Source organism: Phoxinus phoxinus (genome assembly GCF_949152265.1).
Source record: "Phoxinus phoxinus genome assembly, chromosome: 7".
In the NCBI taxonomy this organism is placed as follows: domain Eukaryota; kingdom Metazoa; phylum Chordata; class Actinopteri; order Cypriniformes; family Leuciscidae; genus Phoxinus; species Phoxinus phoxinus.
Window position 1 is genome coordinate 364,573 of NC_136882.1, and position 72,089 is coordinate 436,661.

The 72,089-nt window shown below is 41.1% G+C and overlaps 2 protein-coding genes across 4 annotated transcripts; both read right to left on the minus strand.

Annotated features, from left to right (window-relative positions):
* Window positions 1–16,313: 16,313 nt before the first annotated feature.
* Window positions 16,314–36,900, minus strand: LOC307001468 (protein NLRC3-like; the record flags this gene model as incomplete). Of its 3 annotated transcripts, none has more annotated exons than XM_079617976.1 (7): window positions 36,805–36,900; window positions 33,796–33,983; window positions 28,006–29,943; window positions 19,525–19,698; window positions 19,270–19,443; window positions 19,115–19,161; window positions 16,314–18,220 (listed from the first exon to the last, which is right to left on the minus strand). In XM_079617976.1, exons 2-7 carry the CDS (start codon window positions 33,942–33,944, stop codon window positions 17,670–17,672), a joined length of 3,033 nt encoding a protein of 1,010 aa, XP_079474102.1. In that variant the 5' UTR covers window positions 33,945–33,983; window positions 36,805–36,900. The 3 variants fall into 3 exon arrangements, with proteins under 3 accessions (XP_079474102.1, XP_079474101.1, XP_079474103.1); XM_079617975.1 differs by having other exon boundaries at window positions 28,006–29,946; XM_079617977.1 differs by lacking the exons at window positions 16,314–18,220; window positions 19,115–19,161; window positions 19,270–19,443; window positions 19,525–19,698 and having other exon boundaries at window positions 28,002–29,946.
* Window positions 36,901–40,888: 3,988 nt separating this feature from the next.
* Window positions 40,889–55,035, minus strand: LOC307001470 (protein NLRC3-like). The gene is made up of 7 exons (XM_079617979.1): window positions 54,710–55,035; window positions 52,878–53,037; window positions 44,871–46,733; window positions 44,542–44,715; window positions 44,300–44,473; window positions 43,208–43,248; window positions 40,889–41,837 (listed from the first exon to the last, which is right to left on the minus strand). The coding sequence occupies exons 2-7, from the start codon at window positions 52,988–52,990 to the stop codon at window positions 41,308–41,310; spliced, it is 2,895 nt and encodes a 964-aa protein (XP_079474105.1). The 5' UTR covers window positions 52,991–53,037; window positions 54,710–55,035; the 3' UTR covers window positions 40,889–41,307.
* Window positions 55,036–72,089: the final 17,054 nt, after the last annotated feature.

Consider the following 72,089-nt stretch of genomic DNA (forward strand, 5'->3'; position numbering starts at 1 on the left):
ACCCCAGGTGAGTGAGCTTGTTGTCCCTCCGAGGCTAGTGAGCGCCCTTTTTATGAGCTTAACTGCAGCTTCCGCAGCCCCGTTGCGATGAGGTGCATCAGCCGGATGAAAGTTCCATGCCCACACTGTCCCATTCTTGGCGGCTTTGTCCTCTATGGATGCTTCCCGTAAGGTAGCCAAGTACCTATGCAAGTCTTGTAGGGCAGGTTTAGCTCCAATGAAATTGGTTCCCCTATCGGACCACAATTTTCTGGGATGACCTCTCAATGCTATAAAGCGAGAGTAAGTTTGGAGAAAGCTTTCAGATGATTGGTCGTCAACGAGGTCCACATGAACTGCCCTTGATGCCATGCAACAGAATACTATGCCCCAGACTTTTTTCCTGTTCTTTTCTTGACAGCACCCTTGATTTCAAAGGGGCCAAAGAGGTCAAGTGTGGTATACTCAAATGGGTTAGCACGCTGTGAGCGTTCTGGCGGCAGATCACTCATCATCTGCTGGCACATCTTCCCTTTCAGTTTGCGACATGTAATACAGTCGTTCGCAACTTTCTTTACTATTCTCCTTCCTTGCACAATCCATCCTTTTCTTCTGGTGCGCAGAAGCGTGGCAGCAACACCTTCATGGTTCTCGTCATGAGCTTCTCTCGACAGTAGCGTTGCGAGCCATGAACGAAATGGAATTAAAGGAACAGCTGTTCCATCTTCTTTCCAGGACTGGATTCGTCCTCCACAGAGAAGGATTCCTGTGCTCTCGTCCTTGTGGACCACCAAGCGGTTCAGTGTTGAGTCCAGGAACTGACTGCCGTCTTGGGCTGCGAGGACCAGGTCTCTGAAGGCTTGCGCTCTTTCCTCAGTAGACAGGATAGAGCGGTTTGCCTCCCACTTTGAGGAGTCTGGTGCCTGCCGTTTTCTCAGCCAGGTTTCTGCAGCCCGTCGAGTCCAGGCTATGGAACCACACAGTTTGGTCAGAGAACTGAAGCGTTGAGGTTCCACAAGGCGCACTAGTCCATTTGCCCAAGGCCTTCTCTGTCTGACTTCCGCTGGTGTTGCACCCGGGACAGCTGGTGATGTCGGTCTACCCTTGACTCCTTCATGCCTGAGGTCCGCCTTGACGTCTGGCCCGTTAAGGCCAGTTCTTTCTTTTGACTGGGCCCTGGTGACCACTGCTGAGAAGGCTTTCCGCTGAAGTTTTCCCACCTCTTCAGCAGCAGAGGGTGTAATCTCACTAGCCATCTTCATAGGCCAGTCGGTCTTGGGCAATTTCAGGAATTCAGGACCTTGCTGCCATTCTGACCCTTCATTAAGCTCCTCAGGAGTTGCACCTCTGGTAAGTATGTCAGCAATGTTTCGTCTGCCTTCAATCCACCTCCAATCTTCCCCATGTCCGGCTTTCTGAATCTCACCGATTCGATTTGCGAAAAAGGTCTGGAAGCCGTAGCTGTCCTTCTGGATGGCTGCCAGGATTGTTTGGCTGTCCACAAAGTGAATCCATTGCTTTACTTTAATGTGGCAGTGTTTCTCAAAATACCTTTTAAGGCGGGTAGCGAAGACAGCACCACAGAGTTCTGCCTTGATCACATCTCCCTTTTGGTCGAGAGGGGTGAGTTTGGCCTTGGATTCCACCAACTTTATTACAACTTTGTCTCGGATTTCCCACCGTAGGTAGAGTACGGCTCCATAGGAGGATTCGCTTCCATCTGAGAACGTGATCCCTGTTGGTGGGCCTATGGCTCCAGGCGGCGTGAGGCTTCTCTCAAACCTTACCTGGCCAAGTCTCACGAATTCTTCAAAGAGCGTTATTGCGGCTTCTCGAAGTTTTAGTGAGAGAGGGGCATCCCATGTGTCTTTCGATGGGCTGTCCTTGCCAGCTTCCTGGAATGATTCTCGTACCAACATAACTCCCTTCTGTTTGGCTGGTGAGGCAAGACCTACTGGGTCGTACAATGCGGCAATCTGGCTAAGAAGTATGCGTCGGGTAAGGGGATTTGGTGTTCCTTCCCTGACATCCTCCATGCTCAGATTAAATCCTGTCCTCATTTTCCCTCTTTTCTTAGAGAAGTTGATAGAAGTCAGCAACCGAAGCTTGTCAGTCTCAGGTTCGTAGCCGACCCCAAGTGCTTTGTTCTCCCCATCATGCATTTGGTTGGGCAGTACCAAAGTCCTGGGTACAGTTACTTCGGCAGGGGCTCCCCTCCTCCCACTTTGGCGTGACAGAACCCACGGTTTGAGGAAGAAGCCTCCTGCTTTCAGAATCTCCTCCACCCCTTCGGTGATCCTTTCTAGTGTCTTGAGGTCATTGTGTGAGGTCAGGATGTCATCCACATAGCTGTCCTCAGTCAGAGCTCGCCGTTCTTCAATCATATCAGCAAACTGAGGAAGGTTGGCTGTCTCCTTCATTGCAACTTGGGCAATACATCCTGCAGGTTTATCACCGATATTGACTCTGACAACTACAAACACCTCAATGTCGTCCTCAGGGTTGTCTCTCCAGAGAAACCGGTGGAGGTGAACTTCATTATCTTTCAGCCACACCGAATTATACATCTTTTTTACGTCACCCAGTGCAGCATGGAGTCCACTCCTGAACCTCAGAAGGACACCTCTGATGGGATTGAGTACATCGGGACCCTTATGAAGGAGATCATTCAGACTTATGCCTCGGAACTCTTGGCTACTATTCCACACAATTCTCACAGGGGTTGAGGAGGAGTGAGGGTTCGGTGCAACCAGATGGCTGATGTACCATTTAGGTCCTCTCCAGTTGTTAATTTCCTCCCTTGTGAGTTTTGCAGCAGCCCCTCTTGAAACCATTTCATGTATTTGTTCTTTGTATGCAGCCTTCCACACAGGTTCCTTCTCCAAACGTTTCTCAGTGTTTCTGAAGGTTGCCTCCACTGCCTGCCGATTGTCTGGCAGCGTTGTGAGGTCTATCTTCCAGGGATAAGCTGTGTCCCAGTGGGGAGAGTTGCTGTGTTTGTCCGCCAGCACGTATGTTAGGCATTCTTTTATCTTTTCCAGGTCCCGCTCTTCCTTGAGGGTCATTTCTTTTCCTCCAGGGGGGCACCTACCACACTTGCAGCCGCCACATTGAGGACTGCACGCAGCTCCGATGCTGTCCCACCTGAACCACTCGAAAACCTCTTTGTTGGCGGTTGTGGTGCTCCGGACAAGCGCATTACCTTCCTCTTCTTGAGGTATGATGGTCTCTTTATACGCCATCGAGGCTGATCTCATGGTCCTTGCAAGGTGAGTTTCAGAGTGGTAAACGGCCAGGTCGACTGTCTCAATGAGATCGGGATGGGTTCCCCCAACAGTCTTTCCCAGCGGACCGTCCCAGAGGACGAGGTCTCCCACAATCCTGATTGGCTGGGGAACAAGACGACCTTCCCGGTGACTGATAAGAAGGTCAATCTTTGTGGGACGAACCAGTTCGTCTCTGGGTACATTGGGGAAGAACTTCCGTAGTTGCTCGGGAGTGACTGATTGAGTCACCTCCGCGATGTTTTCCAGGCCATAGCAGAGAATTCTATGCTCTGCCACTTTTCCCTTGGATGTCTTCACCTTCAGTCGCAGGGAATATCTTTTAGTCAGAACAGTCTTCTTCATCCCCCCGATTCCATGGACTATAAGCCTGATGTTCTCACCGCACAGTCCAAGGCGATCGGCTGTTTCATTGGTGATATAATTGGTGTCAGATGCGAGGTCGATTAGGGAGCCAACAAGGCAACCCGAGTTTGTCGTCACTTCCATCAGCATCATCACCACTGGATGTTCTTGCAGTCTATCTCCAGCCTTGGCGCATACAGTTGATGATATCTTGTTAGAGAACGCATTCTTATATTTCTCTCTTTGTTCTGGAGTAAGCTCTGCCAGAAATTCCTCTTGTTTGTTGGTTAGACCAAGTTTCTTTCCACCAAATTTTATGGTACTCTGCTCCTCACTGCCGCTGTCCCTTTTTGGAGTCAGTGGCTTAGGACACAGAAGGTAATTGTGGTCCGACACACCTCCTTTCCGACAGTCTACTTTTGGGCAGAGGTATCTGGGTGTGCATCCCTTCCCATCCTTGGGGTGGGGCCGCAAACACTTGGAGCACAACCCTAGCTTCTTCACATGGGCCCTTTTTCTGAAGAGATCTTGCTCCCTGAAGACCTTGCATGCAAATAGCTTGCCGGCATGGGAGTCATCTTCACAGACAGTACAGCTGGGATAGTCGTCCTTCTGACCTGCTGTGGATTTAGTAAAAGCCTGCCTCCCTCTCTTATCTGGGTAGTCTGCAGCACCCTTTTCCACAGGGCCTTTGTCTGCAAGGCTTGGCTCCAACTGATCCAACTCTTCCAGAATCTCCTCTTGCTTCTTCAAGAATCCTAGGAGGCAATCAAAATGATACAGTGGAGAGAACCTGTTTGCCGGGTCAGTTTTGTGCATAATCCACTCCTTCTTGAGTGAACTGGGAAGCTTGCTTTCAAGAGATTGAGCAACAACACGGTTCTTCACGGCGTCCTCTTCACCAAGAATCTGGAGGTTACACAGTGCCCTTTCCACAGCCTGGATCAATTCAATGGTTCTTCTTGGATTGTTTCCTTTGACGGAGGGAAGAGACTGGACCTCGTTGGTGATCATTAGGACTATTTTCGCTCTGTTTCCGTATTTGCTATCCAGCAGCCTGAACATATCGTCGGCGGATCCACAGCTAGCTAGGACGAGATCCTTCTTGACTTTATCGTGGAGACTATTTAATAAGTGGAACTTTTTTATACATTCCACACCTTGTGGGTTACCCAATTCTTCTAGGTCCTCCCACTCAGTCTTCCAGCGGTAATAGTCCCTCATGTCACCAGAGAAAGTGGGTAGCCGCGCTCTTTCAAGGCTGATTTGAGGCTTGAGATTTGAGTTTCCTCCTTTGGACCTTTCCGGGCTGCTTTGCTGTAAGAGGGGCCGGGTGCTCATGTTTAATGCCCCCGTGTACGTTTTGGGCTTCAGCTTGATTTTGGCAGACATGTCAGGGAGAGAAAGGAAAGAAGCATCTTGTATCGGATCACCAACCGCACTGCTATCATCTCCCAGGTTTCTTTCTCTACCCTTTCCCTGGTCTGCTTCGTCCTCCTCCAGTTTGTCAGACAATGACAGGACCCTCTTCTTTAGTGTCTTGTGGCGTGTCCTGAGATCTAATGCCTTCGGACCAGGAACCAACTCCTTCCACTCTATCAGCATTTCTCCGAGTTCAATTACCTCTCTGTCAAGACCTCTATTTCTTAGCCTGCGGTCCTTGATTGACTTCCGAGGGTTAACTTCCTCTTCCTCTGCCTGAGTGATGGCCGACTCCGCTGTCTTAGCCTGCTTAAAAAACGCCTCCTCTGCGTAGCTGGTCCAAAAAGTTTCCTGGGTGGCTAGCTTTACCTCAAGGAACCTGTTCTCACACTCCGCTGTCTTTACATCAATCTGATCTGCAGATGCTATGACCTCTTCATCCGTTGACTCCCTCAGGGCTTCAGCATACTCATGTCCCGCATCTGTGACTTTAGAAAAGTCGGTCCTGAAAATCTTCCATTCCCTGAGAACTTCAGTCGGTTCCAAGAGACCCGGTTTGGTGAGAGTATGAGCCCTTTTGGTGAATGACGCCTGTGCTCTTGATCGCACACTTTTAAGCTTTTCCAAGTCTGCCATTGTTACTCCCTTTGTGTTGACTGGAGAGCGGTGACTGCCAATGTGCATACACGCTCCTTTATCCCTGATCAACGGGCAGTTTGATTAGCGATAAACTTGGGGTCAGTCACAGAAGTGAGAGGCCAGCTGATCTTAGCTTGATTGAGCTTCCTTAATGAAGCAGTCCGTGGCTGTTTTTTCGCTGCATTCAATCCAGTGCAGTGGGCCGCGGTTTATAACTGTTCGGTTCTTTAAGAATCTCCCCACCGAACGGGGCGTCAGGAGAGGACACGTTGTTTTAACTCGTTGTAGTTTTTTATTCGAACTGTTTAATTTTCCACAGACAGTTGTTTTGTCCACAAATAGCAGGTTATAAACCTGTAGAAATAGAAATAGATAGTCACATATGATAAATATATACCAAATATTCTGAAAAATATAAAAATATAAATACAAATATATTATAAATACCAATAGTTTCATATTTCATATAATAAATATTATAATACACTTAGTGTTTAAACTAAATGACTAAAATTACATGCATCTAAACACAGAAATGCAACAATCTCACACACCTCAAATGTACATAAATGTCAATGTTACACATTAAACCAATAGCCCAAAACCACACAAAGCGTTCTCAGTGCATTGGCCCAAAGTGAAAACCAGTGAGTGTAGTTTTAAATAGCCACGCTGAGCATAGTAATCTGTTGCCAATGTAAATCGATTAACTACATTACCCATCCAGCACCGCAAACAGGAAGTAACTCGTGTGAAAGTGAAACGCTCGAATTTCAAACACTTGCTGGAATATAGCCACGGACACTATCGCAACAGACCGTAAACAAGGTTTTATCAGCGTGACCAGAGTAACGGTTATTAAGCATGCATACAAACCGCACACATACACAGCGGCAGCGCAAACAGACAAACAAATTAAACCGAAGCTCAATGGATAGTAACAGCAAGCTTACCGGTGGCGCATCTCTCCTGACGAGACAACATGCCAAGCCTAGTACTCGCTTCCGCTTATAGCCCGTGCTTATTCATTACTAGATTTAATACACCTGTTGGGGCTTCAATCAGGTAAGTGAACCTCCCACCTATTATCCGCGTTAAGTTTATGCTGAACACCTGTGACGTAGTGAACGCGACAATGGCGGTGTTGCAGGTACACCAGGCCAATCTGCTGGGGGATCTCGTCCAGGGGGTGGGACCCCTGAGGCGGTTACTGAGCTGCGCCACGGAGTGAACCTGGCCGACATCGGGGAGAAGAGAGAAAGTCTTTCTCCTCGATTCGCTGCTTTCGCCCTCTGAGCTTTTTGGCACCTCCGTGTAGGCGGTGGCTGGAAAGTTCAGAGAGGCGAGGGCGCGCTCAGCTGTATTAGGACAAATACATACCGCTGAGATCCGTATCCACACCCAGACAGACGGGAGGGCCTGGCCCATCATGGTCCGGGGACCTTAGACAGGGCCAGAGAGCCAGTGTCGCCTCTCGTGCGCCTCCTCCGTGGAGGAGTAGATCGCAGTAGAGGTGCAACTCCCGCAATAAGAGGGATCTGAGGGAGGTGATCCAGCACGATTGCACACAGCATCGGCATGGATCACCTCCCCCTGAGGGCGTGAGTATATCTTAGCCCTCTCCTCTCTTCCCCGACTCCCCAGACGCTTTCTACATCAGGCCTGAGGCTGGGCTCATGGTTAGAACAATGTTCTGTTGGCCTGCCTCTGCTTGGTTAGGAGAGTGCCTCTTTCAGGCATGTAACGGTGGTAGACCCCATGTTCATAAAGAACTGTCTGGTAAGTCTTCACTTCGCACGCCGCAGGTGAGCTGAGTGGTCTTCTTTAAGAGTAATTTTGTGTGCAACTAACACATAAATTTATCTCTCTACAGACCTCGTTCCCTGTATAGAGCTATGGGGTCATGTAAGGTACATTTTTGGATTATTAGGGCCCTGAAGTCCCCCTTTAGGTGGCTAGAACGACTATCTTAGCCCTCGGGCTATTAGCCACCTCAGGGTAGGGTAGTTGGTCTCCCTCCCATAGGATTTTCATCTTGGAGTATAGACTGACGCTAGTGCTTCAGATAGATCTTATGTCCGGTCCATGGGACCGTCTGACTTCCTCCCTGAGTACATCGCCCCCTTGAGCTCTGTTTGGGTTTTCAGTGGGCTGAGCGATTCTGCAGCCAGTTGTATGAAATAATAACTATTTTTCTAGTGAGGCTGTGGCTCCTCCGAGCCCTCAGGTAGATCTATGCTTGCAGGCTGGCCCTCACCAGGGCCGCCTCTGTAGCTGGCCTAGGTGTGCCAGGGATAGTGGAGGCGCTCTGCTTAAGCATTTCTGCCTCTGAACTTTCACTGTGTGAATATAGGTTCCTAGCATCCCTGTATGACAGCCTCCTCCAATGGGAGTCGTTAGGCCAAGGCCCGCCCCCTTCTCTGCATTCTGGGGCGACAAGAGTAATGCAGCGTGGTGCAGAGGCATGGTTTACAAAGATCCTGGGTTAGGCCTCAAATAGGCCTCCCCAGTACAATGTGTCTTTATTGAGCAGGGTTAGGCCGCCTTTCGCCTCACGAAGAGGCTGGGTCTGTCTGCCCGACCCTGCCGTGCAGAACTAGCATACGGATATGGGCTGCCAGTATAGGCTTTACTCACCTCGCTGAGCTACTGCTCGAGCGTCGGGTTGTAGGTGGTTGGCTCACAAGCCCCACTCCCCTAGGTTGGGCACAGATACTTTTTCTGTCACCCCTAGAGCCACTGGCGGGCCCGCACCCTGGTAAACCTCAGGGTGAGGTGGAGAGTATTCCCCCGTGATACAGGGCAGGTCTGAGTCCTTCACTTTCAGTTCTGTATTATCCTACCTCGCACCACTATGGCTCGGGTTGAGCGGAAAGTTCTAGCCTTCACTTCTTTTTTGGTCGAAGTACGCTCCCCTGAAGCCAGAGCATTGCCATGAGCTGACGCCCATGCTTACAGATGGTAGGCCCCTGGCTCTGGGGCCTCCATTGAGGCAGAGTGGCGTATGTTGTACTCCCCTTGCTCAAAGGGTGCTAGCGCTTTTGCTGAGTACACTGCCATGGGCAATGTGATTAGGTACCAGAATGCTGTAGGCGCTGTGTAAACAGCTTATCTGCCAACGAAGGCTGCGCCATTAGGTAGTAGGCCTCAGCAGGCCTCCTGTATGGGCAGCCCCCAAGTGGGCGCTGTAGGCCAGCTCACTTCAAAAAAGTGTTGCTGGCCTTGGTGGTTCGGGCAGTTGACTCACTGATGGGTAGTAGGCCCTAAACAGGCCTCCTCGGAAGTGAGTCCCAACATTGTGGGACTTACTTGTTGGTGTGGTATGATTCCCAACAGTGTACCTTTGGAGCAGATTGACTTGCTGTCAGCTAGTAGGCCCAACCAGGCCTCCCTGATAAGCGAGTCCCCAGTGGGCTGGCCTTAGCAGGCCGCCTTCGAACCGTCACCCAGATTCAGGGCTCATAGCTACCAGTTGTTTAAGATTACTTTCAGGTAGTAGGCCTCCTCAGGCCTCCCTGAAGGTGAATTCCCACTTACGGTGGCTATCAGGTAGTAGGCCTTACCAGGCCTCCCTATAGGCAAGCCCAAAGGACAGGCAACTGGACAGCTAGCCTGACCTACTATCAGGTAGTAGGCCTCACCGGGCCTCCCTGAAGGCATGTTCTCACATAATGTGATTATCAGGTGGTAGGCCGCTAACCGGGCCTCCCTGAATGTGAGCTCCCAAGTATTGTGGCTGTCAGGTAGTAGGCCTCACCAGGCCTCCCTGAAGGTAGTTCCCACATACTGTGGTTATCAGGTTACAGGCCTCACCAGGCCTTCCTGGTCATGAGCTCCCACATGCTGGGGTTATCAGGTAGTAGGCCTCCCCAGGCCTCCCTGAAGGTGAGTTCCCTCATACTGTGGTTATCAGGTTACAGGCCTCACCAGGCCTTCCTGGTTATGAGTCTCCACATGTCAGGTTACGGGCCTCACCCGGCCTTCCTGAATGTGGGCTCCCACATATTGTGGTTATTAGGTTACAGGCCTCATCCGGCCTTCCTGGTTTTGAGCTCCCACACACTGTGGTCGCTAGGTTACAGGCCTCACCAGGCCTTCCTGGTCATGAGAGCTCCCACATACTGTGGTTATCAGGTTACAGGCCTCACCAGGCCTTCCTGGTCATGAGAGCTCCCACATACTGGGGTTATCAGGTGACAGGCCTCACCAGGCCTTCCTGGTTATGAGCTCCCACATACTGTGGTTATCAGGTTACAGGCCTCACCAGGCCTTCCTGGTCATGAGCTCCCACATACTGTGGTTATCAGGTTACAGGCCTCACCAGGCCTTCCTGAATATGAGCTCCCACATACTGTGGTTATCAGGTAGTAGGCCTCGCCAGGCCTCCCTGTGAGTGGTTCCCCAACGATGCTGGGTTCTGGAAGCTAGTGGCCGCCTGCTATCAGTTCAGCTGGCCTTATTAGGCTGTTGCTAAAAGCGAGCTCGTGCCCTGGCTCAACTAAAGTGTTCATCCTCTGCTTCTGGTTCCCTCCCGGAACTTCTTACTCTGCCTACAGCCTGGTTTCCTACCAGTCGGTCCATTGCTCCCCTCACTGAGGGTCACTATGAGTGTTGGACTTTTGAGTCTGGTCAGACGGTTGTAGGCCTCTCGTGAGGCCTCCCAGTTAGATCAGCCCCTAGGCCTTCACAGGCCTCCTCAGTGTTTCAAACACAAACACTGGGTAGATCCGTGGATCGAGTAGAGAAACTCCCCTCTCTAGCAAGGGTTTAAAGCACTATGCTGAGTCATACTCTCCGGGATATCCCGTCTCTGAGATCCGGCCTGAGGTTCACTGCCAGCTTCGCAGTCCCTCGGGTTGGATGCTTTACCTAAGGCAAATGTCCAGAGGCTCTGTCTCCGGACAGACAGGAATTTGGCCAGACTGAAGTGTCCGACTTAGTGACACCAGGTCAGGCCGTCCTGGTGGCTTTTCGGGTGGTATATTCCCCCGTATAGTGACTGGCTGGGGTTCCCTCGGGTTCCCTAGCCACATTCCCTAGAAGGGACCCCTTCTAATTTGAAGTTGTGGTCCTAGGCCTTTGAGCAGGCCAAGGTAGGCCTTCGGATTACATATTTGGAGTTCCTCCTGCTAGGCTTATAGCTTGGGCTATGACCGTAGGGAATGCTGTCACTGACAGCCCAGTGTGACCTGAGGGTGAGTGGTTCTTGCATTTCATTTGAACTTGCTGGTTCTGACAGTTGTCACTGCCTCCTGGCATGCACTCCCCTCAGCATGGCGGAGTGGGTATATCGTTCCCCATAGCGTCGATGACGTATTGTTGAGTTCCCTTCGAAAGGGAACGTCTCAGGTTACAACTGTAACCTATGTTCCCTGAGAACAGGGAACGAGACAATACGTCTCCCTGCCATGCCTCGGGGCCTGCCTACCAAACAGTCCCTTCAGACGAAGGATGATTTGTCATGTTTGCAAGGCGCCCTTATATACTTCCAGGTCGCACGTTAATCATTCACGTTAATGATTCACGGGCTGTCGCCGGTCAATGTGATTGCCGTGATTTGATTGTGATTTCAGACACCTGTCACGCCTGAGGCGTTCCCCATAGCGTCGATGACGTATTGTCTCGTTCCCTGTTCTCAGGGAACATAGGTTACAGTTGTAACCTGAGACGTTTTGGAGCTAGATGTGAAAATGCTCTCCCTCCTTTGGTGGACTTAGATATCCTAGGTATAACCAAAAGGCAGTTTTTATAACATATGAAATATGATTTTTAAAAGACAGGTTGCAGTCTAGTATGACACCCAGGTCTTTTACTGTAGAGGATAAAGTAGCAGGACATCCTACTATGTTAAAGTTGTATTGTGAGAGGTTTTGTGGGCGGTTTTTTGAACCGATAAGTAGTACCTCTGTCTTGTCTGGATTTAATAAAAGAAAATTATGCGTCATCCAATATTTTATATCTTTAACACACTCTGTCAATTTTGATAATTTAGCGTTTTCATCCGGCCGTGATGAAATATATATTTGAGTGTCATCAGCATAACAATGGAAACTAATTCCATGTTTCCTTATAATATTTCCAAGTGGCAGCATATATATTGAGAATAGCAGAGGGCCTAGCACAGATCCCTGCGGCACTCCATAGTTTACTGAAGTTATGATCGATTTTTCTCCATTTAAATAGACAAAATGGTAACGGTCAGATAAGTACGATCTAAACCAGCTTAATGCTTGTCCTTGAACGCCAGTATAATTTTGTAGTCGATCTAAGAGTATTGTGTGATCTATAGTGTCAAACGCAGCACTAAGATCGAGTAAAACTAGTATTGAGATACAGCCTTGGTCCGAAGCTAAAAGTAAATCATTTGTAATTTTAACCAGCGCAGTTTCTGTGCTATGATGTGGCCTGAATCCTGACTGGAACTTTTCATAGATATCGTTTTCTTGCAAAAAAGAGCCCAGTTGAGCGGACACAACTTTTTCTAATATTTTAGACATAAATGGAAGATTTGAAATGGGTCTGTAATTTGCTAGGTTATGTGGATCTAATTGTGGTTTCTTAATAAGAGGTTTTATAACTGCCAGTTTAAATGTTTTTGGAACATGACCTAAAGATAGAGACGAGTTAATGATATTGAGAAGAGGCTCTTCCACTACAGGTAACACTTCTTTCAGTAGTTTAGTGGGTATTGGATCTAATAAGCATGTTGTTGGTTTAGATGCAGTGATACGTTTATTTAGCTCTTCCTGTCCTATAGTTGTAAAGCGCTGTAGTTGTTCTTGCGGTGGCGATAATTGAGGCTGAATTATAAGGCGCGATTGAAGATTGAACGTTTACAATTGTGGTTTTGATGCTTTCTATTTTCTCAGTGAAGAAATTCATGAAATCATTACTGCTAAACTGTAACGGGATATTTTGTTCAGGTGATGTCTGTTTATTTGTTAGTCTAGCCACGGTGCTAAATAAAAACCTTGGATTATTTTGGTTGTTTTCTATTAGTTTGCGGAGATGCTCAGCCCTGGCTACTTTTAGGGCCTTTTTATAACGTGACATACTGTCTTTCCACACAGTTCTAAAGACCTCTAAATTAGTTTGTTTCCATTTACGCTCTAATTTACGGGTTTCTCTCTTTAGAACATGCGTAGTATTGTTGTACCATGGTGCTTTAGTTTTCTCTCTGACCTTTTTTAATCTAATGGGTGCAACAATATCCAATGTTCTAGAGAGAATGGTGCTCATAGTGCTAGTTACTTCCTCTAATTCGTCTGTTAGTTTGGGTTCAGGCAGTAACTGAGACAAATCAGATAAGCAATTTGAGAAATTATCTATGGTGGATGGAAGGATTGTTCTGCCTGGTCCGTAACGCGGCGCAGCGTGACATACTGTAGTCCGTAATATACAAGTTACCAGGAAGTGGTCACTGACACCATCACTTTGTGGAATGATATCTATATCGGTTGGATCGGTTCCATATGATATAATTAAATCGAGTGTATGATTAAGACGATGAGTTGGTCCGGTGACGTTTTGCTTGACCCCAAAGGAGTTTAATAAATCTGTAAACGCAGCCCCTAACGCATCATTTGAATTATCTATGTGTATGTTGAAATCTCCAACAATTATTGCTTTATCGACATTGACCAATAGATCTGAGAGAAAATCTGCAAACTCTTTTAGGAAATCAGCGTAAGGCCCTGGCGGTCTATATACAGTAGCCAAGGCTAGAGATAATCGGGATTTCTTTCTTACATCTGGGAGCGTAACATTTAGCACAAGTACTTCAAACGAATTAAACCTGTGACCTGTTTTCTGAGTAACATTAAGAATATCTCTATAGATTGTTGCAACACCGCCGCCACGACCAATCAGACGGGGCTCATGCTTATAACCGTATCCTGGTGGAGTGGACTCATTAAGACCGAAATAATCATTCGATTTAAGCCAGGTTTCAGTAAGGCAAAGTACATCGAAGTTATTATCAGTGACCATTTCATTTACAATAACCGCCTTAGGTGTAAGCGATCTAATGTTTAGAAGACCTAGCTTTAGAAATTGTTTTTGTTCACTAATATTGAGATTTTCTGTTTTAGTCACAATTAGATTTTTCCTAGATCCTGAAGTAGATTTATTATTTTATCTCACTAAGTGGGGAATAGACACAGTTTCTATTAAATGTTCTACACCAGTATTTATATAAATTAATTTGGTGCAGCAGAGACTGTGATTTGGATTTTTGGTAACTAGTCAAACGGTCTTTAGCATCTTGGAGATGTTATCCGACAGAAGATCCGCTCCATTTCTACTTGGGTGTAGGCCATCAGCGCGGAAGAGCCTAGGACGCTCCCAAAACAGATTCCAATTATTTATAAAGGGCAGTTTCTGCTCATTGCACCCCCAGGTGAAAAAAAAGTGCACTGAAATACATTTTATTTAAGTGCACTTAGTACACTTCCATAATACACTTCCATAATGTACTTAAAGTGCTCTATTTTCGACCCACTTATTTTGCACTTAATATACTAAAAGCTTATCTTAAGTACTGCTTAATATAAACTTAAGATCATCTTAGTGTACTAAATTGTGCTGTTTTGGGACACATTGAAGTTGAACTAAAGTGTATTTTTAATATACTATTTCATATTTTTTAAAAATGTATTTCGTTAACACTTTAAGTACAATTGAAACCATCTTTAAATACAATAATAAACTATTTAAATAATAATAATAATATATAATTATATAAAAATTATACTTATAATGTATTCCTACATTTAAAAAAAATGGACTAAAGTACATTTTAAGTGCACTTAGTACACTTCTATAATACACTTCCGTAATGTACTTAAAGTGCTCTATTTTCGACCCACTTATTTTGCACTTAATATACTAAAAGCTTATCTTAAGTACTGCTTAATATAAACTTAAGATCATCTTAGTGTACTAAATTGTGCTTTTTTGGGACACATTGAAGATGACCTAAAGTGTATTTTTAATATCCTATTTCATATTTTGAAATTTTTTATTTCGTTACCACTTTAAGTATAATTGAAACCATCTTTAAATACAATAATACACTATTTAAATTATAATAATAATAATATGTAATTATATAAAAATTATACTTATAATGTATTCCTAGATTTTTAAAAAATGGATTAAAATACATTTTAAGTTCACTTAGTAAACTTCTATAATACACTTCCGTAATGTACTTAAAGTGCTCTATTTTCGACCCACTTATTTTGCACTTAATATACTAAAAGCTTATCTTAAGTACTGCTTAATATAAACTTAAGATCATCTTAGTGTACTAAATTGTGCTTTTTTGGGACACATTGAAGATGAACTTAAATATGCTTTTAACATACTATTTCAGCTTTAATTTTATCTTTAGATTAAATCTTTAATACATTTTTAAATACACTTATAAATTATTTAAAATATATGAATATATCAACTTTGCTATTTTTATACAGACTTGAGATGAACTTAAACATGATTTTAAAATATTATTCAGCTATAATCCCCCCCTACTTAGAGCAATAGAACCTATCTTTAAAACATTTTTAAATACACCTTTAAACTATTTAAAATATAAGAATATACAATCATATTATATTTTCATATAGAAAATAATTTATTGTAAAAATGTATTTTAACTATGTCAAAAGTACACTATTACTGTGTTATCAGTAGCATTTTCTGCCTCTTATTATACTGTTAATATGTAAATGTTAAAATTGTCCACCATTGATGAAGGTGTTGCTTTTAATAAAATAATCATTTTAAAGTTAGATGTAATACATTTGATAAAAATAACCGGTAAATGTAATTCATGTAAATGAAAACACCTATAGTTTAAAAGGACAGGAGGAATGGATATATGTAAAAACAAAAAGCATCTCTTTCTTAAAAAACACTTTCTTTTTTTTAAACATTATTCAAGTCCAAACAGACTGTTGGGAAACAAAATAACACAAGTGGCAAGTTTAAACTAAAAGCATTAAAGGGTTAGTTTACCCGAAAATCAAAATGATCTCAGTTTTTACTCACCCGCGTGTTGTTCTAACCCTGTATGACTTCCATTTATAATTGCGTAACAAAATATTATATTTATGATGTAATCTGAGCGCTGGATAAGTCTTCCATTGACTTCCAAGGGGCTTAAACTTGCTCGATCAGAAAACATATAGACATTGTTTAAAATAGCACAAGTGCACTAAAAAAACACTTAATTACAAGAAAGTAATTTGTATATAATATATATATATTTTTTTGTGCTAAAAACAACTGTAAAAATAATAAATACACTAATTAAAAGTATATTTTTACTTAAATAGTACTTAAGTGTAATTAATAAAATATACTAAAAATCTTATTTTTAAAATGTATTTTTAGTGCATAAAAATAAAATATACTTTTGAAAAAATAGACAGAAGAGTTTTTTTTAGTGTATTTCTTACAAGTACATTTTAACACATTTAAAATAGTTTATTGTTAGTTTACTTTGATAGCTATCTAAAAGTACACTAACAATGAACTATTTTCAATGTGTTAAAAATGTACTTGTAAAAAATACACTGAAAAAACTCTTCTGTCTATTTATTCAAAAGTATATTTTATTTTTATGCACTAAAAATACATTTAAAATATCAATGGTATTTAGTATACTTTATTAATTACACTTAAGTACTACTTAAGTAAAAATATACTTTTAATTAGTGTATTTATAATATATTATTTTTACAGTTGATTTTAGCACAAAAAATATGAACGTACTACAATTGTACTTTCTTTTACTTAAATATATTTTTAGTGCACTAAAGTAAACTTTTTTTTCACCTGGGCCATGACATTAACCATTCATTTAGCGCGAAGAATCTACTGAACTTTTCATGCCCTTGTCGATACGTGGGAAGCGGCCCAGACACTATGATCGTTATTTCAGGCGATGCGGTGTTGTGTTAGAGTCTGAGACTGGGGGCATGTTGTGCAAAATTGTAAATTGATAAAAAAAAAATTAAAATATTGTTAAACCCCACCTCAGTGTACCTGGAGATTTTGACCAATTTCTATTTTTTGTAATGACAACAAAGTCTTTTCACCAGGATGAAGACCTGCTTTTAGCTTCCCTTTTAAAGATAATCATGCAAATATTCAATATCCACTTAAAACTGTACTTGTTATGGGTGAACTTAGCTGCCATTCCAGAGCACCAATGGATGAGCTGCTTCTGAACGCGTAATAAACTACTTTCATGAGGAAACAGCGTATTAATTAATGAATCAACAATCTTTAACATGTTTGCCATTACAAATATTTTTGGGATGAGCGATATTTGGAGTTTACAATGTAAAAATTATGCTGTTTTATAAGAGAAGTCACATACAATTTTAGTGTACAGCCGTAATTGACTTAAACCTCCATTTAAAAAAAGCCATTTATGACAAAGACATAGATTCTGAAGTTCTGAAACTGTTGTCTGCTGTTATATTTCACTTTCAACAAACACACAGCCAGCATAATTAATTCCATAGAAATTGCAGTTATCACAAAGAAACCAAGAAATGAGGTGATGAACTGGAAGAGACTAGTACAGACATGCATTTGACACACATTTAATAAGATCACTTTTCAATGCCAGAATGCTCCTTATAAATGTTAATTGGGTTCACTACAGTGGTCCAGACTATTGTACTGCTGAATGACTTAAATGCTTTTTGAACAAACAGTAGTCTGTACCCATTGACTTCCATAGTATTTTTTTTTCCTACTATGGAAGTCAATGGGTACAGACTACTGTTTGGTTACTGACATTCTTCAAAATATCTTTCTTTGTGTTCAGCAGAAGAAATAAATTAATACAGGTTTGAAACAACTTGAGGGTGAGTAAATTATGACATAATTTTAATTTTAAAGTGAACTATCCCTTTAAGTAGGAAAACCAACATGAGATTGACCCCTCACACAGTCGCACACTAACAGAAAATTAATGTTCTTTCAGTCAGTTGTGTGTGCCTGTTGTTCAATCTGACACAGAGACACTGAAGAACCATTATAAACCCCAAATCCAGCATAGAGGGGTTCGGTGAATGTGGTGTTGAATGTGTATATGTGTGTGAGTGTGTGTGTGTCAGAGACGCTGTAGAAGGACAGAGTGCCGGCCGACACGTCCACATACACTCCTACTCTATTAGAGGATGAAGGTGCAGATATATCAGTGCTCTTATTGTTGTGACAGACAGTATATCTATTATTAATGCAGTACAGTGTCCAGGATTTATCATTGTATCCAAACAAACAGTTGCTACCACCTTTTCTGCGGATTCCTTTATGAGTCACTGCTATATCAACCCAGCCGCTCCATTCAGCCTCCCAGTAACAGCGTCCAGTCAGACTCTCTCCACACAGAACTTGTTCAAAGCCATCAAATCTCTCTGGATGATCAGGATATGGCTGTTTTTCTTTCATACATGTAACTTTTTTGTTCTTCTCAGACAGAATGAGATGAGTATCTATGGTGTTTGGATCCAGTGTGAGATCACAGGCATCTGAGAGAAAGAGAGACCATTTATAACAAAGCTGCAAGCAGCAATACTGGGATTTTAAGGGGCACAAATGTATGTAAAATCTTTGAAGGAACAACTTTCAGGACATTTAGACAAATATTCAAAAGTAGATATTTTATTTTATTTTTCGTTTGTTAAAAAGTAGATATTTTAGCATGGTTTTTTTTACATTTGGTATGGACTTATAATTGATTGCTCAAGTATACTCAGGCCAACGCTGTGATGACAGACTACGTTTTTTTTATTACATCAGAGTAGGGCTGTAAACGATTAATCGCGATTAATCAAATCCAAAATAAAAGTTTGTGTTTACATAATATATGCGTGTGTATTGTGTATAATTATTTTGTATATATAAATACACACACATGCATGTATATATTTAAGAAAAAATTGTTATTTATATATAAAATAAATCATATAAAAATATATATGCAGTATATAAATGCAAATATTTCTCAAATATATACATGCATGTGTGTGTATTTATATATACAAAATAATTATACACAATACACACGCATATATTATGTAAACACAAACTTTTATTTTGGATTCGATTAATCGCGATTAATCGTTTACAGCCATACATCAGAGTATTGAGTATTGAAAATGTAGCATCACAATCTACTCATAATATTGTGTGCATTTGTGTGAGTTTGCAGATTAGTTTTTTGAGAACGGCGTGGTTAGTCAAAAAGCTTTGAACAAATTTGTCATGAGCTTCCCAGGTTATACATGACCAAATTTTAATAATCAAACTGTCTAGGGGGAAAAAGGGGGAAAAGGAGCATAATCTAAGAAATCAGAGGTAACAATTTGTTTCAGTGATGAATCTTTGACAAAATGGATATGTGAGTGTGTGTGTAGACCTACATTTGTGTAGACCTGCTTTAACTCTAGACTTTCCCCCATGATCCATGCTACAAACACATGAACACACACAATAAATGTATACATCATGCACCATACACATCTCCATATCTTTCAAATAAACACAGAACTGTATAACAGATTTAGGACCCACATACTTGAGTATCTGCAGTGAGCAGCTTAGATCCTTCAGTTTGTCGTTGAGAAGCTGGACTCCTGAATCTCCTGTGTGATTATAGCTCAGATCCAGCTCTCTCAGGTGTGAGGGGTTTGAACTCAGAGCTGAAGACACATAACCACAGCCTTCCTCTGTCACCATACAGCCCGACAACCTACAGATGGATAAAAAAATAAGGACAGCTAAAAATACATTTTCATTATGTTAGACTCTTAAATATCTCTTAAAGTCTTACCTCAGTATCTCTAGCTGACAGTTTGGACTCTTCAGTCCATCCGAGAGCAGCTTCACTCCTGAATCATGCAGGTCATTGTTACTCAGATCCACTTCTCTCAGGACAGAGTTTGAGGATTGAAGAGCTGATGATATAATTTCACAATGCTGAGCAGTGAGATGACATACAGCAAGACTGAAAGAGAGAAAGAACAAATATTTAGAATCTGTTAATTGAAAAGATATACCAAACCAACAATAGTCGGTTACTTCATTCTCATACAGTTTTCCTAAAGTTACGGTTAAGGGCATTCTAAGTGCTAGATCACTGACAGGGGGAGCTGCAATTATAATTGTAAATTATATATATATATACTATTAATAAATTAGCAAAACTTACTTGGCGACTCAATATTTAATATTCAATTATTTTAATTATCACAATTAAAGTTAAAATTGTATTAAAGGTGCTATGTGGAGTTTTTCTACTAAAATGAATCCATTTTTATTGCCTGTGTGTGATGGGGTTGTAATCTCACAATAAAATGATCCACTTGGTGGGTTTTGCTATTACCTCTGAAAGCAAGTATTCCTATTTATATGTGAAGTCTCCGGGTCGGATTTTCCGTGAAATCCAGTGACGTGACTGAGACCTGCATGCGCTCGCGAGCGTCTCGCATCGTCTACTGACTTTGCACTCAACCATAGACAGTATATCACTCAACAGCGACGACACTGCAACTTTATGACATGGAGTCTGCTAATACTAAGAAACGACCAGCACAACACAGACTCCAACACAAACTCCACATAATAATAAAAAACAAAAAAAAGCATGCGCACTCTCTTGTAAATGTATTGTTTGCAATCTCAAACATCACCGCTAGATGCCGCTGAAAACTCCACATAGCCCCTTTAAATTGAACAAGCACAACATTCAACATTCAATCAAATATTCTTAAATATTTATTATTATTAATAATGTTATTTCAATATAATATCTCATTATTTCGACATAATATGTGTGCGTATTATACAAGATGTGCATTTGTAAATCCAGTGACGCGTGTTATTAATAATTGATTTTTATTAATAAATTAGTGTTTTCTGTGTCAGTGTCGTTGCAAAGATGATAGAGAGAAACGCACATCATGGATTACATAATCAGAGAGTAGCCTATTTCTTTTCGTTTTGAATTATTTAGTTTAAAGACATTTCAAGCTTTCTCTAGATATATTTCTCATGTCTGTGAGGCATACGCTGAGTTTCGGTTAATTTATGATGAGATGAGCTCCAGTTCACCTGCAATGCAAGTGACCGTGCCGGCGCCTCCATGTCATGATTATATTGTCTGCTATATTTACTTCTTATTTATTAAATCCAGGCAATTAGTTGATGAAAAATTTATGAAAATAAAGATTCAATTTATACAAAACGGAACTCACTTTAAAGAAAGGCTTTCTACAAAACAAAACGGTAACACTTTATAATAACTGCACGCTATTAATCATTAGTCAAGCATTAGTAAACAGTTAATTTATCATTAATAAAGCATTAATAGACATTAATAAGCAGTTTATAAATACAGCTACAAATGCTTTATTCTTCATTTAAAAGCATATCTATAATGTGTTCAATAATTGTATTTTCATACTTTATTAACCCTCTGGGGCCTGAGAGGTTTTCTGGGTCCTGGAGGTGACTGACATGCTCTAACATTTGTGCTTATTTCTGTTGCTTGTGACATTTTCATGGCTAAAGTCTTATTACACTATATTCAGCACAAACTCTGCTACAATAATGTCAGTAGCATGTATGTCATTTTTTTTAGTTTTGAGATAATGACATTTATGCGTGGTTTGTGAAAATAAAAATAAAAAAGTCACTGAAATAATGTCAAGAAACCCAAACTGATTATTTCTTCACAAGACTTTTGAAAATTGTATCATGTAGCCTAGAATATTTGCTCCAAAACTATTTGAAAATTATGAATACTCATTCAGATAAGACAATATATTGATTTAAAATGTGTAAGACATGTCTTGTGTAAGAAAGCTTTATGCGAGTAGGCGTAAACCACCATGAATATTGAGTGTTTCACAGCTGAGAGAGACAAAGACCCTCCCATAATGGCCCTATCAGGAGCTCTCAGGCACTATCATTATGAGGAACCTTGCACAAAGAATGAGGAGATTTAAAAAAGAATGGCTTTTTGATTGTTTGGATTTATTTACAACGCAACAATCCAAAGATACACAACAAATGGCAAAAAAAGCACATTATTTAACACACTGAACTAAAGACAGAGACTTAACCCTTGTGCACTGTTTGATTTCTGTGTACACCCTTTATGGTGCGGTTTAAATTGACCCTAATTGGATTCAATACAATTCCTAAAAAAAAAAAGATTCAGGTACAAATTGTAAACTTTTAATATAAACATTACAACAACAAAAAAATATGAACATATGATTTATGAAAATGTTTTTTAACCATTTTTTAAAACAGTTTTGTTTTGACAATTTTATTATTATTGATTAACAGTATACTTTTTTGTTTTTTTTGTTTACGTTTTCATTTATTTGATTTTTTTTTTACATTTTATGCTTAGAAAATCATAACTGAACAATTCAATTTAGCTGTATAATGAAAATAATGTTTACTTTTCCTAAGTTGGCTCAACTTTTGTTTTGTAGACTCATTTCTGTCACGGGTATGGTGCGGGTGAAGACAGGCAGAGGCACAAAGTTCCAATTCAAGCATTTACTATAATAACTCACACAAAAGACTGTGACATAACGCCCCCCTTCAACAAGGCGCGACCTCGCGCCGTAGAACAACAAAGGGGTGGGGGGGTGGGCGCCCTGGAGGCTGATGAAGGGGTGGCCGATCTGGAGCAGGAAGCCTCCAGGGCGGAGCAGGCCTTGCTGGCGGCCAGGGCGGAGCAGGACGTGCAGGCGGCCAGGGCGGAGCAGGACGTGCAGGCGGCCAGGGCGGAGCAGGACGTGCAGGCGGCCGGGGCAGAGCAGGACGTGCAGGCGGCCGGGGCGGAGCAGGACGTGCAGGCGGCCAGGGCGGAGCAGGACGTGCAGGCGGCCAGGGCGGAGCAGGACGTGCAGGCGGCCGGGGCGGAGCAGGACGTGCAGGCGGCCGGGGCGGAGCAGGACGTGCAGGCGGCCGGGGCGGAGCAGGACGTGCAGGCGGCCAGGGCGGAGCAGGACGTGCAGGCGGCCAGGGCGGAGCAGGACGTGCAGGCGGCCAGGGCGGAGCAGGACGTGCAGGCGGCCAGGGCGGAGCAGGACGTGCAGGCGGCCAGGGCGGAGCAGGACGTGCAGGCGGCCAGGGCGGAGCAGGACGTGCAGGCGGCCAGGGCGGTGTGGACCCTTCGGGCGGCCATGGCGGTGTGGACCCTTCGGGCGGCCATGGCGGTGTGGACCCTTCGGGCGGCCATGGCGGTGAGGACCCTTCGGGCGGCCATGGCGGTGAGGACCCTTCGGGCGGCCATGGCGGTGTGGACCCTTCGGGCGGCCATGGCGGTGTGGACCCTTCGGGCAGCCATGGCGGTGAGGACCCTTCGGGCGGCCATGGCGGTGAGGACCCTTCGGGCGGCCATGGTGGTGTGGACCCTTCGGGCGGCCATGGCGGTGAGGACCCTTCGGGCGGTTGTGTCGCGTGTGGCCAGTGTCGCGTAATGGCCAGTGTCGCGGTCACTGAGGGCTCAGGCGGCGCAGACATGGCGTGAACAGACTCTGGGCTGGACGGGACCAGCGGTGCAGGAAACTTACTTACAAAATAGGAATGATACATGCGTCGGTGTTCAAAGTCAATTGCGCTGGGTGCAAGATAGGGCCCAATATATCAAGTCCCCGTCAATGCATGACGATAACAAATGAAACCAAAACATCAACCTGAATCACATGATCCATGATCCAAACCATGATCACAACCATCATTATCATCATCAATTTCTATAAGTGGTCATACAAATCCATTGTTTTCTCTTTAAATCTTTTTTTAAACTGAAATATATTTTTACATTGCTTTAGTTCATTTTGCAGAGAATTCCAAACTTTCACTCCCACCACTGAAGTACACATTTGTTTTGCTGTTGTCCTTGCAGTTTGATACCTAAAATGTCCCTTTCTTCTTCCTTTATTTTCTATAAGGATAAACAAGTGTTGAAGGTTTATGGGCAATACTCTATCTTTTGCTTTAAACATAACAATAAGTGTCCGTAATTTGACCAATTCTTTAAATTGTAACAATTTAGAGCCAAAAAATAAGGCATTTGTGTGCTCTCTATAATCTGTTTTAAATATAATTCGTATGACTCTCGTTTGTGCAGGCGGAGGCCTATAGCCCCCCCAAAAAAAATACTTGGGGAGAGTGACAGGATTTGGAACCGGCTCAGGGACAGACACCGGCTCAGGGACAGACACAGGCTCCAGTGTGTGCGTAGCCCACACACACCACATGGCTGTGGCCATAATGGCCAGTGTCGCGGTCACTGAGGGCTCAGGCGGCGCAGACATGGCGTGAACAGACTCTGGGCTGGACGGGACCAGCGGTGCAGGAAACTTACTTCATCATCCTCATATATATAATTTATAAAACCATGATGAAAAGGAGGCAGGGTGAAGAATATCTTATATTTCCTGCCCCCTCAAAAAAAAAAAAAAAAAAAAATCAACATATCTAAAAACTCAATGGGCCCTATTTTAACGATCTGAAACGCAAGTGTCAAAGTGCAAAGCGCAAGTAACTTTGTGGGCGGATCCCGGCGCTGTTGCTATTTTCCCGGCGGGATAAATGACTCTTGCGCCCGACGCAAATCTAAAAGGGGTTGGTCTGAAGTAGCTTCATTATTCATAGGTGTGGTTTGGGCGTAACGTGAAATAAACCAATCAGAGCGTCCTCTCACATTCCCTTTAAGAGCAGACGCGCTTGTTACATGGTGTGTTGCTAACGGCGGATTTGCCAGCGCACGCCAGAAGCAGTTCACAGCCGAGGAGAGCGACATTCTCGTCAGGGCCGTAAAACACAGAGAAGTGACATTGGGGGTGATGGGAGAAACCCACCCAAATTAGCTTTGGTTAAACAGGCGTATAATTTGGGTAGTAAATGTGTAGCCTAATCTAGATTTTTTTATTTTATTTATCTAGATAGATCTTTTTCACATCTTCACGGACACAACAATGATTTCCCTCGTGTGTTAATATTTTTCCTTGTAATAATGTATGATTTGCAAAAATGAAAACTGCTGCATCTGTTTATATTACAGAATCAACGTGGATGCGCGTTAACACGCTACATTATGGCCAAGCACGCGCCCTTAAAATACCATATCACTAACGCGCAACGCGCCACTGTCTTTAGACTGTTTTTTTCCTGGTCAATGGCGCAATTGCTTTCTAAAACTGGAAAATAGCACCATGGAAGTTTTGCGCCGGAACACGCCTCCTCTTTTCGCTGAACCGCCCCCGCGAGCGCAAGTTCATTCCCTAATTTACCGACGTGCGTCTGTGGAGGGAAAAGTCCGCTGTGCGCGGGTGCAAAATAGGAATGATACATGCGTCGGTGTTCAAAGTCAATTGCGCTGGGTGCAAGATAGGGCCCAATATATCAAGTCCCCGTCAATGCATGACGATAACAAATGAAACCAAAACATCAACCTGAATCACATGATCCATGATCCAAACCATGATCACAACCATCATTATCATCATCAATTTCTATAAGTGGTCATACAAATCCATTGTTTTCTCTTTAAATCTTTTTTTAAACTGAAATATATTTTTACATTGCTTTAGTTCATTTTGCAGAGAATTCCAAACTTTCACTCTCACCACTGAAGTACACATTTGTTTTGCTGTTGTCCTTGCAGTTTGATACCTAAAATGTCCCTTTCTTCTTCCTTTATTTTCTATAAGGATAAACAAGTGTTGAAGGTTTATGGGCAATACTCTATCTTTTGCTTTAAACATAACAATAAGTGTCCGTAATTTGACCAATTCTTTAAATTGTAACAATTTAGAGCCAAAAAATAAGGCATTTGTGTGCTCTCTATAATCTGTTTTAAATATAATTCGTATGACTCTCGTTTGTAATAGAAAGAGTGACCTTGTGTTGCTTTGGTATGTGTTTCCCCACACCTCCACACAGTAGCTGATGTAGGGCAACACCAGTGCACAATACAAAATTCTCAATGCCTTATAGGGATGCATAACGATTAGTTGCAATTAATCGTTTGCAGAATAAAAGTTTTTGTTTACATCATATATGTGTGTGTACTGTGTAAAATAATTATGTATTTATAAATACACACACATGCATGTATATATAAAAAAATATTTACATGTTTATATACATTTTTATATTTAAATACAATTTATATTATATATAATTATAAATACTTAAAATATAAATAGATTTCTTTCTTAAAATTATACATGCATGTTTGTATATTTATATATACATAATTATTATACACAGTACACACACATATATGATGTAAACAAAAACTTTTATTCTGCAAACGATTAATTGCGATTAATCGTTATGCATCCCTAATGCCTTATAATCTAACACACGTTTTACCTTATTTAGTACAAAAATACTCTTAGATATCTTTTTTTTGTATGTGTGAGATATGTGGTTTCCAAGTCAACCCTTCATCTAGTAGCACACCCAAAAACCTAAGTTCCCTTACTTTCATTATTTTTGTTCCTGCTATTGATAGTACAATACTTTCATCTTTTTTTCTATTACCAAAAATCATAAACTTTGTTTTCTTTAGATTTAATGACAACCTATTAATGTCAAACCATTCCTTCACTTTAACCATTTCTTGTTCCATACTAATTACCAATTCATTTAAGTCATTTCATGAGAGGTAAATGTTTGGCTCATCTGCGAATAGAACAAAATTCAATAACTTAGATACATCACAAATGTCATTATAAATAAAAAATAAAATAATACTATTATTTTATAATATAGTATTTTATATATAGTGTTATATAATATATAATGCTATATAATATAGTAAAATAATACTATATTATTGTGACCATGTTCGGCTGGATTGCCCTCGAGTGCCATGAGAGGGCGCTCCACCTCTGCACTACCTTCCCTTGGACTGTTCACACACACACCCTGGACTGTTCACGCACACACTCTGGACTGTTCACGCACACACCCTGGACTGTTCACGCACACACCCTGGACTGTTCACGCACACACCCTGGACTGTTCACGCACACACCCTGGACTGTTCACACACACACCCTGGACTGATTTATTACACCTGTTTCCACTGATCACTCTCACACCTGCATCTAGTTCCACTCACAGCTCCACACACATTTATACCCCACTCACACTATTACCCCTGGCGTAGTCTTGTTTTACTGTTGTGGACATCACCAAGCTTTTCCGAGTCTAGTCCTGTCTGTGTATCTGACCCATCGCCTGTTTCCTGGATTCCGTTTCGTCTGCCGCCTGCCTCTGTCTTCTCGCCTGGTTATCGGACTCTTGAGTATTGCCTTGTCTCCTATGCTGTGTTTGCTGTCTGTGACCCTTGCCTGTCTGACTACCCTGTATTAAACTCACGCTGCACTTGGATCCCTCTGTGTTGGGTGTTTCATGACAATTATATAAATAAAATAATACTAATTATTAATATTAGTGACCCGAGTTAATGACCTGAATTAACCACATTTACTTTCTAAGTGATCTTATGCATCACTGACAACTCCTAAATGATTGGTTGCTATACTTCATTTAGAAATTATACATTGATCATTAATAAAGTATGATTATTAAACGCATTATATATATGCTTATAGAGCAAGAATAAAGCATTTATAGCTGTATTTATAAACTGATTATTAATGTCTATCAATGCTTTATAAATTATGAAATTAACTATTTACTATTTACTAAAAGAAAACCATTATAAGGCTTAATGCAGATTAGAATATCCCCTTATGTCGAAATAAAATAACGAGTTATTAGGTAAAAATAACAGAGATTATGTCGAAATAAATACTTATTATGTCGAAATAACAAGATAATATGTTGAAATAACAGATATTATGTCGAAATAACTAATTATTATGTCGAAATAACTAATTATTATGTCGAAATAACTAATTATTATGTCGAAATAACTAATTATTATGTCGAAATAACGAGATACAATGTTGAAATATCAACTTAATATCTCGAAATAACAACATAAGTTTTCTTTTTCTTTTTCTTTTTTTCTTCACCATGCGGTTCATAGCTTCCATAGAATACAGCCTGAATATAATTGCTTCCAGAAATTATTTTGGGGGGTGCTATCGGGGTGCTTTGGTTTTTCTTGGGGGTGCTGAAGCACCTGCTGCCCCTCCCTAGCGCCGCCCATGGTTGCAAACTGAGCTCTCTACAAATCCTTGAAATTGTAGCACCATACACAAACCACAAAGATAATTCAGAAATATATGCATACTGCACTCACAGGGCTTTTCTGCAGTTGCTCACAGCTGGTATCAGTCTTCTTCTACCCTCATCTGATGTGTTGTATTTCTTGAGGTCCAGCTCATCCAGCACCTCCTCTGACATCTGAAGCATGTAGGCGATTGCTGAGCAGTGAGCAGGAGAGATTTTCTTCTCTGAGTGATTGTCTGATTTCAGAAACTCTTGAATCTCTCTGGAAAAAGTCTGATCTTTCACTTCTAACAGACAGAGGGACAGATTGATGGATCTTTCAGTGGAGAGTCCATGCCCATCATTGATCTTCTCTTTAATGTACTGTGTGGTTCTCCTGATGCTCTCTGAGCTGTTCTCTGTGTGTGTCAGTAGATCCTGCAAGAGTCTCTGATTGGACTCCAGTGAGACGCCCAGCAGGAACCGCAGGAACAGATCCAGGTGTCCATTCTCACTCTCAAGGGCTTTATTTACTGCATCTCTATGCAGATTATGCATCACATCACAAAAGTGAAATGTTTCAACATGTTTTATTACATAATGGTAAAATGCATAGAAAGCAGCGAGAAACTCTTGAATGCTAAGATGAATGAAGCTGTAGACTTTCATTTGATGAATCACAGATTCCTCCTTAAAGATCTCAGTGCAAATCCCGGAATACACTGAGGCATCAGTGACGTCTATGCCGCTCTCAATCAGGTCCTCCTCATAGAACATCACATTGCCCTTCATCAGCTGTTTAAAAGCCACTTCAGCAAGTTTCACAATCACTTCACTGTTGGACTGCAGGGGTTTCTCTGGATCTCTCTCTTCATACTTCTGATTCCTCGTGTTGATCTGAATCAGCAGGAAGTGGATGTACATCTCAGTCAGAGTTTGAGGAATTTCTGCACTCAGATCTTCTTCCAGGAGCTTCTGAAGCACAGTGGATGAGATCCAGCAGAAGACGGGTATGTGGCACATGATGTGGAGGCTTTTTGCTCTTCTGATGTGTGAGATGATTCTGCTGGCTTGATGCTCGTCACTGATTCTCTTCCTGAAATATTCCTCCTTCTGAGGATCATCGAATCCCTGAATCTCTGTCAGGCGGTTGATGTATTTGGAGGGGATCTGATTGGCTGCTGCTGGTCTGGAGGTGATCCAGATGAGAGCCGAGGGAAGCAGATCTCCTTTCATGAGGTTTGACATCAACACACCCACTGATGAAATCTCAGTCACATCAGAAACTTCCTGAGCGTCTGAAAACATCAGTGTGATTCTGCTTTCATCCAGACCATCAAAGATGAACACAACTTTACACTCCTCATAAATCTTTGAGCCCAGATCTTGAAGTTCAGGGTGAAAGTCCAGCAGAAGTCTGTGAAGACTGTACTGATGATCTCGGATCAAGTTCAGCTCTCGAAATGAAAGCACAAACATAAAATCTACATCCTGATTGGCTTTTCCCTCGGCCCAGTCCAGAATGAACTTCTGCACAGAGACGGTTTTTCCAATTCCAGCGATGCCTTTAGTAAGAACAGTCTTGATCTGCTCTTTCTCCTCATGTCCTGGTTCAGGTGAGGCTTTAAAGATGTCATTGCAGTAGATTGGAGTGTCTTGTGAGTGTTGTGTTCTGGGTGTTTTCTCCATCTGTAAAACCTCATGTTCTTCATTCACTCCTTCTCCCTCTCCCTCTATGATGTAGAGCTGTGTGTAGATCCTGTTCAGGAGGGTTTCATTCTCTTGTAGTTTGATTCCCTCAAATAATCTCTCATTCTTGTTCTTCATGCTGGTTTTGTGTTGATCTTTGACTCTTTGTAGTTCATCATCCAGTATTTGGTCTCCAGTCTCCACCAGCAGGGCTGCTTGTGTGTCAATCACCATGAGGTCAGAGGTCTCTGTTCCATCTCTGAAGTCAGCAGGATGATCCATGGACCCGAGACTCTTCACTGACACACTGCTGGGTTCTGGAGACTCAGATTCCTGTCTGCTGCTGACAAAAACAAAAAACAGCATTGTAACAAAGTTTGTTGTTGTTTTAGGAAGAAGAAGGCGGGAACTGGTGAACATTAAACAACTTTTGATAAATAAATAAACAAATACGAAACGAAAGTAAAGACGGCAGCCCCTCACGGACGACTGCTGCCACACATAATAAAACAAAACACAACATATGTCCAGGCCTGGTCCTCTCTCGTCCTTCACTGTCGTCACTCCTCCTTTTATGCCTCCGCTCCTCCGTGAGAGATACAAGACCAGTGCGTTGCGCTGTAGAGCCCTGCATTTCAGCCCGAGCCTGTTAATTACACTGACATATGACTGACATGACAGTCTCACTCACGCACACACAGAAGGTTTCCCATCAGCGCGACCCAAGAGATTCACCTCATGTGCAATGGAGAATATTAAGAGAAAAATCGCCGATGGCCAACTTAAAACGGTAAAAAACACCAGAGGAAAGGCAAACTTCTGGGCTGTTTTTCAGATCGTGACAACCTTAAATGATGAGCTAACTGGTTATGCACAATGCACAATTTGCAAGGCTGTGCTAAGCTACGATAGTAAGAAGACGGGATCATCTCATTTACAAAGACATTTTGAGCGTGGTGGATGTATCGTTAGCGGACCAACCAGCAGCAGCAAACAAATGAGTGTGATTGATTTCCTTGCCAAACCAACTCCTTCTACGGCGAAATCACTAATCACAGCTAAATGTGTTAATTTCTGTAGTATGGACATTCGGTCATTTGAAACGGTAGCAGGGAACGGTTTCATCCAGTTAGCGCAAGAGCTAATAAATGTAGGCGCAGCCCATGGATGTCTGTCAGCAAAAAGTTTACTCCCTGACCCCACCACAATCTCCCGAAAGTGCAAAGAACTGGCGACTGCTAAGAGAGGGGATGTGGTTGAAGAAATCAAGCGGGTCATGTCGTTGATAAATGTGGGCATGACAACTGACATGTGGACGGATGATCACCGTAAGATAAGCTACATGTCAATCACATGTCACTATGTCACACCACAATTTCACATGAAGAGCAGGGTACTCACCAGAACAAGCTTCCCAAACGAGGCCAAAACAGCAGACAATATTCGAAAAGAGTTGCAGCAGCAATTAGTCTCAGTCCTTGGATTTGATGCGTCGGTGATGAATTTTGTTGTCTGGGTAACCGATCAGGGCGCTAATTATGTTGCCGCTCTCCGCCCATACCGGCGCCTGGACTGTCAAGGCGACCTGTATAACATTATCCTCCGGCATGCCTTGAACCCAGATGAGCTTTCAGAAACAGTCCCAGAAGTAGCAGAGACCCTGCAGGCTGCCAAGGCTTTAGTCCGATATTTAAAGCAGTCAGGTCTGACAAGCCGGTTGTCAAAAACTGTCAAACAGATGGCAGAAACCAGATTTAGCTCTGTATTTCTCACCCTGGAGTCAATTGAGTCAGGCTACGCAGAGTTACAGGAGATACTTCAGAGCCGTGGTGAGAGCCAGCGACTACACAATGTGAAGTTTTATGTAACAAAGTTCGGGAGGAGCATGTTCAGGTAATCATCCAATCAGCACAAGAAGGAGCCAGTATAAATAAAGCCTTTCCTTACCTCCTGTCTCATGACTAATTTCTCAGCATCCCACCTCCACCCCTTTACCCCACATTCGGCTGGGTCCGTTCATAGATACCTATGATCTCTAAAGTTATGGGGGGAGTACTCTGGGGTCGGGCCGAATTCTGAGCTCGGAGCCCTCCACCCGGACAGCATATTACATCAGATTTCATTAACATGTAAACTCGTGAAGTGTCCCCTGATGTGCTGGCTTTCCTGGTGCAATTTCTGCGCCCGTTCTACGATGCACAAAGGGAGTTGGAGGGGGATAAATACCCAACACTGAACCTCATCGTGCCCTGGCTTCACAAGCTGAAACACCATTGCTAGCCAGATGTGTCGGACACTCCTTCTCAAGCAATTATCCGCCAACGACACCTTGAGTTGATAATAAAGAAAGTCCACATCCAGCCACTTCACAAACTGGCCATATTCTTATGGCCGAAGTTCAGTCAGTTAAGGATGTTTACCAACGCCGAGAGGGATGCCATCTTTCAGCTGGCCAAATGTCAGATAGCCCGCTTCAGAGAGGAGGGGACTGCGGATCAAGTAGCTGGTGAGCTTTTCTTTTAAGTGTGTATTACTATTATTATTATTAGGCCTATTATTATTATTATTTAATTTTATTTGCACCTGCAACGATATCAAGTCACTTATTATAGTAGCTATTATAGGCCTCTAAATTAATGTATTAATCATAGCCTACTTGGCCAACTAATAATTATAAAATAATGATGATTCAATTTCATGCAGCAGCGAGCACTTCTGTGTCTGCACCTGTTGCTGCGGGCCACGCAAAGAAGAGAGCGCTGGCCGAGTTTGAGGAAGAGTGGGAAAACATTGTGGAGCAGGACGAGGATGACGACGATGAAGTACAGCAATACATGCGCCTCAATCATAACATGGAAGGTGATGGACGAGATGTACTGCTCTGGTGGAAACAGCACGAGACCCTGCTACCGCAACTGTCCAGACTGGCTTGCTCTGTGTTTAGTGTCCCCGCCAGCAGCAGCAGCAGCGAACGTGTCTTCAGCGCAGCGGGAAGAGTGATAGAAGAGAGGAGGACAGGGTTAAAACCTTCCACTGTGGATGCTGTTCTTTTTCTCCACGATGCTCTGTAAGAGACTGTTCTAACTTTTCGTTTGATTGGACTTTATATTCGTTTAACTGTTGAAAACTAGTACTGATGTTTTTCGCTTGGTTTGACTTTATTTTCGTTTAAAGGAGAACTCCGGTCAATTTTAACATTGAGCTCAATTTTTAGTAAATTTGGAGTGCTGTCAGTACAGAGAACAACGACCAAAATTGGTGTTGCCTACACTGAGTTATCCTCTTTTTAAAATTTGCACCCTATTGACTTGAATGGGGCAAGTTTTAAACCTGCTTTTATTTCTCTTATCATCCTTGATGTGTCATTACAAGTGCCCAGCCGTGAGTGATTCCTTCAGAGTGAACACGAGTGAATCTGACTGCAGTAGATGTGAAAGATATTCATAAAAATGATGTTAATTCAACAAACGCACAGACCTGTATTTAGTTCCTGTTTTCGGTCGAAGTCCACAGTAGTCGACTGCCGAGTTCACGCGCATAGGTTTAGTTACCAATGATCACGCGCGTGAACTCGACAGTCGACTACTTTGGACAATGACCGAAAACAGGAACGAAATACAGGTCTGTGCGCTGGCTGAAATAACATAATTTTTATGAATATCTTTCACATCTAATGCAGTAAAAAAAAAGGGCTCGGGTCGGACTCGGGCTGATAATTCTGATGAGCTGTCGGACACGGGCCGGGCTAGGGCCAGAGCGTCTCGGGCCAGGGCCGGGCTGGGGCCTATATTTGAGGCCCGTGCAGGGCTCTATTGCACATGTGTCAATCATTATCAATCACGCCACCGGCCTCGCGCCGTTCTCTCACGGCCCTCGGCCTCGTCCTGCTCGCTTCAAGCATTTTACACACTATAGCTTGAATGCACTTCAGATTTACATTTATTCGTGTACAAAGAAGGTATACAAAAATTATTCAGTGACATAAGTGCTGTAATACGAGTTTAAAAGACAGTTCAGATGAGGACAGGTTAGTATGGAGATTAATGTAATAAATAGTACACAGATTACAGAGAAAAAGTACAGATTTTTTTTTCCTCTTTTTTATTTGTAATATTATTAAAGAGAGGCAGTGCTGCATTAACAGGATTCAGTCAAGTGCTCAGAGAAAAGACTTAATACACTTGTGTCTTACCTGGGGTCAGAGGTCCCGGATCCACCACTGAGTTTAGGAGGATCCTTTATGGATTGATTACTCTTCAGAGACACACAGCTTGATCCAGGATATGGAGAACTCATTTTAGAGGCAGTGCCCTCATCGCCTCTCTTGACATGGAGACTCATTTTAAAGTCACTGTCCTTCAACTCTTACTGTACTTACTCCTACAAATGAGTGTTGAGAAACTGATTACAAACCTTTAATTTGGAAACACAGAGGTTTTCTGTAGTACAGTAATGCTTTACCAAAGTTAACATGCTGCAACCAACAGTATATTTGGAATATATATCTCATTATCTTTCTCATAATTTGATAAAGTAAAATTATATTTAATTCTAGTTTAAACACAGATGGTTGTTTAACGGGTGTATTTAGAAACCATATCCTTCCTACAAACACTTAAAGGTGGGGTATGTGATTTGCAAAACGGCTGGCAGATTTTGAAAATACACAACTCAAATGGTCCTGCCTTCTTTCCTTTGACTCCACCCATTCAAAGAACATGGACATGGGATGGTACGACCGATTGATTGACGCACTTACTGTCCAATGATTCTAAGTGGTCTTGGAAATGATTGGCTGGAGTTTTTTGAGTCCTGTCCGTTCCACAGATGATTAAATTGCTTCATTTTTATTTCAGTGCTTCTAACTCAGTGGCTGTAAGTGGGTTAGGAATAGGATTTTAAGTGATTTTGAAAAAATGGCCAAAAAAGAGAATTACATACCCCACCTTTAATATAAAATTGTTCTGTTGGGGATCAGGGTTCTTTATTCCTGGTCATCCTAAACACAGTTGCTTTTACTTAAATAAACGAAAGAGACTATGTCATGATTCCTGTCTTGTGTTCCCCTTGTCTTGTGTGGACTACTATCCCAGCCTGCCTAAAGTCGGCTATTATCATCCCTGTACCCAAACATTCAAATATAACCAGCCTCAACGACTACCGCCCAGTGGCACTTACACCAATCATCACCAAATGCTTGGAACGGTTAGTCTTGGGTCACATCAAAGATTGCCTCCCTCCCTCGTTTGACCCTCATCAATTCGCCTACAAAGCAAATAGGGCAACTGAGGACGCCATTGCCATCACTCTACACACAGCGCTGAGCCACTTGGAGCATAGAGAGAGCTATGTCAGGATGCTCTTTATTGACTATAGCTCAGCCTTCAACACTATCATCCCGACATCCTGATCAGCAAACTGTCTGATCTAGGACTCCACCCACTCACCTGTTCATGGATAAAAGATTTTCTCACAAATAGACCACAGTCAGTAAAATTTGGACACAACCTCTCCTCCACTCGATTATTGAGCACGGGCTCCCCGCAAGGTTGTGTGTTGAGTCCGCTGCTCTACATCCTCTACACTGCCGATTGCAGGCCCATCCACAACAGTAATACCATACTGAAGTTTTGCGGATGACACAACGGTGGTGGGGTTGATCTCGGAGGGTGACGAGTCAGCCTACAGGGATGAGGTTCTGAAACTGTCCAAATGGTGCCTGGCAAACAACCTGACTATAAACACCCACAAAAACCAAAGAAATTATCCTGGACTTCAGGAAGCACCGGGTAGACTTGAGACCCCTTTACCTCAATGGTGACTGCGTGGAGAGGGTCCACGCTTTCACCCTTTTGGGCACCATAATCTCCGCCGACCTCTCCTGGAAAATAAACACCATTGCTGTCTTCAAAAAAGCACAGCAACGTCTGCACTTCCTGAGAGTCCTCAGGAGAAACAACGTTGGAAAGGAGCTGCTAGTGATCTTTTAGTGTACAAAATGTTTTCTTTTATCTTGTGTGCTTTTTTATTTATTTATTTATTTATTTTATTTATATTATCTTTTTTACTAAGTACATTCTTGTTTTTGTCTTACATTTATGTGTACTAAGTGAATTGCTGTTAAATTTCGTTGTTCATTTCTTGGGCAATGACAATAAAACTTTTCTATTCTATTCTATTCTTTTGTTATTTCCTGGTCTGTGCCATGTTTTGTAGTCCTTGTAGTTTTTCTTGTTTATTAGTCTCCTCAGGTGTTTCTGATTAGCCACGCCCCCTTGTTATCTTGTTTAGCTTTGTATTTAGTCAAATGTATTTAGTGAGTTCTTAATGTTGTATGTTGGCTGGTCCTGTGTCCTGTTCTTGTTACACTATGTTTAAAGTTGTTAAATTTTGAGTTTTATTAAATAAACTCAAAAGTTAACAACTTCAAACATGTGACAGGGCACGGGAACAGCCAATATATCAGATATTTCACAGAACTTCTGTTTTGTGTTTATGTATTCATTCAGTTTTAATAATCAATTATTATTTATTAGCATAGCATATTCATCTTGTTGTAATTTTTTTAGGTAAAACTCCAATTAGAGGCTGTAAGGTATACAATTAGATGGCATTAATTTATATGAATGAAAATATATATTAATATGTAGTTCAGATATGAATTAGTTTAAATTAGTTCATTGTGAATTGTTGATGAGGTTTGTTATACCCATATTCATGAATGTGGTGAGTATAACAGAAATACCTGCACTCTAAAAAATGCTGGGTTGTTTCAACACAATTTTGGGTAAAATATGGACAAACCCAGCCGTTGGGTTAAAAATGTAATGTAAAAATTTAACCCAACGGCTGGGTTTGTCCATATTTTACCCAAAATTGGGTTGAAACAACCCAGCATTTTTTAGAGTGTGACATATGACATATTGTAATTTTTTACAGTTTCTTCAGATTTGAATATTTGCTACAGCAGTGTGTGAATGTATTGACAGTTTAAAATACTGTAACAAATATTTTATCAAATAATAAGTAATTTAGCTTTAGTTGTTATTTTGTTCAAAGATGGTCAAAGATCGCTATTATATGGACAAATATTATATGGAGTTTAACCAAAAATCACATCATAATATAATTATCTGGATTTAAAATGTCATGTATTTATATATAACTACATGGTTAAATGAGGAATAAGTTTTGGACTTACCAAAATATGCGACCGTTTAAATATCCATTGCATTTGAATTGAATTTGAATTTATTGTTAAGAGGAATGAGATGTGACATCTCGTTTTCGAGGGGACCTATCCAGTTCTAACAGGTTTAAAGCCTTGGCATAGAGAATATTTCACCCTTTTTTACTTTCACTTCCAGCCATTTGAAAAAAAATCATACTCCATCTAGTGGTGCAGAGCATCATCATATTCTCAAAGCAATTATACTTTAAGATGGTTTAGGTGATTAAACACACACAGACATATGAATTGAAGTTGTATTGAATTACTATAAATAATACTTAATAATAGCTTTTTGCTGTCGGTCCAGTATGTTTCTTCTGACCTACCTACAGTCTAAAATCACAACACGACATCACCATGTGCAAAGATTTATTGAAGAAAAACAGTATTTCAGCATGAAGATTTACCAATATCTTACTTCAAATTCTTAATTGTTTGTAGATGGATATTTCACAATAGTAAATCTGCTGCTGACATTTATTTTTGAAAGGTGTGACATCATCTCGCAACACATTATGTTATTTCTTCCATCATCTAATGATGCACAGACATCAATACTTGACATACAAAACACAACAATGGTGACACTCAACAAATAATAATAATAAAGATGAATTCTGAAAATGATACAATAAACAAACAACACAAGCTGCTAAAAGTGAACCAAAAATAGCTTCAGCAGCACAGATAAAACCAACAAGAATCAAGAAGCATAATCTATTCATCCTGCAATGCATGCTGGGTACCTTCATAGTACATATGCAGTGTAGAAATACAGTATAATGTATTTTACAAGAAATTTCCACGAGTGCAGTTAGATACAAGATAAATCCTATTGTGGAATTACTGTGAAAGTAATGCAATTATTAACTGGAATATACTATAATTTCACACTAAAATGTTGTAACAGTGTGTGTGTGTGTGTGTGTGTGTGTGTGTGTGTGTGTGTGTGTGTGTGTCACAGAGAGAAGACTGTCCTGGACACACAGACTCACACTGACCCCTGACCAGAAGCAGACATTCCAACCACACATCCATTCATGGATAATGAGCAGGGACAATACCCTGACCGGTGACACTTTACAATAACAGAACATGAATAAGCATGTACTAATACCTGAATTAATAATTACTTTACTATGAAGTAATGATGAGTTAAGACATGTACTAATGAGGAACTAACCTTAACTAAAACATGAGTCATATGAGTCCTGCATGAATATACCATCTTAAAGGAGAACTCCGGTGCAAAATGAACCTTTGGTCTAATTACACATTGTTACCTAGTCAACCGTTATCTGAGATTTGTTTTCATGATTATCGAATGTAAATAGTTTTATCTCTAAAAACAGTTTAGCCTATAACGCTAGTATATGGGGCGTAGAGTAATGACAAATAAAAATCGCGTGTTAATACCACTAACAAGGCTCAAAATAGCCCCACACTAACACGGTAGCATAATGAAGGTCCCTACCTTCAAACCGAAGCATTGAGAACTTTGACAGTGTCCAGACAGTTTAATAAGAAGATATTTTATACATACAGTCAACTTCACGTATACAAGCAGAATCCATCTTGGAAAAACAGACTCTATCAATCGATCTACGAACCACCGATCCAAATGCGCTGAACTGTGTAGAATCTCATATGGTCGAGCGCATTTGGATCGGTGGTTCGTAGATCGATTGATAGAGTCTGTTTTTCCAAGATGGATTCTGCTTGTATACGTGAAGTTGACTGTATGTATAAAATATCTTCTTATTAAACTGTCTGGACACTGTCAAAGTTCTCAATGCTTCGGTTTGCATGTAGGGACCCTCATTATGCTACCGTGTTAGTGTGGGGCTATTTTGAGCCTTGTTAGTGGTATTAACAAGCGATTTTTATTTGTCATTACTCTATGCCCCATATACTAGCGTTATACTAGCGTTATAGGCTAAACTGTTTTTAGAGATAAAACTATTTACATTCGATAATCATGAAAACAAATCTCAGATAACGGTTGACTAGGTAACAATGTGTAATTAGACCAAAGGTTCATTTTGCACCGGAGTTCTCCTTTAACTACACGTTAGTACATGCTTGTTAATTAATGTATTATTTAACATTTCGTGGTAAACTAAATCAAACATGCTCTAGATTAGGAGAAAGATGCATTAAAAGGGCACAATGTAAAATTGTTCATAAATTTGACACCAGCAACTGTCACAAACATCAGTGAATGACACTAGATGTCTTGCAATATTTACATTTAACCTTATCATTGAACACACAATGATGCATTCATCATTAAAAAAAACAATTTAATCTCATTCCCTTTTAAGTGATTCCACTGCTGCCATCCAGAGTGAAATACCTGCACTAACATATTCATTAAAGGCATTGCGCAACATTTCATGTTAAAAATTCAGTTTTTCTAACCCATAAATGCTTAAACAATTGCCTGATGGGCCGAATGAGCCCTTCTCTGATCACTGAGATTGCCTCTATAATCCTGTACAGTAAAATAAATAAGAGGGATTCGGGACAGGATTTGAGACTGGGCGTGACGTCATGCGCGTTCACCTGGCTATGGCTGGCAGGGTATGTGTATTCGCCGCTATTCTCCGTAGAAGATGGATTCAAACTCAAAGAGACCGGCTTGTAGTTCATTCCAAACCCCAACTCCACATAAGACGAAGAAAATAAATCTTTGGTCTAGTGCCACCAAAAGGGCCAAATTGGAGTCAGACAGGCGTCGGAATAAGACGAGTCAACATCGGGAAGGCTTTCAACAAATGGATCTCCGGTCTGCTCTAGGGCTCAAACGGGATCCTCAGTTGGCTTTTTTCTTGATAAAATGGTAAGATATAGCCCATTCTGTGTCTGATACGGCAAATATATGACAACAAATGACGATGCGTAAAATGTGTAATGCTAAATATCTACTAAATAAATCAGCACTACATGTAGTTTAGTGATTCGCTATGGGAGTAAAACAGTTCAAGTATCTTGAGTGTGATATAAAATGCTGATATATAAGTTAGATAATTAGACACAAAATTTTAGCAAATTACTGCCTAATTAGGATGTATTGCTATTGTAATATGCTACTTAGCAGATCAATAAAACAGGCTAAACCCCCGCAAATCTTCGGCGGATTACGTTAGCCTGTTTGGCTTTTATGGTAACGTCATAGTGCCATTTCATTGTTTATTACCTTGAGACATTTGAGTGTACTTTGTTGACCAAATGTGTATGGTATGATTATTATTTTGACCTTTTACAAAGTAACAACTTATATTGTTCATGAACGTGTTTCCATAATAATACAATCATAAGTGGATACAGTAAACAAACAACACAGTTCAATATGGAGATAGATGGAAAAAACCCCCCGAAGTTATTTACTACCCCAGTGTTTTCCCCTCACACTTAAGTGTGTCATTTACTCAATTGCCTTTCCTTTCAGATATTTAAAATGACTTGCAGATTTATAACTTTATTACTCTGAAGACATTATGACTGTAAACAAAATACTTGTGCGGCTGATGCTCCTTTGGTTATGAACAGCTCGTGCTCGTGCAAGTGTGCGTGTGGTCCATGAGCGTGCACATCTCTGGCTGCAGTTTCGTTTGTCGCCAGAGGGGGCATAGTTCTGCAAAAACTCAGAGACTAGCACAATGCACCTTAAAACAGATGCAATTTTCAAAATTAAAATCAGTGTTAGCACAGATGATGGTTATTTCTGTGGTTATTTTGTGGATTGGTTTACTGTCTTTATATCATAATGCAGTCGGATGTTAGTCTTGTGTTCTTGCGGGCCACTATTGCCCCTTCAAAATGTGTCCACTTTCCTACCGTTCAGTTCCTTCTCCATCCAAATGCGGGCACAGCACCTCTGCTCTTCCACTACTTTACAAACCTTTAAACCTGATTTAGAAGAGCTGAATATGTATAGAACATGTGTAATTGATAACTTTTTAAAGATGTACTCTTGGAGGGCCAAGACAAGAACTGACATAATGATAAAGTTTAGAGACGTGGTCTTAAAAAAAAGTTCACGGAGACGGAGGCAGAAAGCACACCCTGTTTATTTTCTTTATTTTACAAAAGCACAATGTTTTATTTCGATTTTAAGTGAACCCATAAAAAAGAAGACATTTAACAGATTATTTTTTTCATATTTCTTAAGGCTGTATGACCAAAACTGACGGGAGTATTTTAAGTCTATTTTGCTGCTATGTAAAAAAAAACGAGCAAAACGCGCCGGCGCGTTTGCCGACCCCAGAGGGTTAAACACACATTCATCTTTCCAGAGGTGAAGTATCCCTTTAAATCTTAGAATTGCAACTACTTCTCATAAATATATCTTACACTGCAAATTTCACAATTGTGAGAAAATTGCATTGACAAGATATAAAATCATAATAGCCTTTTGTTTTTTTTGCTCTGAGGTGGAAATATGCTCCTGCCGTTCCTCACAGGAGGTTGTTAAATCTGACACAGAGACACTGAAGATTCAGGATAAACCCCAAATCCAGCATAGAGGGGTTCAGTGATTGTGGTGTTGAATGTGTATATGTGTGTGAGTGTGTGTGTGTCAGAGACGCTGTAGAAGGACAGAGTGCCGGCCGACACGTCCACATACACTCCTACTCTATTACAGCGGGCTGAAGGGCCAGATACATCAGTGCTGTTATTATTGAACCAGACAGTGTAATTCTTATCAGAACAATACAGACTCCAGGACTTTTCATTGAGTCCAAACCAACAGTCGATCCCACTTTTCCTGCTGATTTCTTTATATGTCACTGCTACATGACCCGAGCCACTCCATTGAACCTCCCAGTAACAGCGCCCAGTCAGACTCTCTCCACACAGAATCTGCTCCTGGTGCTCAAATCTCTCTGGATGATCAGGATACGGCTGATGATCTTTCACAAATGTTGCCTTTCTGTTCTCCTCAGACAGAATGAGTTGAGTGTGTGCTGTGTTTGGATCCAGTGTGAGATCACAGGCATCTGAACACAACAACAGAGATCACAACATCTTTGACATTGTTATATATGCACAGGTGTGTGTGTATGTGGGTGTTTATGTGTGTGTACTTGGTAAACCCTACGTTATGAGGACCCCTATTTTTTGGTCCCCATGAGGAAAACAGCTTATAATCATACTAAATTATGGGTTTGTTTTTTTTGTGTGTGAAAATGTATTCCGCAGGCTGATAGGTCTTAAAACTCAATCTGCTTGTAATCACATAGTTTTCTATAGGGCACAGCTGATTGGTTCCTGCTGTATCAGTAGCCAATGAGCTCGCTGCTCAACCTTCAAATACTTGGTCAGCATTTGCTGTAGTAAGTTGCACTATATCTTTCAATATACCTTCTGATGTACATTCATGTTTATTTTGTGTTGTAACTTGCAATAAAGGGGAAGAGATGATAATTTAATGTGTGCTTTGCGCTACCGCTTCGCTTGAACTGAAGGCGCTATGTGATCTGGCGTGCCACATTAAAGAGCGCCAAAACAGTATTTATTGTTTTGAATTTCCTAATAAAATTGACAGAATTTGAAAGCTCAGACGTTGTTTCATATCAAAAGTAACACAGCACAAAGCTTATTGCGATTTATTAGATGGGAGGTGCGCTACAAAGTTGTGTTCATTCATCAATTGAAAACAGCAATAGCCGTATTCAGAAGGGACTAGTTTTCTAAATGGCGTTTGAGTTACAATTCTTATCACGCAATGTCTGTGATCTCATGTACCGATTCGGACGGGACTAACATCTCTGTGTTTATTACAGATGTGGAAGTGTGTGTTTTCTAGATGTGGTCGTTACAGAAGGTCATGTCCTGTGCGTGCATCACGTATATGTCTTTTCATTATTTGTTTATATGATTTTAATTTATAAAAAAACATCAACATTACTGTAAAGTAAACTTCACGAATTTATAGCAGTGGCGGTTTATAATAAATAATTGAGAAGAGAAAATCCAGACAAGTATCTTACTCTTACCTGACACTGATATTAAAATGGGCAGTGTTTGCAGTTTCCGTGATATGGCTCCATTTATTAATTGTATGTTATTGTTTTGTCGGATACCATCCATATTGAAATTAAATTAAAGCATGCCTAAGATTGGTGCACAAACGGTAGCTCAGGTAGGTCAAAAACACACAAGGAGAGGTCATTTTCACGTCTGTGAAACACGAATTTCACTAACGACCCCCTGGAAAACTAGTCCCATTTGAATAGGGTTATTGACTGAGAATCGAATTTAAGAATAAATAATGGTTCCTCAAAATGATTATCGATTAAAATTGAGAAATTTATATTTTTTACCCAGCCCTACCAGTGTGTGTGTATGTGTGTATGAGAGGACTTACATTTTCTCAGTCCTGGTGTGAAATATCCTCCATGGTCCAAACTATACAGAAACAAAACCATAAAAAAAAAGAAATTACAGGATATGTGGTACAATTCTTAAAATTGCATTTTTTGTTTGTTTTTCCCCACACAATTATTTTTGTAGCTTTTAATATGAGTTCACCCAAAAAATCATATTCTGTCATAATTTACTCTCCCTCATGTCATTCCAAAACCATCAGCCCATCAGATTCATCTTCAACACACAAATGAAGATATTTTTAATGAAACCTGAGAGATTTCTGTCCCTATAAGTAATACAAATAGGTAATACAAATTAATCGAGGGGTTTAATCCATGTCTTCTGAAAAGACACTATAATTTTATACGATGAAATTGTTTTATGGGCGTAGACCTTCTGTCTATGACAAAATCTGTCTGCAACAGCAAAATCCTGTCATGTGGTGTTTGATTGCCTTAAGCAGTCCTGGGTTTAGGAGCTAATTTTAACATTAAATGCTTGCTGAATTACTCCTAGATGAAAAATGTATTAGTCTTAATATTAGGAGCAACGTGCCCCTAATTTTTAAGAGTTTCTCATAATTTTTTGCGTTAAGAGCAACTATTACCCTTAACATTTTTTTGTGAATACGGGGCGGCTCTGATTTTGCATCTGTGTCACGTGAACCACTGCAGCACACACACCAGTGCGCTCCACACCAGAGACAGGATAGCACAGAGTGAATCATATGTGCAGGTCAGCACAGACAACAAAACATTGCAATCAAACATTGCAAACAAAAGACCACAAAAAAACCTTTAACACTAGGCTCTTTCGAATCCTAATAGGACTTTAAAAATATATGGGTTGTAGTAATTTGGTATTAAAGAAACCGTTCTCTAGTTTTACACCCTCAAAATTTGATATAACAACTGCTCAGTTTTCTCTTATGTGAGATTTGTGGATTCTGCTGTGTTACATAAGATAAAGCCAGTTTAAAAGTTATGAGACCATACAAATATTTCAGTAGCAATTTCTTAACAAAAGATCCCTCTTAGTTGACCTCTAGTCACATACAGACACACAAATGAGTCATAACGTATAAACATACTTGAGTATCTTCAGTGAGCAGTTTGGATCCTTCAGTTTGTCCTTGAGCAGCTGGTCTCCTGCATCTCCTGGGTGATTGTAGCTCAGGTCCAGCTCTCTCAGGTGTGAGGGGTTTGAACTCAGAGCTGAAGACACATAACCACAGCCTTCCTCTGTCACCATACAGCCCGACAACCTACAGACACACACAGTCAGATCATTTACAAACACACTGTACACTAACCCTTATATGTTCTTACATACCTCAGTATCTCCAGCTGACACTTTGGATTCTTCAGTCCATTATAGAGCAGCTTCACTCCTGAATCATACAGGTCATTGTTACTCAGGTCCAGTTCTCTCAGGACACAATTTGAGGATTGAAGAGCTGATGACACAATTTCACATGGCTGACCAGTGAGATTACAACCACCAAGCCTGAAAAAGATTAAAACACATGAAAATTTAATTCTTAACGTCATTCTTCAACTGTATTTTAATAAAATCATGTTTTTTTTTGTAAAATATGTTCAAATTAAATTATTAAGACACAATTTAAGACATTAAGACAAAATATTTTAAAAAACACGCACAAGGCTTTTCTGCAGTTGCTCACAGCTGGTATCAGTCTTCTTCTACCCTCATCTGATGTGTTGTATTTCTTGAGGTCCAGCTCATCCAGCACCTCCTCTGACATCTGAAGCATGTAGGCGATTGCTGAGCAGTGAGCAGGAGAGATTTTCTTCTCTGAGTGATTGTCTGATTTCAGAAACTCTTGAATCTCTCTGGACAGAGTCTGATCTTTCACTTCTAACAGACAGAGGGACAGATTGATGGATCTTTCAGTGGAGAGTTCATGTCCATCTCTGATCTTCTCTTTAATGTACTGTGTGGTTCTCCTGATGCTCTCTGAGCTGTTCTCTGTGTGTGTCAGCAGATCCTGCAAGAGTCTCTGATTGGACTCCAGTGAGATGCCCAGCAGGAACCGCAGGAACAGATCCAGGTGTCCATTCTCACTCTCAAGGGCTTTATTTACTGCATCTCTATGCAGATTATGCATCACATCACAGAACTGCAATGTGTCAAAGTTTTTGATTACATAATGATAAAATGCATAGAAAGCAGCGAGAAACTCTTGAATGCTAAGATGAATGAAGCTGTAGACTTTCATTTGATGAATCACAGATTCCTCCTTAAAGATCTCAGTGCAAATCCCGGAATACACTGAGGCATCAGTGACGTCTATGCCGCTCTCAATCAGGTCCTCCTCATAGAACATCACATTGCCCTTCATCAGCTGTTTAAAAGCCACTTCAGCAAGTTTCACAATCACTTCACTGTTGGACTGCAGGGGTTTCTCTGGATCTCTCTCCTCATACTTCTGATTCCTCGTGTTGATCTGAATCAGCAGGAAGTGGATGTACATCTCAGTCAGAGTTTGAGGAATTTCTGCACTCAGATCTTCTTCCAGGAGCTTCTGAAGCACAGTGGATGAGATCCAGCAGAAGACGGGTATGTGGCACATGATGTGGAGGCTTTTTGCTCTTCTGATGTGTGAGATGATTCTGCTGGCTTGATGCTCGTCACTGATTCTCTTCCTGAAATATTCCTCCTTCTGAGGATCATCGAATCCCTGAATCTCTGTCAGGCGGTTGATGTATTTGGAGGGGATCTGATTGGCTGCTGCTGGTCTGGAGGTGATCCAGATGAGAGCCGAGGGAAGCAGATCTCCTTTCATGAGGTTTGACATCAACACACCCACTGATGAAATCTCAGTCACATCAGAAACTTTATGAGTGTCTGAAAACATCAGTGTGATTCTGCTTTCATCCAGACCATCAAAGATGAACACAACTTTACACTCCTCATAAATCTTTGAGCCCAGATCTTGAAGTTCAGGGTGAAAGTCCAGCAGAAGTCTGTGAAGACTGTACTGATGATCTCGGATCAAGTTCAGCTCTCGAAATGAAAGCACAAACATGAAATCTACATCCTGATTGGCTTTTCCCTCGGCCCAGTCCAGAATGAACTTCTGCACAGAGACGGTTTTTCCAATTCCAGCGATGCCTTTAGTAAGAACAGTCTTGATCTGCTCTTTCTCCTCATGTCCTGGTTCAGGAGAGGCTTTAAAGATGTCATTGCAGTAGATTGGAGTGTCTTGTGAGTGTTGTGTTCTGGGTGTTTTCTCCATCTGTAAAACCTCATGTTCTTCATTCACTCCTTCTCCCTCTCCCTCTATGATGTAGAGCTGTAAGTAGATCCTGTTCAGGAGGATTTCATTCTCTTGTAGTTTGCTTCCCTCAAATAATCTCTCATATTTGTTCTTCATGCTGGTTTTGTGCTGGTCTTTGACTCTCTGCAGGTCTCCAGTCTCCAGTGTGTGTGTCTGCAGGACTTCTTCAGTTTTGCTCTGCCTGATATGGGTCTGATAGTAGGTTGTAGAGGATGGCACAGATCTGATCACAACATACAAAAGACACAACATCAACAAAATGTATGCATTAAAACATTCACACAGCATTATAATCTAAAGATATTAAATGTACTACCTAAATTCCAACTTATATTTAAAGGTTGATCAAGTCTGGAATGACCTAATATGCAGAGGTAGACTGATCACCTTTTTTTGAGTCTCGTTCTTCGCGGATCTGAGAGCCCAATTTTAAATACAAGCTTTAAATACAATTGAAGTTGATTCTAAAACAGACAGAGGAGTAGTTGCTGATTGAGCTGGACCCCAATAAATGCAACAAATTACACATAAAATATAATGAAGACAGTTAGGTTAAATTTAAAAAAAAAATAGTTTAGACAAGCTAATAATGAATTCTAAAGTGTTTGTTATAATGCCTAAATGGGAGGTACAATTGTTTCATTGGCATAGCAGTGGCTAGACACCCCATATTCTGAAAGATGTTGCCCATCAGGAGATAAAAAAGAATAGGGGCAAGGATGGAGCCATGTGGAACCCCCTAAGGTAGAAGTCTCTTGGAATCTCCAATGATAACTGAAAAATATCTGTCAGTAAGATAAGACAGGAACTCTCTCAAAACAATTTATTTTCATCCCACCAAGTGTTCAAGGCATAAGATGAGAATATTATGGTCATTGATATCGAATACTTGTCTAAGGCCAAAAAGATAATGTTTAGTACATTTACCAAAGCTGACTCTGTACTGCTCTACAATCCGATTGGAAAGTCTCAACTATGGCATTTATGTTTATGAATGATGAACTGTTGCAAGATTAATTTCCCCAATATTTTAGAAATGAAAGGTAAATGGGAAATAGGTCTATAGGGCTTCATGTCCTCTGGGGCTAAGTTAGGTCTCTTTAAAAGTGGAGTCACAACTGCATGCTTTAAATCTAGAGGGCATGTGCCCTTAGTCAGGCACTTGTTCATGAAAAATACAGTTCTATCATGACAACTTTCGGGATATTTTTAGCATGATAATGGATACGACATTGTTAATGTATTTGGTCTTGGCTGATTAGATCAGCTACGCTGCTGCTGAATTGCAGCTGCTGTTGATTATTGCTGTTGTCGTAGATTATTGCTGCTGCTGCAGAGCAAGTACAGGAACTTGCTACTGCCAACAATACATTCGCTGATACACTGCTGTGACTATGTAAGACATACTGCTGCTGCACAAATAACATATATCAATAACCAGGGGCGGTTTCTTCATTAGGGCGATTGGGCGACGCACCACCAAAGTGTGAAAGGGATTTTCAATCACATTCGCATTCAACCACAGAGTTACGCTAGCAGTCACTGTTTGTTCTGTCTCTGGATATAGTCCTATCTGCATCCAGTCACGTTCTGTGGAGTACCGCCTCTTTTTGGGCGATTTCACTCTGGCCGAGAATCGCCCTGAGTGTTCCCATAGACTTCCATACAAATATTTTCTTTTTAGAACTGCAGGCACTGCAATGCATTCTCTATGGGTTCCGGGAGGGCTTGCCCTGACGTGCTTTCGTCATCATACGCAAGCTTGTCACTTGTGCAGCGATTGGCAGAAACAAATATATCTCTATTAATAATGATGTGACATTCAATAATTTCCTCAATGCATAGCTTACATTCCACGGAGATATTCTCCATCTGTAAATGTTAGAAAGTTAAGCAAATATTTCCATTTTGCTGTCAGGAGTGGACAAGCTTCTGCAGGCTAAACTTCCGTGAACTAGATGCGCGCCGAACAGACGGAGCGCAATAGAATAGGAGCGCAATAATACTGACTAAAATATACATTAACACTAAATTATAAATATATTTTGCTAAAATATTTGTTGTTGAATATTTGTTGTTGTTGGTGAACATAAATGTGCTAAAGAATTTCAAACCTATACAAGTGTATTTTTATGATATCAGTTATGTTTTTATTTATTTTAAGTTTAGTAAATTTAACTACTTCTTTAAAAAGCATTATTTTGTTTTTAGATTGTAATGTTGCAATGTTAGAATGTTATGTGATTTTACTCCTTTTTTAGACTGCAAGGTATAGACTGCAAGGTTACATTCACTATGTGAACATTGTTTGTAGGACAATAATACAGGATATGACATTTTTTTTATTATTAAATACAGATTTTTTATTATTATTCAAATAGAAAAAAAAATTAAATACTGAGATTATACCATACATTTAGCCCAACAATTCAGATTTCTTTAGCAATTGCCCAATACCTTATGGCATGCTTTAAATGCTGAATTTCAATTTTTAGCTAAGCAGTAGGCTAATGATACATTAGTATCACTGTTAAATGGTTATTTAACAATTAGCCTACATTCAGTACTGTATTAATAGTTCAGTTCAGTTTGTTTGTTTATTTCCCCCCAACAAAGCTGGAACGAGAAGATGAACAATACAGTTAAAATATGTATGCTGCTCCACAGAGCTATGAGAACCGCATGTTTGCTATCTATGTGTTTCTGGGCCTGCTTTGGTAAATGGCTTAATGCTAATGGACTATTGCTGTGTGTACCTGGTCACTTGACCAGATAGCTTAAAACTAGTGACTTGACTTAAAATGTGTCTGGGCTAGTGAAGCCCAGAGAAATTAACTAGTGGCTTAGCAATGTGAACCTGGGTGCCGTAACCTTATTAGTTTATTTAACTAATGAACTAAATAGCGATTGTGTGCCTGAGCCAATATAGCTCAAACTTACCTTGGTAGAAACATAAACTATGTGTGTCGTTAACAAACAGGATATCACGTTATAGCGCTAAGACGACAGCATTCTGCTATTTTATTTGATCTATTTACTTATTTTTATATATGAAGTAAAAATAAACGCAGCTCTTGGTTTGCGCATGCTTATAAACTTTGCCCTTTGGAAATAATCGTTGAAGGTTTTTTGCATGAGGTTTAGGTTGAGATGTGAAATACTGCTTCTTGCTTTCTGTAGTAGAATAAGGTAGATATCATTCATCAATGTAATCACTGTAAAAAAAATGACCTTTAACCTAGTAATAAGTTAACAAAAAGTATCCTGCGATAGCATAAATTGCTGTTCAATCTGTAGTTGGGATAGTATGCTCAAAAACTATTTCTGGTGGGAAATGCAGCTGCTCGATTATTTCCTTATTTCGATAGTTTAAAGGTGGGGTATGTGATTTGCAAAACGGCTGGCAGATTTTGAAAATACAAAACTCAAATGGTCCTACTTTCCTTTGACTCCACCCATTCAAAGAACATGGACATGGATGGGGGGAGGGGGGAATGGTACGACCGATTGATTGACGCACTTACTGTCCAATGATTCTAGGTGGTCTTGGAAATGATTGGCTGGAGTTATTCGAGTCCTGCCCGTTCCACAGATGATTAAATTGCTTAATTTTTATTTCAGTGCTTCTAACTCAGGGGCTGTAAGTGGGTTAGGAATAGGATTTTAAGTGATTTTGAAGAAATGGCCAAAAAAGAGAATTACATACCCCACCTTTAATATAGGCCTATTTGTATTGCATATTAAGAACGATAATGTTCGCATTGCATGATTTTAGTGGCGCGGAGAGCAAGGTCTGTGGCGCTTCGTAAATCCGGCACGCAGATCGCTTCCGGGCCTTCCTCGTCGAGCTTACGGAGAAGGTTGGCCTGGTGAATCTGCAACACCGCCATCGTGTGCAATGCCGACGCAGCTTGTCCAGCGGCGGCGTAGGCGCGACTGTTCAAAGCTGAAGACGTGCGGCAGGATTTAGATGGTAACGCTACCTTGGTGGGCAAAGGTGAGTCGCTACAGCCTCTTCCACCGGAGGGAGGGACTGGTATCCTCTGTCTCTAGCACCATCCACCACGGAGAATGCTGCTGAGAGGAGAGAACAGCAGTCATCCTCCACAGACGCGGCTTCCCCTTCATCGTCCATAACGGACGCGGCGGCAGACAGCGGCCGTTGTCCGTCGGTCAGAGAGTCCAGCGAAGCGGGCGGAGAAGCTGGCGGCGGCGAGCTCCTCGTGGTGGAGGGAGGTTCCGGGTTCCGCTGAGCACGGCGCTTCTTACGGCGCGGCACTGCAGCGGGCGGAGGTGCAGCTTCAGCGAACGAAGCCATGCGAGTCCGCAGAGTCGCCATGGGTAACGCTTCACAGTGATGGCACTGCCATCGACAAGAGCTAGAGCCGCGTGGTCCTCACCCAGGCAGGAAACACAGATCACGTGGTGGTCCCCGTCGCTAAGTGTAGCTCTACACGAGCCACGGGAGTTGCGAGGCATCTTTAAAAAGACGCTCGGCTCTTTTAGTGGTGGAAAAAATGTGTGATGCAGCGGCGAACACACACACAAAACACACAGACTACTGAAAAGGATATAAATTCAACGCCGGATAGCGATGCAGGGAACGGCGGCTGAAGGCGGCGAGATGTCGACCAGCGGCTTCAGTTGAGAAGGCGCGTCCTGCAGTGATGCTTCTCGACGGCTGTGGCGGCTTCCTCTCAGGATCCAGCGATGCGGGAGCTTCGCTGAAGAGATGCAAATCAGAGAATGACAGCCTCTGCTCGGGCATTTATAAGCCTAGGCCACGCCCATTCTGGCGGGACGTGACGCAGAGGGCGCGAAGCGTCCTCATTGGGTCAAGCGTCATGAGAGGCCTTGCATAGGCTGCTGCTTTTGCTGCAGAGCAGCCAATGGGGCGCGCAAGCTGTTCCGCCTGAGGCTGTATGCTGTCGCAAAGCGTTTTACATTATTACAAAATTAAGGATTCATTTTGGGCTTCAATATCTCGAGAAAGAATCTTTCTCGTAGCGTCTTCGACGCAGTACGAGAGAACTCGCGTTAGATAACTTAATTTAATGTACTGAGATATGAGTAAGAGCGTTCACAATCCAGCTCTTGAGTTTTAGGGAAACTCTTGAAAGCGCGCTGCAAACTGTTTACCGCCCCTGAATTAAATTGTACACTGCGTTTTACAAAGCACAATGGAACCGACCTGACTGGCGAAGTGTGGTTCTAGCATTGGTGTGCATCTGAATCAACTGAGTTCAATGTAGAAATGAATGTCCTTTAGAACATATTGAAAGCGTTTGAGTTCTCTTACGAGGGTACTCTCGTGTTGCGTAAGCTAGCTTACACTACGGGAAAATCCCTTTTCTCGAGAATACTGAAGCCAAAAATTATCCTTAATTTTGTATTATTTTAAAACGCATATTGCTGCAGCGAGCAGACCTAGGTGAGGCCGCTCGTGCGCCTATTGGCTGCTCTGCGGAGACTTGCTGCAACCCATTGGCAGGCTGCCCGTGACGTAAGCACCAATGAGGCGCTGGCGCCCTCAGTCGTCACGGCCTGCCAGAATGGGCGTGGCTTATGCCTTTATAAGCCAGATCCCGATAGGATGCACTTTGATTTTTCATCTCTTCAGCGAAGTGTTCACTCACATCGCTGGATCTCTGGAAGCCTGCGTCGTTGAAAAGGCACTGCAGCGGGAAGAGCCGTCTGCATCGCAGAGCAAGTGACCGTCTTCTCGCCGCCTTCAGCCGCCGTTCCTGCTGCGCTATCCGGCACCCATATCCTTTAAACTCTCACTCTGTGTGTGTTTGCCGCCGCTTTGAGCAATTGATTTTGTGTATTTAACATTTATGAAATGGTTACTAATCTGATCACCATCCTTACAATTGAATTATTTTTCTAACTGTTGAGATACTTCATAACAAATCTTGATACCAAATGTAAACAGGCTCTCGCAGAGTTTTGTCTTTGCCACAGTTACCTTTGTCTGTTCACTGGAGACATGAGGCACACTTTACGGCACACAATAAGGCACTGTTTCTCAACTCCAATCCTTGGCACCCACCTACTAATGTTTTAGTGTCCCTGTTTAACACACTATCAAGCTGATGAGCTGAAAGAGTTTTAATTTGTGAGACATCTAAAACATTCTGGGAGGACGGTCCCGAGGACTGGAGTTAAGATACGCTGCATTAAGGCATTACCTTTAAGACAATAAGGCATAGGCTTCTGTGAAGAGGCTTTAAAACAATATTGTGAAAACAACTATATTCACCTACTATCAGTCTGTTGTCCCAACGTGTTGTACTGGTTAGCTTGAATACACTGTAAATAGTTTTGAAAGCATTTGCTAAATGCATTCCTGTGTGTGGTTCTGTACCTGAGAGTGATGGGGTTGCTCATGGACTGATCACTCCTCATTGACACACAGCTGGGTCCTGCACCAGACTCTTCTTGCTCCTCCAGGTCCTCTCTCTCCTCACACTGATGCATTTTGGAGTTGTGTTCCCCTCCTCTTTCTCTTGATTTAAGACATTTATCTGTTAATTGTCAAAAGGAGAATAAAAACAAATTTACAGTAATATTGGCAACAATCATGTTTCATCTCTCAGATTCATGGATTACAACAGTACTTTTTAAGCTCCATTGCTAGGCTGTGCCGGTAAACTTGACGACCGGAGTAGCACTGGCGCTGGTCCGCCAAACCACAGTGGGCCCTATTTTAACGACCTAAGCGCATGGTCTAAAGCGCAGGGCGCAAGTGCACTTAGGGCGTGTCCGAATCCACTTCTGCTAGTTTAACGACGGGAAAAATGGTCCGCGCGCCAGGCGCATGGTCTAAAAGGGTCGTCCCTATTCTCTTAATGAGTAATGGGTGTGTTTTGGGATTTACGTGCGTTAAACCAATCAGAGTCTCATCTCCCATTCCCTTTAAATGCCAGTTCCACTCACACCATGGCGATTCGCTATTTACATGACGGAATTTGATAGTGGAAAGACCGAACGTATATTTTACGTGAATATTATGGCATGAGTGAAGCACAAAGCTTTCTTTATCAAAATAAATAATAGGTTAGCAATTAAATGTTACATTGCAGCCATGGAAACATTTGGATTATTGCCGAATGAGAGAGGTAGCCTATCACGTGAGCCCATACATTTAAGCTCGGCTTTGTATTATGTTTTGCGATCTGGTCACCCATTATCAGCGAATTTAACAATATTCCATAGGACATGTAATACCTTGTTTCTTTTCCCAAATATTCACTCGCGTCTCACCCATTTTCGCAGGGGATTATTTTTCCTTGGTTCGCTTTTAATTTGTTCTTCTGCGTTTTTTCTATTCTATCACAGTAAAATGGCAATATAAAAGACCTGATACCTTTTTGCTTGCACATCAAATTCTATTTACCACAGTTTGTGCTTGTTATTATGGTAAGGCGCGTCAAGTTTATTTGTACAGTAGTATACAAAGTCAAACAGTCTTAAATTCAAGTTCAAAAGTTTATTGCCAAAAGGTAATGTCTTGACCTGCAGAATATATAATTCATTTTCCAACAAAGTGTCAGTTTACTGGAACATCAGGAGAAAACATGAAGATATTAGAGAAGAGAATATTCTCTGCCGTGTCCCTCTCAAAGCGCAGAGCATATGACACATCTTTGTCGGTACATATACAACCAATGTTTTTTTAATCTTATTTTAAAACCACATTATTAGGCTATTATTATTTTAATCTTTGGTTTTAATGAGAAACTAAAAATAAACTATTCGAGAGCGGATTAGAACCCATTCCTCTTCTAGCACACTACAGTTCAACCATCGGACCATTAGGCTACAGTAGCATTAAACGCGGATATTTATTCACTGACTGATAAGAATATCATAGGCTACAACATATTGTATTACATATACAAGGATGAAACTATAAAAACATGACTTGTGTCGATAAATTAAACTCAAACTCTGCACCACCCATTTTGAAAACAAAATTCGCCAATGCTTTTAATCTAAATATTTAATGAGTGATGATGATTCAGAGTCATCTTTCTAAATATCGAAAGCGATTTACTTAAATAAGTTTAACGGAGGATGTTTCCATTATTTGCACTAAATTGTCTCGTTTGAAATCCTCGGTAAGGAAGTAACGAAACCTCAATGACAGACAGCGTATGTCTTATAGCCTATGCAAAGATTAACTTCTGAACTTACCACACCATAAACCGAAGTTAAATACACTTTGTGTTTTGTTTATATTTCAGGGCTGGCGTCTCTTCCGTCTCCTCCGTTTCTTCGTTTACTTTTGTTTTCTGGACACATTGGTGAGTTGAGGTGTGTTCCTTTAACACCTGTGCTCTGCAAAGCGCACTTCACTTCAGGGGTGCTCCGCCATCTTGAGCCTGTAGTACGTGCGTGTGCAGCTCGAGCTCGTCGCACGCGTGCACACTGCATAGGGTGTAGTAGGGAACATCGATCACTGCATAGGGTGTAGGGAACATCGATCACTGCACAGGGTGTAGGGAACATCGATACATCACTAGATCTGAGGGGGAGAGGGGAATACTGTCACTGCGCGATCAGTTTGAGGAAAATAAACACGGGGAAGTGCGCGACAGTTACAACGCAACTATCATGATTATGTTTAAATAAGATAAAATAATAAATAAATTATGTAAACACATGTTGGATTAACCTTTATTTACCCAGGCAAGTCACTTAAGAACAAGTTCTTATAGCAGGAGAGTTAAAATCTCCTGAAAGACATAAACATTACAATACACACTATAGGCTACATTCATTTAAAACATTTACAAGCAGTGATAAAAACACTCCCTAGAATTTTTTTAATGCAGAGATTGAAGTAAATGACTCTAATTTAAATTACTTTTGTTGCACATCCCAATCATTAGAGCAGGAAAACCGAAAGCTGAGTAAAATAGTAAAATAAACTACATTAATTTTAATATTTAACATGGCAACAGAAATGCATCTATATATGTAAAAGCACTTAGAGTAGAAAAGCTCTATATAAATGTAACACATTATTAATATTATTATCACTTAGATCATCTTCAAGTTTTATTAAAGGTTCTCTAAGCGATCCTGGGTGACGTCACTTCTTGTTGACGTTCGAACTATTGCCAAACAAAACGGAGGCTAGCTAGACCCTCCCTCCTCCTCATCCGCGCACTAACCCCCCAAACCCCACCCCCAAACCCTTCTTGTCGGTTATTGGCTGGAACACTGTTTGTTATGTTTCGTGCTGCGGGTTAGCCCAGTTTGTTTTTGTTGCTGTTTGTGGAGCCTGGGGTGTCTACAGAGACCGCATTTTTTTTAGAGTGTGTTCAGGAGACAGACAGCTACCCAGATAGCAAAATTGTTCTGGCCCACCACAGGGCCACATCCTTGCTTCAATTCTGGCCCAGTTCTGGCTGGGTCCCTGGCCCAAAACTGGTCCACACATGGAAAATAGACACAAAAACAGTCCCTCCGGCCCAGATGAGGCCCACACCCTGTAAAATTATTTGTTTTGTTTATATGGCCCAGTTCTGGCCCAGACACTGCAAAGTGACTTTATTATTTTATGTGGCCCAGTTCTGGCCCAGACACTAATAAGACAGATCTGGCTGAGACTCGGCCTGGTCCCCGGGCCAGATGTGGTCCAGAAACTACGACATGTAATGCATTATAGCAGGAAAACACAAATTCAAACATTTAAAAAAGATTAAAGGCTTTTATTAAAAAAATAACAAATACACTATAACATGAACATGTATTAACAATGATCAAATAAACTATAAAATGAACATTAACAACACATTTTAAACAATAACATTAATAACTAATTTTAGACAATAATATTAACAACCCATTTTAAATAATATTACAAATAATACAAATTTATAATATAGGAAGAAAAAATAAACTCACACACACACAAACAAATAATTCTCACAGTCACATGCACACACACACACACACACACACAAATAATTCTCACATGCACACACACACACAAATAATTCTTACAGTCACACACACACAAATAATTAGTCACACACGTGCACACACACAATTCTTACAGTCACACATACACACATACACACACAAATATGATTCTTACAGTCACACACACATAATTCTAACATGCACACACTCACACACAAATAATTCTTACAGTCACACACACACACACACACAAATAATTCTCACATGCACACACACACACAAATAATTCTTAGTCACACACGCACACGCACACACACAATTCCTACAGTCATACACACGCACACACACACAAATATAATTCTTAGTCACACACACATAATTCTAACATGTACACTCACACACATAATTCTTACAGTCACACACACACACACACACAAATAATTCTTAGTCACACACGCACACACACACACACACAATTCTTACAGTCACACACACACACACACAAATATAATTCTTACAGTCACACACACACAATTCTTACAGTCCATTTCAGCAGCACTAGCTGTGAGGGGGTTTTTCCGAACTGCAGCTTTGAAATAAAGGAATAAATATTGTTAAGCATTAGTTTTTTAAAGATGCTAGGACCAATTATTCTCTTTTTGTATAAACTTTTTCTTCACACTGAGAGCACAACAGTAATGAAATATGTTCATGTTTTGATGAATGAAACCAAGCTAAAACATTTTTAATTCTAACTTCTAGATATCACACCACTGAACAAGTTGAGAGAAGTTCCAGTTGAGGAAAATGTGTTTTACATTGCAAATATTCCTGATATTGGCTTATCAACCCTTTGTGTCTACTAACAAGTGTGTCATATAGAGCAATACACAATAATACTATAAGTCTCTTCTGCTCACCAAAACTGCATATTTTGAGGCCTATTTGATCCAAAAAGTCAGAACAAACAGTAACATTGTGAAATATGATTAGGCCTACAGCTGTTCTCTATGTGAATATATAGTAAAGTGTAATTTATTCTGTGATCAAAGCTGAATTTTCAGCATTATTACTCCAGTCTTCAGTGTCACATGACCCTTCAGAAATCATTCTAAAATGATGATTTGCATATTTCAGAATCAGAATTATTTAAGATTATTATCAATGTTGAAAACTTTTTTCAGGATCATTTGATGAATAGAAACTTCAAAAGAACAGAATTTATCTGAAAGAGAAGCTTTTGTAACATTAAAATCTTACTGACCCAAACTTTTGAACGGTTATGTATAAAGAAATTAATCATAGGTTCTTTTTATTTTGCAAGGGTGCATTAAATTGATCAAAATAAATTTAATTTGATTTAAAAAATAATAAATGTGCAAAGTACATTTATTTCTTTAATTATATTTTGCAAGTATTCTTGTATTAAATGTGATGAGCAGTCAAATGGTTCTTTTCAAAATATAAACACTAAGAAAACTCTAATTTAATCTCTGTGATTTCTTTCTTCTTACATATTACTGTAAATTCAATATAAAACAATATTTGTTTCCAATTACTTACAATTGTTTTACAATTAGCTAATGTTGTAAGTGAGATTATAAACATTTAGATGTTTGTAATTTTAAAACAAGAACTTTTTCCTTTCCCTCACAGCTATAGCAAACATTGTTTTAATTTACTTGGTTTGCATCCATTTACCATAACAAAAACAACAACAACAACAACAAAAACCTAACCAAACATTATGTTATCACTGTTTAAATTAAGGCTTAAAATAATGTAATTATGGCATGATAGAAACAGTGTTAAGGCTTTCTGATATTCCCTGTGCATTCAACATATTCTTTGTCGCTACAATTGACATACTGCACCTTTAAGCCATTTTCTGACATTTGTAAATGTATGATGTCCTTACCAATAACAACATATTTTAGATGCAGGGCCGCAAGGGATATTTTACCATTTGCCCCTTTCCAGTTTACGTTTTTGGCTAAACCATTGGAAAATGTTCGCCGCATTATACGCCACACAGTGTCCTTTACGTCGAACCCTCCAACCAGCCCTATTCATCTAAGGGAAACACATGCTTCTTATCAATTATCTTCATGTGTCATATGAACTGTTAACATTGACACTGATAACAAGAGTCCACACCAAATTTAAAATAATGTTATCATTTACCAACCCTCATGTTGGTTCAATCATGTATGGCTTGTTCATCTTAAGAACATTGAAGATATTTGAAGAAAGTTTTCAGCTGTTTGTGTCCATACAATGAAGGTTGATAGCAACCATCACTTTAATGATAAAAAACGACATCATAAAATATCTCCCTGCAGCTCAAAATAATTGAAACACTCAAAGTACCTGTGCACCTGCAATCTTTACATTTACAAGTTCAGAGGTGACATCTTTGATAACATGTGGGTGACTATTGTATAGCACTCTATCTTAAAGGGATAGCTCACCGAAAGGAATATTTTTGAGAAGAAATTTTTGAAAAAAGTCATTATTTTTTTACATAAGGGTAAGTAATTAATGACAGAATTTAAATTTTTGGGTGAACTATCCCGTTAAATGTGCGTAACAAAGATAAATAAAAGGCTTGTAGTGACATGAGGGCAAGTAAAAGATGACATAATTTGAATATGTGGACAAATTCCTACAAATCTACTTATTGTAGCAAGTACACATTAGAAAATGTACACAGTCCAATTTTGTATTTTTTACAAGATAACTGTTTTTTTTATTCACAGTTATTCTCTTTTTGGTGAGAAAACTTCTTAACTCACCAGTTTTTCTTTGAAATCACTTGTTAGCAATTTCTGCTCCAGTCTCTTGAGGCTCTCGAAGTCTTTCACTGGCAAAAAGTCCATCTTCAATTTCATAATTGGTTTCCTGTAGTTGCTTTGCATTTAGAATCCGCAGAATTGACTGTTGCTGGTCAAGAATCATTTCTTGTTTCGTCAGCATCTCACGGATTAGTGCTAGAACAGAAATGATAAAAAATATAACATGAACAATGGTAAAATAAAATTTAAAGGGGTGGTAAAATGCCATTTTCACAAGATGTAAAATAAATTTCTGATGTCCCCAGAAGTGTGTATGTGAAGTTTTAGCACAAAATACCCCACAGATATTTTTATATAGCATGTTAAAGTTGTCACTTTTTGAGGATTTGCAAAAACGCACCGTTTTGTGTCTGGCCCTTTAAATGCAAATGAGCTGCTGCAGAGGGCGGGGTTTCAAGAGCTCATGTGTGTGTTAGCAGCTGCGATTACCTCATGCAGACACACTAAAATGACAGAAACTGTTCTGTCTTTAATGTCAAAACGGAGTCAGACAAAGATGGAGAGACAACATGTAGAATGCAACAGGACGTCTCTGAATGGTTAGTTGATGAATTTATGTTGCTGATGTGGCGTTAACTATCTTCAATTAGCATATTCTGTCATGGTAATCTATAAATCGCTCGTATAGGAACTGTTGTGAGATGCACACATAGTGACTTTCGATTGCATGTGAAAAGATGGATGCTAAAGTTTGAGCTGACTCACTTCTGTGACAAAATACTATACAAATATTACAAATACAAATATTTGACTTGTTCCCTCAACTGCGTGTTCCCGGGGGCGGGGTTTATGTACATTTTAGACTTGCTGATGTCACTAAACCCGGAGGAATGTCGTGTAGTCTCTACCAGCCGTTTGTTGTAGTCCTTAAAAAAACGATTTCTTTAAAAGCAAATATCTCCCTTTGCTTTGAACTTTGAGCGTTGTAACTTTGCAGATGTTGTTTATGCTCAAACAGCAACATTACACACTAACTACAGTTGGAAAAGTGAAATATACTTTACCACCCCTTTAAAGGACTACATCATGGGGTGAACCTGTGGCCCTGTGAATGAGATTATGCATAAAGTTTATTATAGCCAAGTACATTCTGCTGATAAAAGTAAACATATACTTACAGACAATAACTTCAGGAGTAGGAGTCTGAGGAGTCCTTTGGCATCCTTCTGGAGTCTGTTTAGGCTGTTTTGGGCTCTTTGGACCTTAAGGAAAATAATGCAAGGGGTAAATGGAAACCATTTATTAATTTATATGAAATAATTTTGGCCTACACCAACTTACTGGCAATTAGTTCAGTTGACTGCTGAGCTCTGTTTCCACAGAGAGGTATTTCTGGGAGCCAGGATCGTGTAGGCTCTTGTGGAGCTGGAGAGGTTTAAAAAAAACAAAACAATTATATGTCTGACATATACCCATAATTTCCTATAGAACCATGTGCTGTATACACTCACGTTCACATGTGAAATCCTCAGTTGGCCAGATGGCATGGTGACTGGTCAGCATATCTGTAAAGGATATAGTCTTTGTATGTGTGGGTCGGTCAAACTGCTGAACTGGTGGAGCAGTGGGAAGGCCTGTGCTAGCCTGCTGTAAGTCTTCATCTTCCTCAGAGTCCATCACAAATGAGCTCAACAGTCGAGTGCTTGGCCTTTAAAATATATATATACATTTTAAATAAAGTAACTTTATTCACTTCAGTGCACTGAGCAAATCATATAATGTGAAAACCACTTTATTATGAGACGACAGAAAACAAATATTACAAAAAATATTACACCTACATTTTACGCCTTGCTTTTTTTCGGCCTGGCTCCTCTGCTTCTGACTGAAGGTCAGATTGAACCTCAGCCTCTCGGACCTTCCTCCTTCCTTCCTCATAGTTATCTGTTTAAATAAAAAAAGATAAATAAAATCTTAAATCACTATAATCATTCCTAAGAATACATAAATTAGAGATATCCAACATACCAGTAGTGAACAGCTCTCTAATCTCCCAGGACACCCAGTCTTGACTTGGCATCACCTGCTGCTTGATTGCGGAGTGTAGGGAGATTCCCTTAAGGCCAGAAGGCCAGAAGCAAACTCCATTCTGAACCCAAACACTCGGTACCAGCTCCACTTCTCTCGTTTTTATGAACTCCACCACTTTGTACATGTCTAAACTTTAATAATGAATTAAATAAATAAATGAAACAAATTATCTTTATGCTGCAGTGCTGAGTTATTCTAACACGATCTCATGAAAGTGCGCATCTATAGCAATTTATACGCAGAAATTTGTTTTTACGTGCATATGATACAAATTAAACCTCTTGGATGAGATTAGTGGTGTGGGTTACGTGCATATTACACACCATAACGTGTGTATCATGCATGCGAAAACTGCATAGGATATGCACATAAAAACTAATTTCTGCGTATAAATTGCATGATAAATACAATTCTGGCTATAGATTAGCAGTTTCATGAGATCGGGCTGGCTATTCTCAGTTACACCATTACTCCATGTGCAGTAAAGGCACTGCAACAAATCGGCCTTGATATGGTAACCTCACATACTTTATTACATTTCCATTCAGCTCAATGTATTTCAGGCTAGGTGAGAGGTTATCTACTAAATAGACCCCGATCTGAACAGAGTTTATGGGATAGTGAAAGAAAGGTTCTACGTGTTCATATTCTCTATAGATCACATACACTTTCTCCTGACACTGAATAATATTCATAACTAATGCAAGGCAGCCTCCGATTTTAACACAGCTATCTCCAATACTTGACAGATTAACTCGAGTGCTACCTATATCAACCTCCTGAAACTGGTAAACTTCATTAAAACCGGGTGGGATTGGACCATTTTCGTGTTGTTTTTTCAAGATCATTCTCGTATTAGTCTTTACCACATAACTATCCATTTCTGAGAGTCGTCGTATAACCTGTGATAGGGGATGGTGAGGAGTTCTTATTTTCTTTATTTGTCCCAAGAACTTTTCGAATGGAAACCCAGATATTAAGTCAAGTCTTCCATGTTTTTTGACATCCTCAGAAAGATTGGTTAGCCCATGTACATTTTAGCTAACATATTCAGGACCATACAACTCACTAAAATGCTGTACGAATGACACTAGCAAGCTGTGAGCAAAGTCATTAAGACTTATACACTGTCAGGATATACACGAGGACAACAAGGTAAGTTGGATTCAGAAAGCTTTAATATGGGAATGGCAGGTGAGCGTCAGATGAAACGGGCAGATGCAGGTTATAATATGCAGAGGAATGACAGTGAGATGATATCTTGCAGAGATAAGCTTGGATGTGCAAACCGGGAAACACAGGGAAGGATCACAGGAGAATCGGGGAGTATCCAGGAGGAATCGCAGGGTCTTTGGGAGAGAAGCAGAAGGTAAGTCTTTGTGCTGGAATACTGTGGAATCACACTGGAACAGATGAGTGTCAGAATCTGGGAATCACAGAGAGAATGTTAGTAGGTCGGTTCCTAGTTCAAGGTTCGACGAAGACTGGATGAGAAGTGTGCTCTTTTGTAGTGCTCAGTGGTGCTGGATTAGACGACAGGTGCAGGTGGTTAATACTCAGGTGATTGTGATCTCTGTGCAGTGGGTGTGAATGAACCTGATTGATCCCTGACATTACCTCCTCCAGGGTCCGCGCCAGCGGACCGAGGACCCCGACGTCGTGGTGGTCTGCCTCGAGGTCGTGGAGCCGGTCGCTGTGGATGCTGCAGGTGGAACTCAGTGAGAAGTGTTGGGTCAAGGATATCGTCTCGTGGAATCCAAGATCTTTCCTCTGGTCCATATCCTTCCCAGTCGACCAGGTATTCTAGGCGACCACCCCGACGTCGGGAGTCCAGGATGTCACGAACAGTATAGATGGGATCTTCTTCAATGGGGGGCATGTCAGGATCAGGTTCTGTGGAAGGAGGGAGAACAGCAGGATAGTGAGGTTTTAACAGTGATACATGGAAAACAGGGTGAATTCTGAAGCGAGGAGGGAGTTGAAGCTTGTATGTGACCGGGTTGACTTGGTGGAGAATTTTGAAAGGTCCGATGTATCGTGGGCTTAACTTTCGACATGGTTGGCGTAGACGAATGTCCCGTGTGGAAAGCCAAACAAGTTGACCAGGCTCATATGTAGGCGTTTCACCTCTTCGGGCGTCTGCGAACCTCTTATGTCTGTTGACCGCCCGTTGGAGATGACAATGTGCTTCGTTCCAAACCCTTTCACTTTCTTGGAACCAGTAATTAACTGAAAGAACCTCGGACGGTTCACCGGACCATGGGAACAAAGGTGGCTGGAAACCCAGGAAACATTGAAAAGGTGTTAGCCCAGTAGTACCTTGACGTAAAGATTTCTGGGCGTATTCGGCCCATGCGAGGAACTGGCTCCATGTCTCGTGGTGGTTCTGACAAAAAGTGCGGAGGAAGCGGTTTATTTCTTGCACCTTTCTTTCCGTTTGCCCATTCGCCTGAGGATGGTACCCAGATGTTAGACTGATCGTGACTCCAAGGAGAGAGAAGAAAGCCTTCCAGACACGAGATATAAACTGGGGACCACGATCGGATACAATATCCTCAGGGATGCCAAAATGACGGAACACCTGATTGAAAAGATTCTCTGCGGTTTCGAGGGCCGTGGGGAGTCCTGGTAATGGAATCAATTTACAAGCCTTAGAGAATCTGTCCACAATGATAATGATGCACGTGTTACCTTCAGATGGTGGTAGATCGGTGATGAAATCTACCCCCAAATGTGACCAGGGTCGCTGAGGGACAGGGAGTGGTAAGAGTTTCCCAGATGGTAAATGGCGTGGAACCTTGGATTTAGCACAGATTTGGCATCCTTGGACGAAGCATTTTACATCTTCCCTCATCTCTTGCCACCAGTACCGTGGTTGAAGGAGAATAAACGTTTGCGTGGCTCCGGGATGTCCTGTACCCACGGAGGAATGCGCAGACTCAATAAGAGGTAGACGAAACTCACGTGGGACATAGGTAAGGTTGGCTGGGCACTCAGGTGGAGGTGGTTCTCGTCGTGTACCTCTTTGGATCTGGTCGTCAATATCCCAAAGGATCGGGCTGATGAATACCGATGTTGGTAAGATCGATTCAGGTTCTTCAATGAGATCTGGGGGAGCATGGAGTCTAGAAAGAGCGTCGGCGCGGATGTTCTTGGATCCTGGGCGGTAGGTTATGTGGAAATGGAAACGGGTGAAGAAAAGGGCCCAACGGGCTTGTCTTGGGTTCAGCCTCTTGGCTTCTTTGAGGTACTGCAGATTTTTATGGTCAGTAAGAACTGTGAATGGATGTTGAGCACCCTCGAGCCAATGTCTCCACTCCTCCAAAGCCAGCTTGATGGCGAGAAGCTCACGGTTTCCCACATCATAGTTTTGTTCTGCTGGAGATAACTTCTTGGAGAAAAATGCACAAGGGAGAGGTTTGATGGTATCTTCCTGCTGTTGAGACAGGATAGCACCGACTCCGGTCGTGGAGGCATCGACTTCCACAATGAAGGCAAGGTTTGGATCAGGATGACGCAGAAGGGGTGCAGAGGTGAATTCCTGTTTCAAGATGTTGAATGCTGTGTCTGCCTCGGGAGTCCAGGTTAAGGACTTGGGTTTTCCCTTTAAGAGAGAGGTGAGTGAAGAGGTTATGGTACTGTAGTTATTGATGAAACGTCGATAAAAATTTGCGAAGCCCAGGAATCGTTGGAGTTCTTTTATGGATTGAGGTGTTGGCCATGAGGTGACTGCTGTGACTTTCCCATCATCCATCTTCACTCCATGTTTGCTGACGACATATCCGAGGAATGGGACAGCCTCTTGGTGGAATGTACACTTTTCTGCCTTGAGAAAAAGGGAATGATCTCGTAAACGTTGGAGTACCTTAAAGACATGGTGTCGATGGACAGTTTCGTTGGGAGAAAAGATGAGTATGTCGTCAATGTAGACAATCACAAATTTGTTCAGGAAGTCACGGAGTACCTCATTCATGAAGTCTTGAAACACGGAAGGGGCGTTGACCAATCCATATGGCATAACGAGGTACTCATAGTGGCCAGATGGGGTAATGAACGCAGTTTTCCATTCGTCCCCTTCACGGATTCGAATAAGGTTATATGCACTTCTGAGATCTAACTTGGTAAAGATACGTGCGCCTCTCAGTTGTTCAAGAGAGGTGGGAACCAGAGGAAGGGGATATTGGAACTTGATGGTTATTTTGTTCAGTGCGCGGTAATCGATACAGGGCCTCAATCCTCCGTCTTTCTTGGAGACAAAGAAGAAACTGGAGGCTGCTGGAGAGGTGGATGGGCGAATGTATCCCTGTTTCAAGGCTTCCTGTATGTACTCCTCCATGGCTCGCTGTTCAGGGATGGAAAGTGAGTAAATGTGACCTCGGGGTACCGATTCACCTGGCTCCAAGTCAATCGCACAATCCCAGGGTCGATGTGGTGGAAGATGGGAGGCTTTTTCGGGACTGAAGACATCGGCGAACGTGGAGTAACAGAAAGGAATGTCTGTAGACTGTTTTTCCCGAGGGCTTTCAATGGATGTCACAGCGATGGGAATATTCACTGGAGAGGGGGAAACCGGCTTGGGAAGTTCAGGAAAACAAGTAGGGAAACAGGTTGACCCCCATTGCAGAATTTCTCCCTTCCTCCAACAAACTACAGGATTGTGTTGTATGAGCCAGGGTCTGCCCAGAATTATTGCTGCCGTGGAGTTTTCAAGTATCAGAGGAGTGAATGATTCTTCGTGCAAACATCCGACTTGTAATGTGATGGGTTTGATTTGATATTTAACATACCCGGGATTCAGGGCTTTTCCAGTCACTGATTTTGCGGTGAACGGGGTTGGAGAGTGGGTCTTCGAGAGTTGAAGTTGCCTGCAGAGGTCGCTCGCGATGAAATTACCCGCTGACCCAGAGTCGATGAGGGCTGTAACTGAAATACTTGCGTCAGCAGTAATCAATGACACTGTAGCAGATAATGGAGCAACACTAAGGGTACTGGTGGATAACAAACTCACCAGGAGACGCGGTGGTCGGACAGGACAGACGCTGATATAATGGGTGTTGTCTCCACAATACAGGCAAAGATGATTTGACATCCGTCGGGCTCTTTCAGAGACAGTCAAACGGGTATTGTCAATCTGCATGGGTTCTGTATCATTTGCCACAGGACTTTCCAATGATTGAACAGAAACAGGATGTACTGGTTGTCGATTATCAGGATAACAGTTCTGAACACGTCGGCCCACTCGGATGGATAACTGGATGAATTTCTCTAAACCAACAATATCATCATATACTGCAAGTTGCAATCGAAGAGCGGGATTTAAACCTTGCCGGTAGGTAGTGATGAGTGCTTTCTCATTCCATCCGCTTGCCGCAGCCAAGGTTCTAAATTTCAAAGAATATTCAGTGATTGAACTTGTACCTTGTCGCAGATGATAGAGCTGTTCACAGGTGGATGAATCGCCTAGAGGACAGCCAAACACCTCTTTGAAATGGGATATGAAAGTCTGGAGGGTATTGGTGACTGGACCGGCCTGGTTCCAGATGGTTTCGGCCCATTGCAGTGCTCTGCCAGTGAGTAATGAAATAACAAAGGAGATCTTTGAGCGCTCAGTAGGAAAATGATATGGCTGTACCTCTAGCGCTAGGGAACATTGAAGGAGAAACCCGTTGCAATCCTCCTCCCTGCCTGAGAAGGGCGCTGGTTTTACCATGGGGCTTGCCACACACCACGGAAACGAAGCAGCAGATGCGGAAGCGGGATTGGCTGCCGCTCCGTGCTCGTCGAACACAGGCAGAGGAATTTCGGCTGGATTTCACTCTGGAGCGGGATTTTCTGAATCCATGGCGGTTTTGGTCGAACCTTCTGTCAGGATATACACGAGGACAACAAGGTAAGTTGGATTCAGAAAGCTTTAATATGGGAATGGCAGGTGAGCGTCAGATGAAACGGGCAGATGCAGGTTATAATATGCAGAGGAATGACAGTGAGATGATATCTTGCAGAGATAAGCTTGGATGTGCAAACCGGGAAACACAGGGAAGGATCACAGGAGAATCCAGGAGGAATCGCAGGGTCTTTGGGAGAGAAGCAGAAGGTAAGTCTTTGTGCTGGAATACTGTGGAATCACACTGGAACAGATGAGTGTCAGAATCTGGGAATCACAGAGAGAATGTTAGTAGGTCGGTTCCTAGTTCAAGGTTCGACGAAGACTGGATGAGAAGTGTGCTCTTTTGTAGTGCTCAGTGGTGCTGGATTAGACGACAGGTGCAGGTGGTTAATACGCAGGTGATTGTGATCTCTGTGCAGTGGGTGTGAATGAACCTGATTGATCCCTGACATACACAGAGTTGGACTGGAGAGAATGAAAATAGCCACAGATAACAACATAAAATTGTTGTACACTGGTTCTGACAGCACATTGTGAAGAACCACTGGACCTGTGTATAACAGAAACTGTCGCAATTCTGTTGCTTTCCACCTAAGTCTCTCTGAGATTTGCCTAGGTTTCCTGGCAGTCCACAGGAATATAACGTCTCAAGGTAATGAGAGCATCTGAGATCAAAACAATACAATACAATACAATGTTTATTTATAAAGCACAATTTAAAAACAACCGAGGTTGACCAAAGTGCTGTACACACAAGAGAAGAAAATTATTTAAAAAAGAGTAATAATAATAAGATGTAAAGGTAAACAATTTTACAATTTACAGACAAACACCAGTTGTAAAATGGGTATAACACACAAAAGTAAAATCGTAAAATAAAGAGTCAAGGTAAGTTAAACGCCAAAGAAAAGAGATAAGTCTTGAGAGTAGACTTAAAGGTCAGTAGGGTTGGGGCAGTTCTGATATGGACCGGGAGACTATTCCATAATTTAGGGCCAATGGCAGAGAAGGCACGATCTCCTCTATTTTTTAATCTAGTCCTCGGAACTTGCAACAGACCAGAGTTAGCTGATCTGAGTGACCTTGACTGAGAGTAAGGGTGTAACAGGTCAGACAAGTACTGTGGTGCCTCATTATGAACGGATTTAAAAAGAAACAATAGAATTTTAAAATCAATTCTATATTTGACCGGCAGCCAATGTAGAGAGATCAAGGTCGGTGTGATAGGTTCATATTTACGCTTCCCAAAAAGAAGCCGAGCCGCTGCATTCTGAACTAACTGTAAACGTGCAACACAGGCCTGTGAAGCACCAATGTACAGTGAGTTACAATAATCGAGTCGTGATGTAACAAAAGCATGCATGACCGTTTCGAATTTCTTAAGGGAAAGAAAAGGCTTCACCTTTGACAGAAGACGAAGATGATAAAAACACGACTTAATCACAGTGCTTATCTGCTTATCAAATTTAAGATTAGTATCAAACCAAACACCCAAGTTTCTGACACACGTGGTACTATAAAGCGACAAAGATGCAAAATCAGGATCCTGTAAATATTGTCCATTTGAACCAAACACAATAAATTTGGTTTTACTCTCATTCAGACTCAGGAAGTTAGATGCAAGCCAGAGTTTTAGCTCTTTCAAACAATCCATGATAGGCTGTAATGCCTGCCTATCATCACGCTTCAGAGGGATATAAATCTAGGTGTCATCAGCATACAAGTGAAAGGAGACCCCATACTTATTAAAAATAGACCCTAGTGGAAGCATAAATAGGGAGAACAGTACAGGACCAAGAATTGAACCCTGGGGGACACCGGAATTTAAAGTTGTTTCAGAGGAAGAATGGTGTCCAATATTGACAACATACCTCCTGTCAGAGAGGTACGACCGAAACCACTGTAGTACTGTGCCACGAAGACCAACACATGTTTTTCACAAAAAACACTTTGGCGCGCAGACAAACGACAGCATAAAGGCCCGGAAGCAAGCCATAAATCCAGCAGTTTTCGCATGACACCAAGACATACAAGGTGCATGTAATCATGTGGAAAGCATGATACCATGCCAATTCCTGCATCTTTAAAAGGTGAAGCTTCAAGATGATGTTCTTCATCCAACATGTTGAGGAAAGACTCATCAGTCCTACACGGGCTGTTGACCTCAGGAAAGGTCATTCTGTGGCTAATATACACACCAGATTGGATGCACTTATCACAACCCGAATAACCAGTATGTGATTTAATTCCCTTTATGAAAGCTCTAGCTGGAGCATCACAGATGATAGATGTGATTTTTAGGAAAAATTGCTTTCCATTCATAACAAATCCATTGCTTAACTCTTGCAATTCACTGACTAAATCTTTTAAATAGTCGGTTAGTGATGTTGGCTTTGATTTACCACAGAACAGAGCAATAACAACTGGTTTCTTTGTATAATCCTGCAGTAACCCTAGAATGGGCCAAAACTGCAATGACGAACTTTTGAACAGAGGTAAGCCATCCATGTTCAGCTGAATTTTGAATTCATTCTTATCTGGAACCGAAGACCAGATTTTTTCCAAGTTTTTGGAAAGAGCTTTAACAATACCAAAATAATGATATGTACCACCAGCAATATTTTGGATATCATATAAAGTTGTTGTTTTTAGGAGAGTCCTGCCATCTTTTGGTAGATAAGGATGATGAAGTTTCAGGATACTTAAAAGGGCAGTCAAAGCCACTAAAGACACACGATAACTGACAGCCCAGTTACACAAAGACTCAGTAAGGGAAGGACTACATCCTCTGCCAACATCCTCCTCATGCTCTCCTTCACTCTCTGACTCAAAACATAGATCATCCTGACTGGCATCAAACCAGCTCGGTTCCTCATCATCTACTGCAGCACCATGATCATTGGTTTCTCCTAAATCATTACCAAACAAAGTGAGCATTACATTGACCTTCTTTACTGCTCTTTTTCTAACATTTCCTCTATCCATGATTTTGTAATGACCTGTTTGTTGCTGGTTCCAGTGTTGACTCTGGAGGAAGAAATGACACACACACAATTCCATTAATGCCAAACCAAATCACTATGACTGAGCAAACTTTTCTTAATATTATTTTATCTTAATATTATATTAATATCTATCTGTATATCTATCTGTCTATCTGTCTATCTATCTATCTATCTATCTATCTATCTATATATCTTTGCTTGCCCTTAGTTGAAAAAAAAAAACATAGCTGATTTTGGCCCCATTATCATTTATTTATTTATTATTAAACCTTTATTTAACCAGGGAAATAATCACATTGAGATAAATATCTCATTTACAAGTGAGCCCTGGCCAAGATAGCAGCACACAATATACATAACTACATAAAACAAATTACACAACACACACATATACAACAATAAAACAAGATTAAACGTTAAGAGCAAGTGCAGACAGATTTGAATAATTTGTTTAGATGTAACTTGAACTCATTAATTGAAATAAGTACATCAAGTTTCAATGAACTTTGGATCTCATTCCAGGCAGCTGATGCGCTATAAATAAAAGCAGTTTTTCCAAACTCTGTCTTCATTAAAGGAACATTTAAAAGAATATATCTACTTGAACGTAGATTATACCCTTGACTATTAAAAGTTATTAAGCTATTCATATATTGAGGAAGCTGGCCGACTAATGCCTTGTATACAAGTATGAGCCAGTGCTTGTACCTTCTTATGTGAAGTGAAGGCCAACCTACCATTTCATACAGTGCACAGTGATGAGTGTGATATTTTGTGCAAGTTATAAATCTTAGAGCAGAGTGATAAACAGAATCTACTGATTGTAAGAGAGCTTTAGTGGTATTTCTGTAAAAAACATCTCCATAATCTAAGATAGGTAAGAAGGTAGATTCCACCAACTTTCTCTTGGCTGACTGTGAAAAACATGCACTATTCCGAAAATAAAACCCCAGCTGTAACCTTAACTTAGACAGCAGTTGTTTACCATGTAACTTGAATGATAAGTCCTCTTCCAACACAAACCCTAGATATTTGTAAGAGGAGACCAGTTCTATAGAGTTACCCTGAAGAGTGTAAAGAGGTGGTGGAGAAGAATTAGTCTTATGTTTCCTAGAAAAGACCATGTATTTTGTTTTCTTATCATTCAGGACTAATTTTAAAGAAAGTAGGTTACGCTGAACTAATTCAAATGCTTTCTGCAACTTTAAAATGCAATTATCAATAGAAGGTGCAAAACAATAGATAATGGTATCGTCGGCATATAAATGAATACTTGCGTCTGATAGATTATCACCAAGATTGTTAATATATAATGTGAACAACAGGGGACCCAAAATGGACCCCTGTGGCACACCAGATTCAATGGTGAGCTTATCAGAAAGAGACCCCTTAATTTGCACTCTTTGACACCTATTCTTGAAATAGTTCCTGATCCACCCTAATGCGGTTTCAGAAAGACCAATACAATGTAAACGCGACAAAAGAATACCATGATTGACCGTATCGAAAGCTTTAGTCAAATCAATAAACATTGCAGCACATGATCTTCCAGTATCTAGGGCGCAGGTATTGTCATTTAAAACTTAAAGCAGTTACTGTACTATGATTTTTTCAGAAACCGGACTGAAACCTAGATAAAATACTATTGTTAATTAAAAATTCCTTTAGCTGTTCGGTGACAATAGATTCTAAAATTTTAGCCACAGCTGATAGCTTCGAAATCGGTCTATAATTATTTAAAATGGTTGGATCACCGCCTTTCAGCAGGGGTACAACCAGAGCAGATTTCAAAACATCAGGAACAATATTCTGTTCCAATGACAAATTAAAAATATTAGCTAATGGGCCAGCAATGATCTCGGCAG

Coding starts and splice junctions, on each gene's coding strand:
- LOC307001470 (XM_079617979.1), bottom strand. CDS start 52,990: ATGCATCAGTGTGAGGAGAGAGAGGACCTGGAGGAGCAAGAAGAGTCT. Junction 44,474..44,541: donor TGTCAGCTGGAGATACTGAG/GTATGTAAGAAC, acceptor GTGTGTCTGTAG/GTTGTCGGGCTGTATGGTGA. Junction 41,838..43,207: donor CACACCAGGACTGAGAAAAT/GTAAGTCCTCTC, acceptor TGTTGTGTTCAG/ATGCCTGTGATCTCACACTG.